The 72089-nt window shown below is 42.9% G+C and overlaps 1 protein-coding gene across 1 annotated transcript; it reads right to left on the reverse strand.

The window, feature by feature from the left end:
- Positions 1 to 1219: 1219 nt before the first annotated feature.
- On the reverse strand, positions 1220 to 49359 carry UBE2Q2 (ubiquitin conjugating enzyme E2 Q2). The gene is made up of 13 exons (XM_060755717.2): positions 49036 to 49359; positions 30630 to 30734; positions 21135 to 21239; positions 19889 to 19945; positions 19555 to 19692; positions 16966 to 17050; positions 14530 to 14590; positions 13120 to 13210; positions 12848 to 12906; positions 12071 to 12119; positions 10951 to 11046; positions 9733 to 9799; positions 1220 to 4628 (listed from the first exon to the last, which is right to left on the reverse strand). Exons 1-13 carry the CDS (start codon positions 49342 to 49344, stop codon positions 4597 to 4599), a joined length of 1254 nt encoding a protein of 417 aa, XP_060611700.2. The 5' UTR covers positions 49345 to 49359; the 3' UTR covers positions 1220 to 4596.
- Between the last annotated feature and the right edge of the window lie 22730 nt (positions 49360 to 72089).

A 72089-nucleotide genomic window follows, 5' to 3' on the forward strand; every position in this document is an offset into this window, starting at 1 on the left:
AGGGTGTTTTGATCTTTTACCATCCTTGTGGGAGGCTTCTCTCATGTCCCCGCATGAGGAGCTGGAGCTGATAGAGGGAGCTCATCCATGCTCTCCCCGGATTCGAACCGGCAACCTGTGGGTCTTCAGTCCTACCAGCACAGGGCTTTAACCCTCTGCGCCACAAGAGGCTCCTATAATAATAATAATAATAATAATAATAATAATAATAATAATAATAATAATAATGTGCTATTCTAATAATATATTCTATATTGTATATACATATAATATTTATAATATTATAATGTAATGCAATATAATCTATATAAATAAAAATGTAATGTTCGTTTGTGGGATTAACAGAACTAAAAAACCACTGGACGAATTGACACCAAATTTGGATACAAGACACCTAACAACCCAATGTATGTCCTTCACTCAAAAAAATTGATTTTGTCATTTGGGAGTGGTAGTTGCTGGGATTTATAGTTCATCTACAATCAAAGAGCATTCTGAACCCCACCAACGACGGAATTGAACCAAACTTAGCACACAGTCCTCCCCCAAAAGAAAATACTGGAAGGGTTTGGTGGGCAGTGTCCTTTGGTTTTGGAGTTGTAGTTCACCTACATCCAGAGATCACTCTGGACTCAAATAATGATGGATCTGGACCAAACTCTACACGAATACTCAATATGCCCAAATGTGAACACTGGTAGAGTTTGGGGAAAATAGAATCTTGACATTTGGGAGTTGTAGTTGCTGGGATTTATAGTTCACCTACAATCACAGAGCATTCTGAACCCCACCAATGATAGAATTGGGCCAAACCTCCCACACAGAATCCCCATGTGGGCCACAGCAACACATGGCAGAGGACGGCTAGTACTACTAATAATATATTATAATTATATATTTTATATTGCATGTAATATTACTAGGCAAAACATCAGGAGAGAATGTTTCTTGAACATGCCCAGATGGCCCAGAAAACTCACAGCAACCCAGTGATTTCATCCATGAAAGCCTTTGATAATACAATAATTCACAATAATGTACATTGGATGTTTTTGGTTCCACTCTCTGTGGTCATTAATCAGGATTGGACTTCAGCTTTTCACAGTTGACAGGCCTAACTCTGAGCATGCTTTCCCTCATCTCCAAAATATCAGCCACGTTAATATTTTTTAAAAATACCATACCAAGCAATCAAAAGCAGACACTCTCCAGAGAAAAACAGAATTCTTAATTCTTTATTCATAAACTTGATGCAAGTTTACAGATTGACCGTACACTGCTAAATAATTCTGCAATGAAAATGAAACTCGATAGAAGGAAGGAAGGAAGGGAAAAAAGAAAAACGCAAGCCGAGTGTGCACCCGTGGTTCTGCGTAGTCATTAGGAGATGGAAGGATCCCGTAAAGCACTCCAGGAGTTTTCTCGCCTCAGCTGTAGAAACGCAAGACTTGGCTTCTGACTTAAGGCTGCTCGAGAAGGGGTTTAGGGAGGAATCGTATGTACAACCAAATACGTGAGAAATTGGGGGGGGGGGGGGGGAGAAATGTCATCTCTATCTCACCTCTAAAAGACTGCACATTTTTAGGCCAAATATTCTCATTTTCTGGATTTTTTTTTTTAAATAATAATAATAGAACAGGACATGAGACCGAATGGTCCGAAGCCAAAAAGAAAAAGAAAACACCTTTATTTACTTATGTAAAGGGGCCAGAGCGAGCCAAGAAAAATCTGGACTTCTACAAAACACAAATGTGTACACCAGGCAAGGGCACATTTGGCCCCTCTGGGTGTTTTAGACTCCAACTCCCACCATTCCTGGCAGCCTCAGGCCCCTTCTTTTCCCGTCAGCTGCTTAAGCACTGAGCTATTGACTGCAGTCACAAGATTTAGAAAACGTCCTGCATACAAAACTGCCATTCAAGCAAATATCCAGGCTGACCTAACATTGGTTATGGGCCCAACACTCAGCTTAAGCAACTGAGAGGGGAAAAGGAAAGGGCCTGAGGCTGTTAGGAATGGTGGAAGTTGAAGGCCAAAACATCTGGAGGGTCCAAATTTGCCCATGCCTGATCTACACACTGACTTAACCATGGTTATGGGCCCAGCACTCAGGTTAAGTGGTTGTGGGGGGAAAGGAAAGGGCCTGAGGCTGTTAGGAATGGTGGAAGTTGGAGTCCAAAACATCTGGAGGGCCCAACTTTGCCCATGCCTGGTCTACATACTGACCTAACATTGGTTATGGGCCCAGAACTCAGCTTAAGAGACTGGAAGTCCCAAGTTTGCCCATTCCTGGTCTACACACTGATTTAACCATGGTTATGGGCCCAGCACTCAGCTGAAGAGACTGGAAGTCCCAAGTTTGCCCATTCCTGGTCTACACACTGACCTAACATTGGTTATGGGCCTAGCACTTTGCCCAACTTTGCCCATGCCTGGTCTACACACTGACTTAACATTGGTTATGGGCCCAGAACTCAGCTTAAGAGACTGGAAGTCCCAAGTTTTCCCATTCCTGGTCTACACACTGATTTAACCATGGTTATGGGCCCAGCACTCAGCTTAAGAGACTGGAAGCCCCAAGTTTGCCCATTCCTGGTCTACACACTGACTTAACCATGGTTATGGGCCCAGCACTCAGCTTAAGCGGCTGTGGGGGGGAAAGGAAAGGGCCTGAGGCTGTTAGGAATGGTGGGAGTTGAAGGTCAAAACATCTGGAGGGAGGGCAAGTTTGCCCATGCCTGGTCTACACACTGACTTAACCATGGTTATGGGCCCAGCACTCAGGTTAAGTGGTTGTGGGGGAAAAGGAAGGGGCCTGAGGCTGTTAGGAATGGTGGGAGTTGAAGGCCAAAACATCTGGAGGGCCCAACGTTGCCCATGCCTGGTCTACACACTGATTTAACCATGGTTATGGGCCCAGCACTCAGCTTAAGAGACTGGAAGCCCCAAGTTTGCCCATTCCTGGTCTACACACTGACTTAACCATGGTTATGGGCCCAGCACTCAGCTTAAGTGGTTGTGGGGGAAAAGGGGCTGAGGCTGTTAAAAATGGTGGAAGTTGGAGTCCAAAACATCTGGAGGGAGGGCCCAACTTTGCTCATGCCTGGTCTACACACTGACCTAACATTGGTTATGGGCCCAGCACTCAGCTTAAGCGGCTGACGTGGAAAAGGAAAGGGCCTGAGGCTGTTAGGAATGATGGAATTTGAAGTCCAAAGCAACTGAAGGGCCCAACTTTGCCCATGCCTGGTCTACACACTGACCTAACATTGGTTATGGGCCCAGCACTCAGCTTAAGCAGCTGAGGGGGGAAAGGAAGGGGCCTGAGGCTGTGAGGAATGGTGAAACTTGAAGTCCAAAACATCTGGAAGGTCCACGTTTAAACATGCCTGCTGTGGACTCTTCTTTTGATCCTCGTGGACACAAAAGCTCTACACAAATCCAACCACCAAAATGTAAAACCACACCTGATTCTGTTTTTTTGGAAAGGTAAGGCAATGACATGACAGTGACCGACCCACAGCAGTGACAGAACCAGACTCCTAAAGAAAAAGAACGATACCCCCTCAAATTTATTTCCCCTCAACTAAAACCATGGTCATGACGATGGCAACGTTTCCGTTCCAAACAATGCTGAATTGAGAGAGTTACCTGGTAAGACTTCTGATGGTTGCATTTCTCTCAAACTGTGCAACCTCCCCTTTAAGAAAGGGCTTCTGTGTTGATTCTGGGTGAGGCCTGGGTGACTTCTTCCGCCAATGGCTCTTTCCAGTCCTTTTAGTCCACAAGTGATTGCAACAACCCGTCAACAGATTCGAATGCCAAGTATTTTAAATATCTTCAAGCCTTGAGAAGGAGGGCTTCTTCGAGCAAAGGAGCGAGTGGAGGAGAACGGCAAGCGCCGATATCCGAGCGAATCATATCCCACACAGTTCAACGGGCGCTGTCTGGCGTCCAGCGGCAAGGTGACCAAAACGGGCTTCTGTCCAGCAAGAGTTCATATCCTGAACACAGCCATGGAGGGGGGGAAAAGAGTTTAATGATTCGACATTACACTTCTCCTATAGATCGTCGTTACATTTGGCAACGTTTACAAACGCTTTCGATTTTCAGCCAGGAAAATAAGAATAACACACCCACTGAACAAGACCTGGAGGAAAAAAAACCCACCTCTGTATTATCAACCTAAATTTATTTAACTCAGTCAGCTTTAAATAAAAGGTATTGCCCTTCTCCGCAGCGTGGAGGAAAAACAAAAGAGTTAAGTGCATACAAAAGTTGGCAGAGGAAAGTTCCTATTCACGGATGCTTTGACAAACCGGAAGCCGGGTTTCGAAGGCGTTGCCGTCGCGTTGGATCCCGAAAGGAGAATACAGCAAAGTCTTCTCGAACGGGTCAGTCCGCAACGCCGGGCGTTGGAGCAGAACGGCACGGCTGCTGCGTGTCCTGGACGCACCAGGCCACAGTTTATCCATTCATTGTCTATTAACTAGAGTCTTCATTATGGCTGTTATGGGGCATTCATAGCTTGAGTCTGTGTTGGAAGGACTTTTTAAAAAAATGACATTGGTCCAGGGAGAGAAGAAGTCCACAGAATTAACCGTCTTCTTTTGGAGGCGTGAACCAGCCTAAAGGGAAGCACGGAAGAGGATTATTTATTTATTTATTTTTATTTTTTAATATTTTTTTTATTGATTTATCACATTTATTACATACTATTGTATTTTGTACATCAACCTCTTTAACATGTTGTTTTATTGTTTTGCTTTGACAATTCCCCTCCTTTTTTCTTTTTTCCTTTTTTTTCCACCATAGTGCTCCCCTCCACCCGTCTCAAGCCACCATTCTTACATTTCATCTGTCCAAAATTTCATTTCTTCTTGTGACGGTAATTTTCCTTCCTTATTTTTTAATCCATTTACCACAAATCTTCCCCATACAGCATCAAAATCGCTTTGTTTCCATGTACCTTTTTTAACCTTTAATATACATGTCAATTTATCATTTGTTGCTATTTTCCATGCTTCTTTATACCACTCCTCTATTTGTATATTCATTTCTTTTTTCCAATTCCTTGCTATGAGCAGTCTTGCTATAGTTAATAAGTTTGTTATCGCTTCTTTATCCTCCTTTTTCAATTGCTTATTGTTATATAATGATAGTAAGGCTATACTAGGACTTTTATCTATTTTCATATTCATTATAATTTCTATTTCTCTAAATACTTTCTCCCCAAAATTATTTACATATTTACATTGCCACCACATGTGTATATATGTTCCTGGTTCTTGACACCCTCTCCAACAATTTACTGAGTTATTTTTATTCACATATGCTATTCTTACCGGTGTTAAGTACCACTTCCATAATAACTTGTAATAATTTTCTTTAACTCGTATCGATAAATTTTTTAAATGTCTTTGTCCCCATAGTTGTCGCCACTCTATTTCACTTATTTTTATCCCTAAATCCTCTTCCCAAATCTCCTTAAGGGTATACTTTTTATTTTTTCATCCTTCATTTCAATTAGTATCTTATAGATTTTGCTAATTATACCTCTGAAGTTTTCATGTTCTTCTACAGCCCTTCCCTTCTGTATTATTTGTTCGAATTGATTGAGTTGGCTTCCATTTCTATTATTTTTTTCCAGTTCATTAACCATTGTTCTAATTGTATACAATGAAACCATGACAATTTTATTTCTTTAAACTCTTCCAACATCATTTCCCTCTTCATTTCCACCTTCATCCAATTCCCTATCCTATCTAAATTTATTTCCCTTACCTTTTTATCCATTGCTTTTTAAAAAAAATTTGGGAATTTCTTTTCCATCACTATTGGGGTTATAATTGATCCTTCCTTTATTAACCTCCCCTTATATTTATTCCATACTTTCAGTATGTTACTCAGCATTGGGTTTCTAATTTCCCTCATTTCTTTTCTAGTAAACTGTTTAAAAATATTATTTTTATTTATTTTGAATATTTCTACCCTGCCCTTCTCAACCCCTGAGGGGACTCAGGGCGGCTTACAATTGGCAATAATTCAATGCCGCATCATAAAATACAGAATACAGAATAACAAATATAGCAATTAACATGAACATTAATAAATACTTACACTTTGATTAGCTATTGCCCATCTGGTGGCTGTTTAGCTAGCCATCTACTAATGAATACTTCGCTTAACTTATCCAAATCCTATTCCATGCCATAGTCAACATTATCGATTGTCCTTTAACCTGATTGCCCAAAGGCCTGGTCCCACAGCCACGTTTTAACCTTTTTTCTAAAGGTGAAGAGGGATGACGATGACCTAATTTCCCCCGGGAGCAAATTCCACCACCGAGAAGGCCCTGTCCCTCATCCCCGCCAAGCGTATTTGGGACACAGGCGGGGCCAAGAGCAGGGCCTCTCCAGGTGTTCTTAAGCAATGAGTCGCCCCTGGGCTGAGAATTGCGGTATATAAGCGCAGTAAGTAAGTAAGTAAATAAATAAATAAATAAGTTCCGAAGTGGGACGTAGAAGGAGATGAGTGATCACATCTCTGTATACGAACCCACACGATCCCTTCGATCATCCGGGGAGGCCCTGCTCTCGATCCCACCAGCATCGCAGGCGCAATTGGTGGGGACGAGAGAAAGGACCTTTTCGGTGGTGACCCCTCGACTCTGGAACTCACTTCCTAAAGACATCAGACAGGCTCCAACTTTGGCAGGTTTCAGGAGGAACTTGAAGACGTGGCTGTTCCAGTGTGCCTTCCCATAGCGCTTTGTCCTCCAAAGCACTTTACATTTCTTTAGGTCTGCTCGTATGCCCTTCCATAAACACCAGTATCACCTTCCGTTCATGTCCCAGCATTATTTCCAATTTTAACCTAACATTTGGCCTTCCCACTGTTTTTAATTATGTGTTGTCTTATTGATAATGTTGTTTCTTATTGTCTTTGTGTTTTTGATTGCTTGTATTGTTATTATTGCTTGTATTGTTGTGTTTGGGCTCGGCCTCATGTAAGCCGCACCGAGTCCCTTGGGGAGATGGTAGCGGGGTACAAATAGTGTTGTTGTTGTTGTTATTATTATTATTATGTTCGGACAGGTATGCTGGACCGGAGCCGTATAGGATTAGGCAAAGACACATGCGCAAGAAAATACAGACTCTGTAGACCAGTGGTTCTCAACCTTCCTCATGCCGCGAACCCTTAATTCAAATCAAATCAAATTTGTTTGCTACTTCATAACTGTATTTTTGCTACTGTTATGAATTGTAATGTAAAAATCTGATATGCAGATACATTTTCATTGTTACAAATTGAACACAAATAAGCATAGTGATTACTCACAATAACAATATGTAATAAGATGGATATTTCTAATTACAAATGAATGAAGTTTTGTCTTGAAGCATGGTGTAGCATGAATCCTATAGAAAGCAATGGTTTTAACCTGGCTCCCTATGTCTTGTATCCTATGGGGTTTGGTGCAGAACATTAGGATCCCATGGAAAAAAGTGGTTTTAAATTGGCTCATTGTCACTTGTATTCTCTCTCCTGCTCTCCTCGTGGGCCATGGCTGCTGCTGTTTTTGTGAGGCTCCAAGCCTCCTTTGACTAGAAGCTCTAAAGCCTCAGAAAACCCAGGAAGCCATTCTGTGGGGGGATGGGGCTGAAGGAGGAGTCGGTGACCCCTCAGAAATGTCTGAACAACCCCCGTGGGGGTTGCGGCCCCCAGGTTGAGAAATGCTGCTGTAGACGGACTTCTACTCCAAGGCACAGGACCAAGGCCATGAGAGTTCTTCTCATCACCCATTGGAGCCCCCAGTGGCGTAATTATTATTTATTTATTTCTATTATTAGTTATTTATTTCTAGGTGCTCTTACTGCCTATTACAGGGGAAACCAGCTGATTCCTAATCCATCTAAGTTTAATCTATGCTGACGATCGTGCCATCACCGCTCAAGCAGGGAGCTTTGAGATGGTTGAACAGAAGCTCTCAGAAGCTTTAGGTGCTCTTACTGCCTATTACAGGGAAAACCAGCTGACCCCTAATCCATCTAAAACACAGACATGTGCTTTTCACCTTAAGAACAGACAAGTATCCCGAGCTCTGAGGATTACCTGGGAAGGAATCCCACTGGAGTACTGCAGCGCACCCAAATACCTGGGAGTCACTCTGGACTGTGCTCTGACCTACAAGAAGCACTGCCTGAACATCAAGCAAAAAGTGGGCGCTAGAAACAATATCATACGAAAGCTGACTGGCACAACCTGGGGATCACAACCAGGCACAGCGAAAACATCTGCCCTTGCGCTATGGTACTCTGCTGCTGAGTATGCATGCCCAGTGTGGAACACATCTCACCACACTAAAACAGTGGATGTGGCTCTTAATTAGACATGCCACATTATCACAGGATGTCTAGTGGAGCAATAATACTGTTTAGCTGGTATTGCACCACCTGACGTTCACCGGGAAGTAGCAACCAATAGTGAAAGGACCAAGGCAGTGACATCTCCGGCTCATCCCCTGTTTGGGTATCAGCCAGCACGTCAACAACTTAAATCAAGAAATAGTTTTCTAAGATCTACAGAGGCACTCACTGGAACACCTCAGCAAGCAAGAGTCCAAAAATGGTAGGCTCAAACCCAGAGCCTCAATCCATGGCTGACACCAAGTGAGAGACTCCCTCCTGGGCACACAGAAGACTGGGTGACTTGGAAGGCGCTGAACAGACTGCGTTCTGGCACCACGAGATGCAGAGCCAACCTTCAGAATTGGCGCTACAAAGTGGAATGCACGACATGCGAGTGCGGAGAAGAGCAAACCACTGACCACCTGCTGCAATGCAACCTGAGCCCTGCCACATGCACAATGGAGGACATTTTTGTGGCAACACCAGAGCCACTCCAAGTGGCCAGCGACTGGTCAAAGGACATTTAATCAACTACTAAGCTTGCAAACTTTGTGTTTTGTTTGTTTGTTTGTTAAAAATGCAATACAACTGTTTGGTGTGTTCCTGACACGATAAATAAATAAATTTATTTCAAATATTTGTACCCCGCCCTCATCTACCCCTGAAGGAGGACTCAGGGCGGCTTATGGCTGGCAGCAATTCAATGCCCCAAATATACAACAGATAAAACAACAGTTAAATAATAAGTAAACAATAAATTAGATTAAAAACAATTTAGAATAGTACAAATAGTTCAAGTTCAACAATCAACAACTTAATCCAAAGCCAGTCCACAGTCTGTTTTCCACTGCATTGTCATCACTGCAATGGAATGAGAGTGCGGATGAGCTCCCTCTGTCAGCTCCAGCTCCCCATGCAAAGCAGACATGAGAGAAGCCTCCTCCAAGGATGGTAAAACATCAAAACATCATGGCGTTCCCTGGGCAACGTCCTTGCAATAAGCCACCTCCTCAGCTCATCAATCTTGATATTAAACCTTGGTAAGTAACTGGATTTGCAACAAATGTTAGGTACAACTACTGAATTTCCAATACTCAATGGCTCCACTTGGATAGAACCAAAGGGGACATGAGAGAAGCCTCCCACAAGGATGGTAAATCAGATTGTGGGCAACTGTACATACCAGAATATTTAATATATACCAGTATATATGCAACCAGGATATTTAAATCACAGGGTGGCTTTGGGTGTGCTTTTCGGCCTCTCTTCTCTTTGCAGTACTTACAAAAACTACGTGCTTTACCATACATACCATACATACCATTTTTTTCATGTAACTGTACTAGGGATTTATAGGACTGCTGTGCTCTTGCTAGGTTATATTGGTTCTGGAAGAAAAAAGAATCAGTTTACATATTTGTCCAAACCGTGGCAGAAATAATGCGGATAATGGGAACTGCTGGGGCAGGCCTGGGCAAAGTTGGGCCCTCCAGGTGTTTTGGACTCTAACTCCCACAACTCCTAACAGCCTACTGGCTGTTAGGAGTTGTGGGAGTTGGAGTCCAAAACACCTGGAGGGCCCAAGTTCGCCTAGGCCTGCTCTAAAGATATTTTTATATGACACGCGTTGCTGTGGCCAACCTTCCCTCCCTCTTTCTCTTCTTCTATCTCTCCTTCCTTCGCTCCCTCTTTCCTTGCTTCCTTCCTTCCCTTTTTCTTTCCTTCTCTTCTTCCTTCTCTACCTCTTTCCTTCCTCCCTTTTTCTTTTCCTTCCCTTTCTCTCCTTTCTTCCTTCTCTACCTCTTTCCTTCCTTTACTTTTTGCTTGTATCCTTCCGTCTTTCCTTCCCTCCCTCTTTCTCTCCTTCCTTCCTTCTCTACCTCTTTCCCTCCTTCAATTGCTCCCTTTTCTTCTCTCCTTCCCTCCATCCATCTCTACCTCTTTCTTTCTTTCCTTCCCTTTTCTTTTCCTCTTTCTCTCCTTTCTTCCTTCTCTACCCCTTTCCTTCCTTCCTTGGCTTTTTGCTTCCATCCTTCCTTCTGTCTTTTCTTCTTTCTTTCCTTCCCTCCTTCTTTCTCTCCTTCCCTACCTCTTTTCCTCCTTCCATTGCTCCCATTCCTTCCTTTCCTTCTCTCCTTCCTTCCTTCTCTACCTCTTTCTTTCCTTTCCCCTTTTCTTTTCCTTTCTCTCTTTTCTTCCTTCTCTACCCCTTTCCTTCCTTCCTTCGCTTTTTGCTTCCATCCTTCCTTCTGTCTTCCCATCTTTCCTTCCCTCCCTCTTTCTCTCCTTCCTTCCTTCTCTACCTCTTTTCTTCCTTCCTTCCTTCCTTCCCTTCTTTTCTGTATCATCATCTAGCTTTTGGGGTTCTTTAAGTCCTTTCCACTGTTTTTCGGGGGCGGTTATGAGTGGTGGTCACTCATTGGTCTGTTAGGGGTGTAGTGCCCAAATTTCGTGTCATTTCGTCCAGTGGCTTTTGAGTTCTGTTCATCCCACAAGTGAACGTGATCTTTTCATGTCTAGAGAAACACAAATGGGTTACCTTATTTGCTCCAAACTGGACTCTGGCTTTGCCTTTGACGAGCGTGGCATTGATCTGCATTATGACCGATTCCGTGGAGTAGGCGCTACTCCAACCCTGGAGAGGGAGAAAAAACGAGAATTGTGACACATATTCTCAGCCCAATAGGTGATTCAAAGATGTATTCTCCATGTCAAGCCAAACAATTTGAATTCACGTCCTAACTTATTTGCGGGGGGCACAATCCCCAAGGGAGGCGGAGTAGGAGAAGCAAAGCCAATCTGTACATACTTCCAAACGTTGGATGAAAAGCAACAGAACATATTTCTACCGTAGTCTCTGCAAACTTAAATCAAGAACTGTTGGTCGGCATCAAGAGGAGCCTAGTGCCTCGATTCAGGAAGTCATGCTCCCCATGCGCTATTCTGCCTTGGTTGGACCACACCTGGAATATTGTGTCCAATTCTAGGCATCACAATTGAAGAGAGATATTGACAAGAAGAGAAGAGCAAACCACCTGCTGCAATGCAACCTGGGCCCTGCCACATGCACAATGGAGGACCTTCTCACAGCCACACCAGAGGCACTCCAAGTGGTCAGCTTCTGGTCAAAGGACATTTAGCATAAGTAATATGAAATCATGGAACCACTTGATGACGCAATTGAATAATGACTTGACATGGAGACACTCATGATAATGTTTTGACAATGACTGGAATGGCGATTCGACGGACGAGACTATTTTAATGATTGTTTTATTGCTCATGGATGCATTTTAAAATTTAATTTATGTCTAATTGTAGTGTATAATTGTAATTGTTTGTACTGGCATTGAATTTTTGCCATTACTTATGTGTAAACCGCTTTGAGTCCCCCTCGGGGTGTGAAAAGCGGTATACAAATACTGTAAATAAATAAATATTTTTTGTAGAGTTTTTTATATTCTTATATTGTATGCTAATGTTTGTGACAGTATTTTATTATTGTTTTACTTGTTATAATTGTTGAGGCATCAAATTGTTGCCAATTGTGAACTACTACAAGTCACCTCTTATGCCAAATAAATAAATAACTTTGTGTTTTTAAATACATTACAATCGTACCCTGAATTCGCTTTTGACATGATAAATAAATAAGTTACCTGTTTAGTAAGAAGTTCCATGCATAATGCACCTCCACCCAGAACATACCTATGGGACAGAAAGAGATGCTGAGACCATCTTCTGAAAGAAGGCAAGTTTTCTTTGTACAGTTTAGCTACAACCCACAAACTCTGTATATCGAGGGATGGCACAGTGCTGACAAAGACAGAAGATCTCATGCTGGATTGCTGTGAGTTTTCTGGGCTGTCTGGCCACGTTCCAGAAGTATTCTCTGCTGACATTTCACCCACATCTATGGCAGGCATCCTCAGAGGTTGAGAGGGTGAAATGTCAGGAGAGAATGCTTCTGGAGCATGGCCAGACAGCCAGGAATACTCACCGCAACCCAATCAGAAGGCATCTCCCTAAACATGAAAGCCACTAAATTAATTAAACAACAACACAATCTTTGTGGATGCCTGCCGTAGATGTGGGCAAAATGTCAGGAGAGAATGCTTCTGGAACATGGCCAGACAGCCTGGAAAACTCACTGCAACCCAATCAGAAGGCAGCTTGCTAAACACTAAAGCCACTAAGTTAATTAAACAACAACAGAACCCCTGAGGATTCCTGCTGTAGATGTGGGCAAAATGTCAGGAGAGAATGCTTCTGGAACATGGCCAGACAGCCTGGAAAACTCACCGCAACCCAATCAGAAGGCAGCTTGCTAAACACTAAAGCCACTAAGTTAATTAAACAACAACACAACTCCTGAGGATTCCTGCCAGACAGCCCGGAATACTCACAGCATCCCAAAAACAGAGATGGATACTCACCCTCCAGTAAGCACAGGAGAAACAACTCTTACAAATGGAGGATCGAAGGGGAAATTATCCTAAAACAAGCAGAGAAAGAAGTCACACCTTTTGACAAACGTGATTCCCAGCCAGAGGTCAAACACTGTATTAATTCTGGAACCGCACATTCCTCCCTCCCCATCCCCACCGAACCATGAAATATATCTTAAGCCCTGGGCACAAAGCATTTCACCCATACTCTTCGGCATTTATGTGCTGATTGCAAAATAAATACTGTTTCGCCTTCTTACCTTAAAAGAGAAGTTGAGCAGAATATATTCAATGCCTTCTTTTTCTTTTAAGACTTGGAGATCACTATGTAATGGGCTGTCGGGATCAACCCTACACATTGCGGGGGGGGGGGGGGGGGGGGAGGAGAAAGGGAGGAAGCAGATGAGCCCAAGTCATTCATACCTGACTTTTTGCAAAACAATACCCTACTAGGTGAGAGAGAGAGAGAGAGAAGTCAGGGGTTTGCAGGGCAATGTTCCGCCTGAGCTCTGCGAGTGCAGCTTTTTTCCGAATGAAGCAGAGAGTGTTAGAGGACCGGGACATCCAAGGGGCTTGTTTACAAAGCTCTTGTCCTCCCAACCCTGCTATATGCCTGTGAAACATGGACTGTCTACAGGCGTCAACACTGAGACTGAAATACAGCACCGCCTGAGCTCTGCGTGTGCAGCATTTTTCCGAATAAAGCAGAGAGTGTTTGAGGACCAGGGCATCCGCAGGGAGACCAAGGTGCTTGTTTACAAAGCTATTGTCCTCCCAACCCTGCTATATTCCTGCGAAATACAACACCGCCTGAGCTCTGCGAGTGCAGCATTTTTCCGAATGAAGCAGAGAGTCTTTGACGACCAGGACATCCGTAGGGAGACCAAGGGGCTTGTTTACAAAGCTATTGTCCTCCCAACCCTGCCATACGCCTGTGAAACGTGGACTGTCTACAGGAGTCAACATTGAGACTGAAATACAACACCGCCTGAGCACTGCGAGTGCAGCATTTTTCTGAATGAAGCAGATGGTGTTTGAGGACCGGGACATCCGTAGGGATACCGAGGTGCTTGTTTATAAAGCTATGGTCCTCCAAACCCTGCCATACGCCTGTGAAACGTGGACTGTCTACAGGCATCAACACTGAGACTGAAATTCAACACCGCCCAAGCTCTGCGAGTACAGCTTTTTTTTGTTGACTTTTTTAACTTCTAAGCCACTCTGAGTCCGCTTCGGTGTGGGAAGGGCGGCATAGAAATGTCATAAATAAATAAATAAATAAATACTATAAATGTGATAAAACATAATAGAGTAAAATAATGTAAATGGAATAATAATAATAAACATAGTCAAATAATAAACATAACAAAATTAATAATAATATCAGGGTAAAATAATACATAACTTTGACTCTAGTATAAGCCGAGGGGAAGAAATGCTTTGCCCGCAGTGATAGCTATCACTGGCACTTACCTCCTCCCCAAAAAAGTCTATTTCAAAAATAAATAATGCGGAAGCCAATATCAGCTGATTGTTCTTGCACCAAAAAGTTAAGGAAATGCACAACTTTCTTTGGTGCAAAAATTATTCTTTAGGGCCCATGCCATTCTTATAAGAGGAGCTAAAGCCAAGGATTCAGGACACAAGCGTTGAGAAGAATGTGAACTTACTTTAGAAGTTTTACGTGCCATTCATACAAACTGTCGTTTACGAGTTCCACTGAGTAAATCCCTACAGAAGACAGAAACAGCACTTGATGAGACTCCTGACAGAAAACAAACACTCTTCTTTTCCTCTCAAGATGATAATTCGGGGCCTTAAGGGATTCACACATGAAGGAATTCCCAACAAGCAGAAATGTTTGAGCAAACACTTTTGCCCCCAAGTTCTCCCTCACCTGTCTTTTTTTGTAAGAAGGATGGGAAGGAGAAAAGAAAGAGAGAAGGAAGGAAGTGAGGAAGAAAGGAATGGAAGGAAGGGAAGGAGGAAGGAAAGAGAGAAGGAAGGAAGGAAAGGAGGAAGGAGGGAGGGAAGGGTGGAAGAAAAGAGAGAAAGAAGGGAGGAAGGGAAAGATGAAAGGAGAAAGGGAGAGAGAGAAGGAGGGAAGAGGGAAGGAAAGACGAAAGGGAGGAAGGGAAGGATTGAAGGAGTAAGAAGGTGAGAGAGAAAGAAGGAAGAAGGAAAGAGAGAATAAAGGAAAGACAACAAGGAAGGAAGGGAAGGAGGAAGGAAAGAGAGAAGGAAGAAAGGGAGGAAGAGAAGGATGGATGGATGGATGGATGGATGGGAGGGAGGGAGGGAGGGAGGGAGGGAAGGAGAGAAGGAAGGCAGGGAGAGAGGAAGAGAAGGATGAAAGAAAGGGAAGGAGGAAGGAAAGAAGGGAGGAAGGAACGAAGGACAAAAGGAAGGATTGAAGGAGTAAGAGGGTGAGAGAGAGAAAAGGAGGGAGGAAAGAGGGAAGGACGAAAGGGAGGAAGGGAAGGGTTGAAGGAGGAAGAAGGTGAGAAAGAAAGAAAGAAAGAAAGAAAGAAAGAAAGAAAGAAAGAGAAGGAAGAAAAGACAAAAAGGAAGGAAGGAAGGAAGAGAAGGAGGAAAGAAAGAGAGAAGGAAGGAAGGGAGGGAGGGAGGGAGGGAGGGAGGGAGGAAGAGAAGGATGGAAGGATGGATGGATGGATGGATGGATGGGAGGCAGGGAAGGAAGGAGAGAAGGAAGGTAGGGAGAGAGGAAGAGAAGGATGGAAGAAAGGGAAGGAGGAAGGAAAGAAGGGAGGAAGGAAGAAAGGACAAAAGGGGGGGAAGGATGGAAGGAGAAAGGGCTGAAGGAGTAAGAGGGCGAGAGAGAAAGAAGGAAGAAGGAAAGAGAGAAGGAAAGAAAGACAAAAAGGAAGGGAGGAAGGGTGGAAAGGAAGGTGGAAGGAAAAAAGAAAGGGAAGAGAGAAGGAAGAAAGGACAAAAAGATAAAAGGGAAGGAAAAAAGGAGGGAAGGAAGGAAGGAAAGAAATAGAAGAGGAGGGCCTGAGAAAAGAGCCCAAGGGGCCGCATCCGCCCCTGGGCCTGGTTTTGGCCATACGTGTTCCAGAAGCATTCTCTCCTGACATTTCACCCATATCTATGGTAGGCATCCTCGGAGGTTGTGAGGTTTGTCTCTCACCCTGTACATTATTCCACAGATATATATAAACCCCACTTGGCTTGTTTCCAACAGACCTCCCAACCTCTGAGGATGCCTGCCATAGATGTGGGCGAAACATCAGGAGAGAATGCTTCCGGAACATGACCATACAGCCTGGAAAACTCACAACAACCCAGTGATTCCGGCCAAATTGTTGTTGTTCTTTGGGCATGGAACAATGCTGCTAATGTAAGCCACCCTGAGTGCCCTTCAGGGTGAGAAGGGCGGGATAGAAATGTCATAAATAAATAAATCAATAACAGATAAACAAACACTGTTTCTTTGCATAGTGTGCACGGAGGCCCCTAGATTTGGTAGTGGAAAATCACGACTGAAAAGGCCTTTCAATTCAATACAGAGGCTGCCCAAACCAAGCGATGCCCTTTCTTCCTCTGCTGGGCTATTTCCGGCAGAACGGGCAGTCAGATAATTGACCAGCCATGACAATCTATAGGAGGAAAACCGTATATGCTGGCTTATAAAACAAACATACAATTTCCTCATTCATTTTCTTTCCTATGGCATGATCCTATTGAAACAGAAATCCTTGTCTGAACCAAACACAATTTGGTGTTTATTCACATTTTATTCTGTTCAGAAATACCCAGGTGTTTGTTTACTACTGTTCCATCTATTAAACTTGCAGAAAATGTAAATATTATTTAAATTTTAAAAGCAGTTCTGTGTATATGAATTTTTAAACGGCGTATAAGAGGAAGCTGTACGCTCTCAGAAAATATATTAGGGCTGCTTAAATAAATTCTGTTTTAATATGTTTACAGTGCAAACCTATTTCAGATCTGTTCACAAATCCCAAAGGCAATACATATAGGCTCCTGTCCTTAATAATGCATACCGCAACGACTAGCCTATACCATTAAGAAGGTGCATCAGGCATATTTCCGCCCCATTACAAAAAGTACGGAACACTTACCTGTTTTGTAACTCTGCGACCTATATATATCCCTGAGTTCTTTCATAAGTCGGTCTGAAGCTTGGACAGATCCAGAAACTGCGCCCTGAAAAGACACGACAAACTTGATTTCTAGAAATTTTGAAGAAAGCTATTGAGACCATAAAAGGTCTCTTTTGAATTGGATTGCTGTGAGTTTTCTGGGCTGTATGGCCATGTTCCAGAAGCATTCTCTCCTGACATTTCCCCCACATCTATGGCAGGCATCCTCAGAGGTTGAGAGGTCTGCTGGAAACTAGGCAACTGAGGTCTATATATCTGTGGAATAAAATCTACGGTGGGAGAAAGAACTCTTGTCTGTTGGAGGCAAGCGTGAATGTTGCAATTGTTAACTGTAATTAGCACCGAATAGTCTTGCAGCTTCAAAGCCTGCCTGCTTCCTGTCTGGGGGAATCCTTTGTTGGGAGGTGATTAGCTGGCCCTGATTGTTTCCTGTCTGGATTTCCCCTGTTTTCTGAGTGTTTATTTACTACACTACACTTTTATCCCACCCTTTTCAGCCCGAAGGAGACTCAGGGTGGCGTACAAGAAGGCAACAATTAGATGATGAATATTTATTTATTTACTATGCTTTTAATTGCTCTTTATCAACTATCCTGATTCTAGAATATGTATGTATGTATGTATTTATTTACTGTACTAGCCGTCCCTTCCACGCGTTGCTGTGGCCCACATAGGGGTTCTGTGTGGGAGGTTTGGCCCAATTTTATCATTGGTGGGGTTCAGAATGCTCTGTGATTATAGGTGAACTATAAATCCCAGCAACTACAACTCCTGAATGTCAAGATTCTATTTTCCCCAAACTCTACCAGTGTTCACATTTGGGCATATTGAGTATTCATGTAGAGTTTGGTCCAGTTCTGTCATTGTTTGAGTCCACAGTGCTCTCTGGATGTAGGTGAACTACAACTCCAAAACCAAAGGACACTGCCCACCAAACCCTTCCAGTATTTTCTGTTTGACATGGGAGAACTGTGTGCCAAGTTTGGTTCAATTCCATAAGTGGTGGGGTTCAGAATGCTCTTTGATTTTAGGTGAACTATAAATCCCAGCAACTACAACTCCCAAATGACAAAATCAATTTTTTGAGTGAAGGACATAGATTGGGTTGTTAGGTGTCTTGTGTCCAAATTTGGTGCCAATTTGTCCAGTAGTTTTTGAGTTCTGTTAATCCCACAAACGAACATTATATTTATATAGATTTATTTTCCGCCCTTCTCACCCCGCAAGGGACTCAGGACGTATTGCAATGTACATATACATGGCAAACATTCAATTCCATAGACACACAACATATACAGACAGACACACAGAGGCTATTTGACATTCCAGCTTCTGGCCACCAGGGAATCTGTTGCTTCACTATCTGTTTGTGACACTGATGAAGTACTTTCCTCATTCTTTGCATACTTCCTGGAGATTTTTATGGCCTCATAAATCAGTTAAATTAGCTTCCCCACACACAACATATATAGACAGACACTCAGAGGCTATTTAACATTCCAGCTTCTGGTCACCAGGGGAGCTGTTGCTTCACTGTCCGTTTGTGACACTGTTGAGGTACTTCCTCATTCTTTGCATACTTCCTGGAGATTTTTATGGCCTTGTAAATTAGTTAAATTTGCCTCCCCACATAAGTGGTACCTAAATTTCCTACTTGACAGATGCAACTGTCTTTCGGGCTGCAAAGGTCGACAGCAAGCTACACAAATTGGTCGGACACTCACTCCGACCCGTGCTGGCTTCGAACTCATGGCCTTTTGGTCAGTAGTGATCTTAATGCAGGTGACTCCCAGCCAGCTTGCCCACAGTCCCGGTGCTGGTTGCCAGATTTCGTTCAGGAGGAAACCATGAAAATGAACAAAATCTGGCTACAAGTATAAAAAACCCTCTAAAATCAGGACAGTAAATAAACAGCAGCACTCAAAAACAGAGGAATTCCAGAGATATATAAACCCCACTTGCCTAGTTTCCAACAGACCCCACAACCTCTGAGGATGCCTGACATAAATGTGGGTGAAACATCAGGAGAGAATGCTTCTGGAATGTGCCCAGACAGCCCGGAACACTCACAGCAACCTACTGATGCCAGCCGTGAAAGCCTTTGACAACACATTGAACACCTCCTTTGAATGTTAACGATAATTAGATTTGCTTTTCTGCAGGGAGAAAATGGTAGGCTGAGGTGTTCCAGAGAGGTTTTTTAAATAATAATAATAATAATAATAATAATAATAATAATCTTTAGTTATACCCCGCCACCATCTCCCCAATGGGGACTCGGGCCAGCTAACATGAGGCCAAGCCCAAAATTATAATACAACACAATACAATACAGAATACAGAAAAATAAATCTACATCAGAAAATAATCACAATAGCAAAATAAAATAATAAAGCAAATTCACACAAAATAAAATCAATCAGGATGGGCAGGCCAAATGGACAAGATAAAATGCTAAAATAATAAAACCCTGGGTGAGGTAGGAATGAAAATATGTAGGTGAGGTTTTCTAGCATTCTAGCTTTTATTTACTTTATGAAGACTTACATTTAAGTGGTCCTGCCTTTGATTTTTCCGGATCTTTTCCAGAATGGCCAGATTCTCTTTCTCAATGCCATCGTCCTCGGATTTCTTTCCATAGACCGGTTCTTCCTCCTTCATTTCGTAATGATCCAGATCAATGTCCTGCAAGGCAAGATTAAAGGCTCACTGAAGACGGATGGAAAAGCAGAAGGAAATCTAGGATTTCTTAAGATAGGATCACAACAAATGTGTAGTTTTAGGAGGGAGGAAAGATCAACGTATCCCTCCAGCCACCCAGTCCTTTCACCCCTGAAAAGGGCCAGAAAGAAGAAGGAAAGCCGACGGCAAACACACGTACTTCACCCATATCTTCCTCTTCCTCTTCTTCCGATGTAACCTCTTCAGTCGTCCCATTCTGGAAGACAATAAAGCAGTTTCTTTTTATGTCAAAAGAAAATCAGTTTTGTTGTTGTTGTTGGAGCACCGATAACCAGGTAATGCACATGAAAGGAAGGTCCGTTCCCCCCAAACCCCTCCAGGAATCAAATTTCGGCATATCAGGTACGTGTGCCAAGTTTGGTCCAGCTCCATTGGTGTTTGGGTTCACAGTGTTCTCTGAATGTATGTGAACTACAACTCCCCCAAATCAAGGCGATTTCCCCCCAAAGACCCCCAGTATTATTTTTTTGCTGGTCATGAGGTCTCTGTGTGCCCAGTTGGGTCCAATTCCTTCTTGATTGCAGGTGAACTATAAATCCCAGTACTTAGAACTCCAAAATGTCCAGGCCAATTCCCCTCAAAACCCACCAGTATTCAAATTTGGGCATATCGGGTATGAGTACCAAGTTTGGTCCAGATCCATCATCAAATTACCTAGTTTCCAACAAGTCTCACAACCTCTGAGGATGCCTGCCATAGATGTGGGTGAAATGGCAGGAGAGAATGTTTCTGGAACATGGCCAGACAGCCTGGAAAACTCACAGCAACCCAGAAAAGAGTCCTTTCTCCCACCCTGGACATTACATAGGTATATAAACCTCACTTGCGTAGTTTCCAACAGGCCTCACAACCTCTGAGGACGCCTGCCATAGATGTGGGTGAAATGGCAGGAGAGAATGCTTCTGGAACATGGCCAGACAGCCTGGAAAACTCACAGCAACCCAGACAAGAGTCCTTTCTCCCACCCTGGACATTCCACAGGTATATAAACCTCACTTGCGTAGTTTCCAACAGGCCTCACAACCTCTGAGGACGCCTGCCATAGATGTGGGTGAAATGGCAGGAGAGACTGCTTCTGGAACATGGCCAGACAGCCCGGAAAACTCACAGCAATCCAGACAAGAGTCCTTTCTCCCACCCTGGACATTCCACAGGTATATAAACCTCACTTGCGTAGTTTCCAACAGGCCTCACAACCTCTGAGGACGCCTGCCATAGATGTGGGTGAAATGGCAGGACAGAATGCTTCTGGAACATGCCTAGAAAACTCACAGCAATCCAGACCTTCATGATAGTTAACTGAACATGCAGCAGAGGCGAATTTGAACCTGGAACCCAAACATGTGTGTGTATCCCCCCCCCCCCCCCAAGATTCAAATATTTACCTGGCCAGTCGGCAATGGCTGATCTAGCATTTCAACATCTGGATGCTGAGGAAGATTGTATAATCTGCAGAGGTCGCATATCAATCGCTTCAACTGTTGGAGAAGCTACAAAACAAGTTAAGGGCGTGTTAACTGTTTGTCCTTACATTCATTTTAAATAATGTTTATCAGCAGGAGAAGAACATCTTGTTTTTTCTGGAGCCACAGCTAACAAAAGAACCACCTCTTAAATAAACGTCCATAATGAAGTCCATAAGGAAGTCGTAATGGTTGGTGTTATGTTTTCTATACTCAGATTAACAAAGTATTTATATATTTCCCCTACTGATTTGGGAAAAAGTAAAAAAAGAGGGTGCACAGCCCACTGAAGAACTAAAGGTAGATAAATTGCTAAATGCAAAAGAAAAAACAACTAAAGGAACAGTGGCAAAATTATATCATTTAACTAGCCGTCCCCTGCCACACATTCCTGTGGTCCAGTCTGTGTACATGTTTTTACTTTTTGGCTTTTAAGTCTCTTCCAGTGTGTTTTTCAGTGTTTTATGAGTGATGATCACTTGTAGGCCTCATAGGTGTATTGTGTACAAATTTGGTGTTAATTCATCCAGTGGTTTTTGAGTTATGTTAATCCCACAAACGAACTTTACATTTTTTTTTATTTGTATAGACTAGCTGTCCCTTGCCACGCGTTGCTGTGGCCCACTCTGGTGCTCATAGGGGTTCTGTGTGGAAGGTTTGGCCCAATTCTATCGTTGGTGAGGTTCAGAATGCTCCGTGATTGTAGGTGAACTACAAATGCCAGCAACTACAACTCCCAAATGTCAAGATTCTATTTTCCCCAAACTCCACCAGTGTTCACATTTGGGCATATTGAGTATCCGTGTAGAGTTTGGTCCAGATCCATCATTGTTTGAGTCCACAGTGATCTCTGGATGTAGGTGAACTACAACTCCAAAACCAAAGGACACTGCCCACCAAACCCTTCCAGTATTTTCTATTGGTCATGGGAATTATGTGTACCAAGTTTAGTTCAATTCCATTGTTGGTGGAGTTCAGAATGCTCTTTGATTGTAGGTGAACTATAAATCCCAGCAACTACAACTCCCAAATGACAAAATCTGATCCCAAAGCCACGTTTTTTTACTTTCCTTCTGAAGGATAGGATGGAGGGGGTTGAGCTAATGTCGCTGGGAAGGGAGTTCCACAGCCAAGGGGCCACCTCTCCCCTCCCCTCAACCCCACCAGTATTCAAATTTTGGTGTATTGGGTATTTGTGCCAAATTTGGTGAATGAAAACACATCCTGCATATCAGATATTTACATTACGATTCGTAACAGGAGCAAAATGACAGTTATGAAATAGCAACGAAAATAATATTATGGTTGGGGGTCACCACCACACGAGGAACTCTATTAAGGGGTCGCGGCATTGGGAAGGTTGAGAACCATTGTGTTATATTTTCTGTACTTGGATTAATAAAGTGTTCCTTTGCACCTGGCACTTTGTGCTCTTCTGACTATTCTAGGACAGCATAAAGGACCACCTTCCCTGCAGGAAATCGCTCATTTGGAAGCGCATATAGAAATCATGCCAGCAACAAGCCTTCTTTCTCACTTTGAAGTCTTCTCTCAACTAGATCTCCTGCCTACAACTTCTCAGCTGATATACAAAACCACTCTGAGTTTTTGGACTTACATAATGTGATGCCTTAAAGTGCTGCTTCCTCGGCTGGCCTGTAAATTCCCGCACTGTTTGGACATTCCCAAAACCATAGCTAGACATTTTGAGAGCGCGCCTGTCCACAAAAACCACGATTCGCGGAGAGAACTCCCGCTCGCCTAACAGCCTGCCAATGTTTCACTGCAGGATTCCGGAGTAACCCAAACACCATTGCAATAGAGAGAATCATTAGCCATATGCTGCAAGAAAAAAGCCAGTTTGCTCACAGCGAAGACATTATTAACAGTCCCAGATCTGACGGCATCTTTGGCACCAGGAGCATGTTTTCTCTGCAGTCAGATTAGAGAGCAACGCGAGCTTGTTTTCCTCTTCTCCTGCTTCCTGAGGCTTGGCTCACTGGCTTGTGCCATCTGGAGCCACCTTCTTGGCAAGCAGATGGGCGCGCAATACCTTGCTTGCTCCAGCCCTCTGAGGTCAGGATTAAGTTTCCTTCGGCAGGCAAGAACTCTCTCCTCCAGACCCAGGGACACGACAACTTTTGCACAGGCAGAGAAGGAAGCCAGCAAACCAGAACTTGGGCTTTTATTTCCAGGACACATTGAATAATATTTACTAGAAACTGGAGGAAGAACTGGGAAGAACACAACCCACCATGTCAGACTACACAGAGAAGCCATTGAAATCCACAAACGTGGACAACTTCAACAGAAAGGAAGAAACCATGAAAATGAACAAAATCTGGCTACCAGTATTAAAAAACTCAAAAATTACAACAGCAAAACAACAGAGAGTAAACAATCAGGCACATCAAATCACTCTCAACAAAAGATTCCCCCAAGGCACTTCCAAGCCATTAAATGCTAATCAAGATGGTCAGCTGAAACATTCACACCTAGCTGCAGCAGACAAAAGTCCTTTGTCCCACCCTGGTCATTCCACAGATATATAAACCCATTTTCCTACTTCCAACAGACCTCACTACCTCTGAGGATGCTTGCCATAGATGCAGGTGAAACGTCAGGAGAAAATGCCTCTAGAACATGGCCATATAGCCAGTGATTCCGGCCATGAAAGCCTTCGACAATACATGTAGGAAGAACCTTTGCATGGGGGCGGGACAGAGGGAAACCCCACAAAAGACAACAAAAACAACAACAACATTTATTAAGGTCCACATGAAGTCGAACATGACCCCCCTATAGTAACTTATAAGTATAGTAACTTATAGTTTTGCTAAGGGCACGGACACCAGACTGGATAACAACATTTATTAAGGTCCACATGAAGTCGAACATGACCCCTCTATAGTAACTTATAACTATAGTTTTGCTAAGGGCAAGGACACCAGACTTGATAATAAGGGTTAAGCCTTAGTCAAATTGGTGTGTATCATTTAATCAAGGCTTTATGCCCTATTTTCATATGTTTATAGCAGAAGGTAACCATTTTATTACTGAAATTCATGCCACAAAAGTATCTGACTTTTTCCATCTGAGACACACCTGATGGTCCCCTATCTCACAAACAAGGGACTCTCTTTCCCCCTCATGGATATATTTCCCTTTATGGACCTTCTAATGATGGTCGCTGGGGGAGGGTAGTTGGGTTTACTCTCTGTATTATGATCTCTATATTTCCCTTCATGCATCTGACCTTGTCCTGACCCTTTTGCCCCTTTCCCATCTCCTTGAGGAAAATGTATAAGGAAGTTGCCTTGCCTCTGAAAAAAAACAATTAGCGATTGTGGAAACCCTCATCTAAGAACATTCCTTGCATGGAAAAATAACAAACATCTCCCTGACTTCGGAGGATTTGGCCATCAGGGAGATAATCGCTTGGCAGACTTTTAATCACATTACAATAGGAGAAAAGAGGACCTTCAGAAAGTTCTCCCTTCTGACCCATTTCCTTTCAAGCCTTTCCATTGAGGACATTCACCAAAATCTCCCCCATTGTGCCCCTGTCTGACCACAAGAGGAAAACCCGGATTAAGTGGTATCGCCCACATCAATGCTTATCTCAGATAAATCACGACACAATAGATTGGCTTTTCTTGAAGGCCGTTTCAGACTGGTTAAGCCCCCTGGACATTTCCTGTAACTCCATAATCCATTCAGGAATGCATTGTATTCCCTTGTCCCACCTCTCTCCCTCCTGATTTGTTGACGCGCCAAGGCGGCAGAAACCTTCCGATTGGCCCAGGCGCTCGAGGGGCAGACGAGCCTCCTCCCAGCTGTTGAGGCGCCAGCCAATCACCTTCAAGCCAGGCGTGGGAGATTCAAACCACACATTCTGTTTTTTCTATAAAAATGGCATTTATTTGTACTCATGCATGCTTGCCTGACGAAATATCACAGCTATGACCTACAAAACCATATACGGCTCCGGCCCACCGTATCTGTCCGAACGCATCTCCCTCTACATCCCACCTTGGAGTCTGAGATCTTCTGGGGAGGCCCTGCTCTTGACCCCACCTCTATCACAAGTGAGATTGGTGGCGACAAGAAGCAGGGCCTTCTCGGCAGTGGCCCCTCACCTGTGGAATTCACTCCCCGGGGAAATTAGGTCATCGACATCCCTCCTCTCCTTCAGAAGGAAATTAAAAACATGGTTGTGGGACCAGGCTTTCGGGCAATCTGGCAGTTAGACAAGGACAATGATGACTAGACAATATGGAATGAATTTATGACTCTGAGATGGTGAACCCTGAGTACTGACTGGTTTTATTGATTTTTATTCATTTTGTTATATAAAGTGACTGTTTAATTGTTATAATTGCTGTATACATGTTTTATCCATTGTTTATGTTTATGTTGGTATCGAATTGTGCCTTTTGTAAGCCGCCCGGGTCCCCCCTCGGGAGTTGAGAAGGGCAGGATAGAAATGCGCGAAATAAATAAATAAATAAATAAATGCATCCTTTCCAGCTGGATAGCAATAAACAACTCAATGGCTTTTCTTCAACTTGGTGAGACCTTTTATCGGGAAAAATCAGGGAAAATATTGGGTGCTTCCTCTGTCTCGCCAGGGCAACGAACTCTTTCATGAGTCTGATTGGTCTTTGCCTCCTGGCAAAGACCCCTAAATTCCTGCATTATAACATTTGGAACCCCAGTTTGATAGCTACAACAGTTTTTAGGTTCATTTTCAGAGTCCAGGCCCTAGCAGAAGACAGCCTTTTGCCGTTCAGCAACTCAGTGCAGCCTGAGCTGTGCATTTGTAGGGGCACAGATCAACCACATTTAAGAACCAAATGGCAACCTGTGATTACCTGGGCAACTCTGACAATGTGCCAGCAGATTGCTTCTTGACGTTCTGACCTGTGACAGACAGCGCTTGCAGGGTGCTCATTTTGGCCTGCAAAACCCTCCCACTCCCTGCATTTCCCTTAAATGCCTTTTCCAACAGGATTCTGACAAATCTCTAGTTACTCAATAAATAGCAGTTACAAGGCAGGGTAAAGCTGCAATCCTAACCATGCTTCCTAGCAACTTGTATCCCATTATCCTCAATACTACTAAGTATTCTGAAAACTGGGTCATTAAACTAATGCAGACTTAGAGGCAAGAAGATTACATAGCTTCCTTGTGCAGTTCCGCTATCCCACAGCTATGGCCAGATTCTACAAATTCTTAGGAACTGATAAAAATGGGAATAAATATGTTTTATACCTGATCCTTACTGGGGATGAGACGATGGGACCGGACAATGTTTTTAACAAGGAGACACTATGGATTTATGTTTTATTGATTTTGTTATGATTTGTACTATATGTTAATATTTTTAATTGTATTTATGGTATTGTGGTAATTAAATTTTGTCCTGTAAACCGCATTGAGTTGCTGAGAAAGGCGGTATAGAAATACTGTAAATAAATCTATATAAATAAAAATGTAATGTTCAAAAAACTCAAAAACCACTGGACAAATTGACACCAAATTTGGGCACAAGACACCTAACAACCCAATGTATGTTCTTCACTCAAAACAATGATTTTATCATTTGGGAGTTGTAGTTGCTGGGATTTATAGTTCACCTACAATCAAAGAGCATTCTGAACCCCACCAACAATGGAATTGAACCAAACTTGGCACACAGTTCTCCCATGACCAACAGAAAATACTGGAAGGGTTTGGTGGGCATTGACCTTTAGTTTTGGAATTGTAGTTCACTTACATCCAGAGATCACTGTGGACTCAAACAATGATGGATCTGGACCAAACTCTAGAAGAATACTCAATATGCCCAAATGAGAACACTGATGGAGATTGGGGAAAATAGAATCTTGACATTTGGGAGTTGTAGTTGCCGGGATTTATAGTTCACCTACAATCACAGAGCATTCTGAACCCCACCAACGATAGAATTGGGCCAAACCTCCCACACAGAACCCCCATGTGGGCCACAGCAACACGTGGCAGGGGACAGCTAGCAAATAAATAAATAAATAATGTTATGGTTGGGGATCTCCACAACAGGAGGAGCTGTATTAAGGGGTTGTGGCATTAGGAAGGTTGAGAACCACTGCTCCAAGTTAGCAGAGGCTGTCTCTCACATCTGCTGAGATAGATAATGGTTTTGAGTTGGGCGCTTTGAGGTCCCTCCCAGACAGTGTGGGAAGAGGCACACTGGGGAAATACCAGACAACTGTACTTTTCTCTGATCCATTTCCTTAAAATGCAAAGTTCCAACTCTCGTGCTGTAGAATCAGAGCTGTTCTACCCAACTGTGGCCCTGCAGTGATGAACAAATTCCACCCAGCCCATCATCACAATCCGGTCTTATTCAAAATACATGAGGTGCAAGGAAAAACCACACCGATCACAACTTAATAGTGTCAATGCACAGAAATCTGGGCATCTCATTTCAAAGACAATTTCAAACTCACATACTTTAACCGTCTTTTAAAAATGCTTTTGGTTACTCTACCTAATCCAGAGAAACTTGAGGTTCCTCACAGTTCAGCTCTTCCTTACAGGTAGGAGGACCCTTTGGGGGACTGTAACATCAAGCCAAGGCCCTTGCCTGCCTAGACTTCCCATCTAGAAATGATTTGCTCTACATTCCGAGCACTTAGTCTGTGGAGTGATACCGCAATAGTGCAACTTGTTCAAGATTCCCAAAACCGATCTCAAGGAACGCATTCTGAATCTGTGCCAGGGGCCAAAACTCACCAAACAGCTCAGTATGGGCAAAATGTGAGCTCTTTTGAACTATATGTAAAGAGGCATCCAGACAGGCTATTCCTGAAAGCAGGTTCCAAGGAACTATTGGGTCTCTTGAGAACAGCAGCCCAAAGGCCATAATCTGAATTTCGTCACCGACAACCCTGAGGCACAGAATCCAGGCAGCTGCAGCACATTGATAAGGAAGAAGGGGGTGTCTCATTTTAGTTTTGGCAGCATACAGTAAACAAACGGGTGCAGTATTTGGAAATGACTGAAGAGAAAGCATAGGGAATCCCTTCTGCTTACTACTGTGTATAGCAGCATTTCTCAACGCGGGGGGGGGGGGGGGGGGTCGTGAGAGGGTTTCGGGGGGGGGGGGGGTCGGGGTCGCCCACAGGTGGCCCTAGGTAATTTTCAACGGTAAGCAAACAGTATTTCGGCACCCCCCCCCCCCCAAACCAATCACGGATATATATTTTCTGTTTGTCGTGGGAGTTCTGTGTGCCATATCTGGTTCAATTCCATCATTGGTGGAGTTCAGAATGCTCTTTGATTGTAGGTGAACTATACATCCCAGTAACTACAACTCACATATGTCAAGGTCTATTTTCCCCCAAGAGCGCCTCAAGAGCGCCCCTGGGGTCGCCATAGACTATAGCAAACTCATTTTCTTACTCCTTTATTATCCTGGCAATTATCCCACCCTAGCTGCAACTAGGCCGCTCTGGGACAGAATGAGAAGAGCGGGGGGGGGGGGGGTGGTTAGGGGCAGGGGATAGTTCCACCTTGTTTCCTGTACTATGCTAATAATATAATATAATATAATATAATGTAATATAGTATAATATATTGTATATACATATAATATTTATAATATTATAATGCAATGCAATATACTACTACTAATTATAATATATTACAATTATATATTTATAATACATGTAATATTATTAATACTCGATATAAATAAAAATGTAATGTTCGTTTGTGGGATTAACATAACTCAAAAAAAAACCCTGGGGAGGCCCTGCTCTCTGTCCCGCCTGCATCACAGGCACGCCTGGCGGGGACAAGAGACAGGCCTTCTCAGTGGTGGCCCCTCGGCTGTGGAACGCCTTGCCTGCAGATATCAGATTGGCCCCCTCCCTGCTGGCATTTCGGAGGAAAGTGAAGACCTGGCTGTTCGAACAAGCATTTGATTAAACAGTGTAAATAAACATAGGAATACGGAATAATGGATGATGAGACTGGATTCTGATTTTACTGTTGAGGCACTAATGATTGTTATACTGATGTTTAATTATTTATGTTACAATTGTTTTTAATTGCCCTATACTTGTCTCGTGATGTTTTGTATCGATGTTGTTCACTGCTTTGAGTCGCCTGAGGGCTGAGAAAAGCGGTATATAAATAAAGTAAATAAATAAAACCCACTGGACAAATTGAAACCAAATTTGGACACAATACACCTATCAGGCCAACAAGTGACCATTACTCATTGAAACACTGGACAACACAGAAGAGACTTAAAAAGCAAAAAAACCCCCCCACAAAAATACATTAAAATGCATGTGCAAAACTACATATATACGCAAACACACATACACACATATACATACACAAATATATATACACACAAAACACATATACACAGACTGGGCCACAGCAACACATGGCAGGGGACAGCTAGATTTGCAATATAATGGTATAGTAAAATATAGTAATATTTCTTACTTTTTTGTCATGTCAGGAGCAACTTGAGAAACTGTATTTTCTCTTGGTCATGGTTATTCTGGGTTGCAAGTTTGGCCCAATTCTATCTTTGGTGGGGTTCGGAATACTCTGATTGTAGGTGAACTATAAATCTCAGCAACTACAACTCCCAAATGTCAAGGTCTATTTTCCCCAAACTCCACGGGTGTTCAAATTTGGGCGTATTGGGTATTTGTGCCAAATTTAGTCCAGATATATCACTGTTTGAGTCCACAATGCTCTATTAGATTAGGGGAATGGGAGTTCTGTGTGCCAAGCTTGGCTCAATTTCATCGTTGGTGGATTTCAGAACGCTCTTTGGTTGTAGGTGAACTATAAATCCCAGCAACTGCAACTCCCAAATGACAAAATCAATCCCCTCCCAACCTCACCAGTATTCAAATGTGGGCGTATCGGGTATTTGTGCCAAATTTGAATACTGGTGAATCAAAATATATCCCGCATATGAGATTCACATTATGATTCATAACTGTAACAAAATTACAGTTGTGAAGTAGCAACAAAAATAATTTTATGGTTGGGTGTCACCACAACATGAGAAACTGGATTAAGGGAGTACAAAACTGGGGATTCTGGCAGACTGAAGAGGGACTTCTGGGTGCATTTAAACCATGTATACGCCCGCTGCAGATGGTGGGTATATACCGTATGGATATATGTGCCTTCAGGTGACATGCTGACTGATGATGACCTCAAACTTCATAGCATTTTCTTTGGCAAGGGATATGGAAATGCCTTTGGGGTACTCAGGCGAGGCGGAGACAGGAAGCACCACCTGTTATAACTGACAGCAGTATTCATTTGAACTTAATTAAACCAAAAACAACACCGATGTGAATTGTGACATGGAAAGAAACACAAGCCATCACCTACCAGAGTATTGCTCTTCTTAATATCCTCTAAGCGCTCCAATACGGAAGTCAAGTTGGGGTCATCTGATTCCACAAACCATATTGGCGATGAGGAAGGGTAAGATTCCTAGTCAAATAAAATAATGAGATTTACATTCACTGAATAATAATAATAATAATAATAATAATCTTTATTTATATCCTGCCCTATCTCCCAGGAGAGAATGCCTCTAGAACATGGCCATATAGCCCGAAAAAACCTACAACAACCCAGTGATTCCGGCCATGAAAGCCTTTGACAATAATAATAATAATAATAATAATAATAATAATCTTTATTTAATGCCCCACCAACATCTCCCCAATGGGGACTCGGGCGGCTTACTTGAGGCCAAGCATATTACAATAAGGTAAAACCAAAGCACAATAACAACACAGTAAAATACATACAACATATGAGTACAAAGACGATAAAGCAAAATCATACACAGTAAAATAAAATAACATAACATAGCAATGAGCGGGCCGCATGTGCAAGATAAAAACTAAGATACTAAAAATACTAAAATCAGGATGGGATGGGGATGAAGCAGGTTGTTTGTGGGGGAGAAACTCGTAACGGAATGGGGTCATAAATATAGACCCTCATACAGGTGGGGAATTATACTCTGGGGACAAAAACCGTTGAGGGGGAGCAACTGTGTATGATAATATGGCTACTCTCCAAAAGCACAACGGAAAAACCAGGTTTTGAGATCCCTCTTGAAAATTTCTAAGGTGAGGGCCTTCCTAATCTCACCAGGCAATGAGTTCCAGAGTTGGGGCCACAGAGGAGAAGGAAATATGTTTTCCCCTAGCCCCTTGGACACCTAAAAATGCTCGGGATATGCATGGAAAACCTGTTTTACAAATCTTTTACACCTCTATGACTTTCACCCTACTCACCAGTTATCAAACTTTCTGATACATAGGAGCTCTTCCCAGAAGACTTATTTAGATCCCACCTTACGGCTGCAAGCGGCTCCAAGTTGGAATAACCACAAATCCACTGTGCCAATGGAAATCATGTACTGCAGCCCAATATTATTCCTTATTGACCACTTTAAAGGAAAATACTGCATCAGAATTCTATCCCATGGCATAAAATGATTCTAACTGCCTCTGACAAGCTGGCACAACCGTTTTCAATTATCCAGTGTGTCAACGGCTTCATCTGCTTATTGCATAAGAACCATGCACAAATGCAATTCTGTTAGCAGGGACAGTCGTTCCAGGCAGAACAGACCATTCACTCTTGCAACAGTACGAGCAAAGGACATCCCATTTGCCGTAAACAGCACAACAGCTTCATACCCAAAGACATCCTGGAAATGGCCCCAAATGAAGAGGGGAGGAAAGGACTCTCATTCAGCTCGCATTTGTCTCAAGAGCCTCACGAGTCACATTGATTTATTGTGTCAGGAGCGAACCAAAACAGTTGTATTGCATTTTAAAAACAGACAAACAAACAAACAAACCACAAAATTTGCAGGCTTGGTATTCTATTAAATGTCCTTAGACCAGAAGCTGACCACTTGGAGTGCCTCTGGTGTTGCTGCAAGGAGGTCCTCCATTGTGCATGTAGCAGGGCTCTTCTCCAAACTCGCTCTTCTCCAAACTCGCATGTCGTGGAGTCCACTTTGAGGCCCCATTTCTTGAGGTTGGCTCTGCATCTCGTGGTGCCAGAGCACAGCCTGTTCAGCGCCTTCCAAGTCGCCCAGTCTTCTGTGTGCTCAGGGGGAGTCTCTCATTTGGTATCAGCCATTGATTGAGGTTCTGGGTTTGAGCCTGCCACCTTTGGACTCTCGCTTACTGAGGTGTTCCAGCAAGTGTCTCTGTAGATCTTAGAAAACTATTTCTTGATTTAAGTAGTTGACGTGCTGGCTGATACCCCAACAGGGGGTGGGCCAGAGATGTCACTGCCTTGGTTCTTTCATTATTGGTTGCTACTCCTTGGCAAATGTCAGGTGGTACAATACCGGCTAGACAGTGTAATTTCTCCAGTGGTGTTGGGCGCAGACACCCCATGATGATGCGGCATGTCTCATTCAGCGCCACATCCACTGTTTTAGCGTGGTGAGATGTGTTCTACACTGGGCATGCGTACTCAGCAGCAGAGTAGCAAAGCTCAAGGGCAGATGTCTTCACTGTGTCTGGTTGTGATCCCCAGGTTGTGCCAGTCAGCTTTCGTATGATATTGTTTCTAGTGTCCACTTTTTGCTTGATATTCAGGCAGTGCTTCTTGTAGGGCAGAGCACGGTCCAGAGTCACTCCCAGGTATTTGGGTGTGCTGCAATGCTCCAGTGGGATTCCTTACCAGGTCATCCTCAGAGCTCTGGATGCTTGTGTGTTCTTAAGGTGAAAAACACATGTCTGTGTTTTAGATGGATTAGGAAACACCTGGTTTTCCCTGTAATAGGCAGTAAGAGCACCTAGAGCTCCGGAGAGCTTCTGTTCAACCATCTTAAAGCTCCCTGCTTGAGCGGTGATGGCACGATCATTAGCATAGATTAGATAGATTAGGAATCAGCTGATTTTCCCTGTAATAGGCAGTAAGAGCACCTAGAGCTTCGGAGAGCTTCTGTTCAACCATCTCAAAGCTCCCTGCCTGAGCGGTGATGGCACAATCGTCAGCATAGATTAAATTTAGATGGATCAGGAATCAGCTGTTTTTCCCTGTAATAGGCAGTAAGAGCACCTAGAGCTTCTGAGAGCTTCTGTTCAACCCTTTCAAAGCTCCCTGCTTGAGCAGTGATGGCACGATCGTCAGCATAGATTAGACGGATTAGGAATCAGCTGTTTTTCCCTGTAATGGGCAGTAAGAGCACCTAGAGCTTCGGAGAGCTTCTGTTCAACCCTTTCAAAGCTCCCTGCTTGAGCGGTGATGGCACGATCGTCAGCATAGATTAAACTTAGATGGATTAGGGATCAGCTGGTTTTCCCTGTAATAGGCAGTAAGAGCACCTAGAGCTTCAGAGAGCTTCTGTTCAACCATCTCAAAACTCCATGTTTGTGCGGTGATGGCACGATCGTCAGCATAGATTAAACTTAGATGGATTAGGAATCAGCTCGTTTCCCCTGTAATGGGCAGTAAGAGCACCTAGAGCTTCAGAGAGCTTCTGTTCAACCATCTCAAAGCTTGAGCAGTAAGGGGAACATGAGAGAAGCCTCCTTGCAGGATTGCATCCCCTGGGCAATGTCTTCATAGACGGTTGATTTTCTCACTCCAGAAGTGACCAGGAGAGTCACAGGGCATTGTGTTATCAACCACCGTGGCTGGCCTGTGAAAGCTTTTAACATAATGCATTTAATTCTGTATTTGTGTCGAGTAATCCTACACTTTTCCTATCTGAAACAGCATATTTTGGTGCCAAACAGAACTATGAACTTGCTATCACAACATTGTCATTACGAAGCTTTTAGGAAGTTGCCTGAACTCAGTGCTGCTGCCACAGGCTCTCCCACCCCAGTTAACTTACGTGACTAAGAGGCAGAAAAATTAATGGTTCCTGGCACTCACCGCATTAGTTTCAATTAAACCTGACGTGCCAAGGAAACCAATTCCCCAAATATACAGGATCTTGCACAGCCATTTTGACAGCTGTGCTGCCAGCGAACGCCAAGCTCTCTTGCGTTTGGTGACATTCTGAAGACAACATCAGAGTGTAGCATTAACAGCGTTCCCCTTCCACGGCAGCATTAAATGCTGTCTAATATGTTTACACAGCACCAAACACCCGCTCTGTGGGAAGCTGACACAGAGGTACAAGTCTGCAAGGAAAGTTCCACCCACCCACGCCCAAATGTCACAGGGCTGCTTGACCAGAAGGTGTGGCAAGATGGGAGGCCACGTTGTTATTGGCTTCCTTCCCCTGTCATTCACTTTATAGGGCGAGGGACCAGGTTCTGGCTAGTGGAAAGAAAAAATTCCCTTCTATGAACTTGCTCAAATTCCAAGATCTCCAGGGAGGGGGATTCCCTTGAGCCCGCCACCCCCATAGATCAGCGTTTCTAAACATGGGAGTCGGGACTACTGGGGGGTCATGAGGGGTCACCAAAGACCATCAGAAAACATATATTTCTGATGGTCCGAGGGGACCACCACCGAGAAGGCACTCTTGTCCCCACCAATCGCACCAGCGAAGGGGGTGGGGGCCTCTCCAGATGATCGAAGAGATCGTGTGGGTTTGTAGATGGAAATGCAGTCACGCAGGTAGGCGGGTCCCAAACCGTTCAGGGCTTTGTAGGTAAGAACCTGCATCTTGAATTGGGACCGGAAAATTATTATTATTATTATTATTAATAATAATAATACTAATACTTTATTTGTACCCTGCTACCATCTCCCTAAGGGACTCGGTGCGGCTTATATGAGGCCAAGCCCACAACACATACAATAAACAAAAGCAATAACAATAATCAATACAAAACAGTTAAAATAAACTCAAAACAGAAAAGACACAATAAGCAATAACAATAACATATCGCAACATACAGCATTTAAAAACCTATGGCCGGGCCAAATGTAATAATTCAAATTTAAAATCAAAAAGTGCTGGGCATGAACAAGATAAGACAAATTAAAATAGGGTTTTCAGAGAAAGATGGGGGGTGCGCAGACAACCCTGAATCTATATTAAAGTGCATTTGAGAACATATTGCTAAGAGTTTTCCTTATTCTGGGAAGGCACACTGGAACAACCACGTTTTCAGGCTCCTCCTAAAGACTGCCAGCATTGGGGCATGTCTGATGTTCCTGGGGAGTGAGTTCCAGAGTCGAGGGACCACCACCGAGAAGGCCCTGTCCCTCGTCCCCACCAATCGCGCTTGCGATGGAGGCGGGAGCACGAACAGGGCCTCTCCAAATGATCGAAGAGATTGTGTGGATTTGTACACAATGATGCGGTCACGGCAGCCAATTGAGCTCTTGAAACAGGAGAGTTGATCACTATGTAAACTATTTAAATATAAGGGTGGCATATGTGAATATTTATTGGAGAATCAGTCTCCAATAAATTGAGACCCAGGGTGCACATCCGACCACAATCTACTGCAGAGAACCAACTCTTATGTATTTCTGTACCATAATTCCCACTTGCTTTTCCCTCGTGGGAAATCAGAAGCAGAACAGGGCTGTCTTTAACAGATGCGCAGAATAAGATGGACGGGTGGAACGTAGCTTGTCATGTTGGGGCCACTTTGCTAATAGCACTTTTAGCAAAATGCCATAAGATTCCCTTTTTGGCCAATTACACTTTGTCTCCTTGGATCAAGAATGGGAGACCAAGTGTCATTTCGCAAATGGGTCGGCTAATAAAATTAAAAAGGACAGAGGAGCCCCTAGAGAGCGGCCTTAATGGAGTGACCGAAGTCGTGAATCAGGCTCTCCTTGGAGCTGTCATGAGCGGACTTAGTGGCACTAGACAAGTTACTCTATCTCACTCCGCTCATCTGTCATGTAAAGATGACAGTATCGTTCTACCTTACAGGATTGTTCTAATGACTTCATGAATAACTTTGAACACTCCAAAAGCATTTCAGGGAAACTAAAACAAAGAGATCTAGTGTGACTCAAGGACAGTTGTGCAATCGAGTACTCTTGTGTGTTTACACCAAGCTCCCCTAAGTCCAAGGACTATTATTCTTGAGATTATGCTGGGATGCTATGGAATCATGGACATTGCAGTTCCATAAGCTCTTGAGCATTCTCTGCAAATAGTGCTGGTGTCTCAGCAAATAACCCATGATTCCATAGCTTTGAGCCACGGCAGCTGACGATCGCGTCATCACAGAGAGCTTTGAAATGGTGGAACAGAAGCTCTCCGAAGTTTTGGCTGCTCTTATTGCCCAATACAGGGAAAACCAGCTGATTCCTAATCCACGTAAAACACTGACATGCGCTTTCCATATTAAGAATAGACAAGCATCTCAGGCTCTGAGGATGACCTGGGAAGGAATCCCATTGGAGCATTGCAGCACACGCAAATACCTGGGAGTCACTCTGGAATGTGCTCCTACTGATAAGGAGCACTGCTTAAATATCAAGCAAAACGTGCTAGAATAAACGTCATACAAAAGCTGCCTGGCACAACCTGGGGATCACAACCAAACACAGTGAAGACATCTGCCCTTGCGCTTTGCTACTCTGCTGCTGAATATGCATGCCCAGTGTGGAACACATCTCACCATGTTAAAACAGTGGATACGTTTCTTAATGAGACATGCCGCATCATCATAGGATGTCTACTGGAGTAATAATACTGTTTAGCCGGTATTGCACCATCTGACATCCGCCGGGAAGTATCAGCCAATAATGAAAGGACCAAGGCAGTGACATCAGGATTGTGACGCAGCTGGCTGAGTGTCAGCTGCATTAACATCACTCTGACCAAAAGGTCATGAGTTCGAAGCCAGCCCAGGTTGGAGTGGGTTTCCAACCAATTGTGTGTAGCCTGTTGTCGACCTTTGCAAACCGAAAGACTGTTGCATCTGTCAAGTAGGAAAATTAAGTGTGGAGAGGCTAAATTAACTGATTTATGAGGCCATAAAGAAGACTCCAGCAAAGCATTCTAGCGGGGAAGCATGCGGGGAATGCGGAAGTGCTTCATCAGCGTCGCAGATGGACGATGAAAGCGACAGCTCCCCTGGCGGCCAGAAAAAGTTAAATAGCCTCTGTCTATGTCTGTATATATTTGTATGTCAAAATTGGCATTGAATGTTTGCCATATATGTGTACACTGTAATCCGCCCTGAGTCCCCTGCGGGGTGAGAAGGGCGGAATATAAAAGCTGTAAATAAATAAATAAATAAAATCTCCGGCCCATCCTCTGTTCAGATATCAGCCAGCATGCCAATGCCTTAAAATCAAGAAGCAGCTTCCTAAGATCGACAGAGACACTCGCAGGAACACCTCAGCAAGCAAGAGTCCAAAAGTGGCAGGCCACAACCCAGAACCTCAATCAGTGGCTGAGACCGGATGAGAAACTCCATCCCGGGCACACAGAAGACTGGGCAATTTGGAAGGCGCTAAACAGACTGCGCTTTGGCACAACAAGATGCAGAGCCAATCTTAAGAAAGTGGAATTCATGACAAGGGATTAAGGAGGACCCAACCACAGACCACCTACCACAATACAACCTGAGCCCTGCCACATGCACAATGGAGGACCTTCTCACAGCAACTCCAGATTCACTCCAAGTGGCCAGCTTCTGCTCAAAGGAAATTTAGCAAATAGAGTAGAGTCTCACTTATCCAACATAAACGGGCCAGCAGAATGTTGGATTGGATAAGCAAAAATGTTGGATAATAGGGAGAGATTAAGGAAAAGCCTATTAAACATCAAATTACGTTATGATTTTACAAATTATGCACCAAAACATCGTGATTTACAACAAATCCAACAGAAAAAGCAGTTCAATACATGTAATGTTATATAGTAATTGCTGTATTTATGAATTTAGCCTCAAAACCAACAAGGGTTCTTTCTTTCTCCCATTAATGAATAATAATCTATATAAATAAAAATGCAATGTTCATTTGTGGGACTAACAGAACTTAAAAACCACTGGATGAATTGACACCAAATTTGGACACAAGACACCTCTCAGGCCAACGAGTGACCATCACTCCTAAAAACACTGAAAAATACAGTGGAGGGGACTTAAAAAGCCAAAAAACAAGAATTACATTACAATGCATGCGCAAAACATGTACACAAACACACATATATAGAAATATATGCACAGATAAATGCATACACAAAACACATACACAGAAAGGGGGAAGGAAGGAAGGAAGGAAGGAGAGGAGGAGGAAGAGAAAGAGGGAAAGAAGGAGGGAAGGAAAGAAGGAAAGAAAGAAAGGTAGAGAAGGAAGGAAGGAGAGAAGGAAATAAAAAAGTGAAAGAGGGAAGGAAGGAGAGAAGGAATGAATGAAAGAAAGAAAGAAAGAAAGAAGGAAGAAAAGAGACAAAGAAGGAACCAAAGAGCAAAGGAAGTGAGAAAAGAAACCGGTAGAGAAGGAAGAAAGAAGGGAAAGAAAAAGAGGGAAGGACAGAAAGAGAGAGGGAAGGAAGGAGAGAAAGAAAAAGAGGAAAGGGGAGAAAGAGGGAGGGAAGGTTGGTCACAGCAATGTGTGGCAGGCACAGCTAGTAATAAATAATAATAAACTTTATTTATACCCTGTCACCATCTCCCCAAAGGGGACTCGGGGCGGCTTACGTGAGGCCAAGCCCAGTAATACATTACAGCAAAAATAAATACAGAACGACAAAAAAAATAACATCACAATAAAATAAGTAAAACGTAAGAGCAAAATAAAACAGTGCAAAATAACAAAGTGAAAAAATCAAACACAAACCAAACCCTTTGTCTCACCCTGGTCATTCCACACATATATATAAACCCATTTTCCTAGTTCCAACAGATCTCACCACCTCTGAGGATGCTTGCCATAGATGCAGGAGAAACGTCAGGAGAAAATGCCTCTAGTACATGGCCATATAGCCCAGAAAAATCTACAACAACCCAATCAAACCCAATGGGTGGGCCAAATGTACAACATAAAATGATAAAACTCTGGATGAGATAAGAATGAAAAAGGTATATTTGTAATTGTATGGTTGGGAGTCACAACAACATGAGGAACTGTATAATAATAATAATAATAATAATAATAATAATACTTTATTTTTATACCCCACCAACCATCTCCCCTAGGGGACTCGGGGCGGCTTACAAGGGACACGCCCAATATTACAATTAAAACACACAAGTAAAACACTTTAACCAATTAAAACATCAGATAAAACAAATAACTACACAATTGAAAGCAATATAAAAACAATATTAAGAGGTTGCGGCATTAAGAAGGATGAGAAACACTGCTATAATGCAAAGGTGGAAACTCTTTGCCTGTCCATATTGCTAGAGTACAACACCCAGCAGCCTTGGCCAGAACAGCCGGTGGTAAGGAAAGGTTGCAACCCACAACATTTGGAGGATGCACAACGTCCATGCTTGTTGTACTGGAAACCTCACTAGGTTAGCCATATAAACATCTAGAACAGGGGTCCTCAAACTAAGGCCCGGGGGCTGGATGCAGCCCTCCAAGGTCATTTACCCGGCCCTCGCTCAGGGTCAACCTAAGTCTGAAACGACTTGAAAGCACACAACAACAACAAAAATCCTATCTCATCAGCCAAAAGAAAGCCAACACTTCCCATTGAAATACTAATAAGTTTATATTTGTTAAAGTTGTTCGTCGTTTTAATTATTGTATTGTTTTTAAGTGTTTTTGCACTACAAATAAGATATCTGCAGTGTGCATAGGAATTCATTCATGTTTTTTTCAAATTATAATCCGGCCCTCCAACAGTTTGAGGGACTATGATCTGGCCCTCTGTTTAAAAAGTTTGTGGACCCCTGATCTAGAACATTGGTTCCCAGCCTGTGGTCCTTCACGTGTTTTGGACTGACTTCAGATCCCACAATTCCTAACGCCTGGAAAACTGCCTGGGATTTCTGGGACCTGAAGTCCAAAACAAAGATTTGGAACCACTGATTTAGAATACTGTATATACTCAAATAAAAGCCGACCCAAATATAAGCCAAGGCACCTAATTTAACACAAAAAACTGGGAAAACGCATTGACTCGAGTATAAGCCGAGGTTGGGAAATGCAGCAGCTATTGGTCAATTTCAAAATAAACATAGATACAAATACAATAACATTAATTGAGGTACCAGTAAATTAAATGTTTTTGAATATTTACATAGAATTATAATACAAGATAAGATTGTCCAACTCTGTTTAAACCATTATTCTCACCTTCTTCGATGTAAATGTGCTTACATATCCTTCCAATATTAGAGTAAAATAATAAATGCAATAATAACAATAATAGAGTAAACCAATAAATGTAATAATAACAATAATAAAGTAAAATGATAAATGTAATAATAATAATAGAGTAAATGATAAATATAGCAATAATGAATAGAGTAAAATAATACATGTAATAATAATAATAATAGTAACAGAATAAAATAATAAATAAACTTGACTCGAGTATAAGCCAAGGGGGACTTTTTCAGCCTAAAAAAGCGGCTGAAAACTAGGCTTATATTCGAGTATATACAGTATACTTTTGCAATGCAATCCCCATTCTTGTCCCAAATGTGTATTATTGGTTTGAAAAAAAAACCTTTTCCATAACTATTCATCTTATCCATATATGTAGAGTTTATTTATCTCTTAAATGACGGAGCTATCACCAGCTTGTGCTTTTCCAGCTGGTAGAAAGGCAAGGAAACACATCGAATCCTTATTTCAAAAGCAAACCACACTCTTGGTAACACACCTTCCTTGTTCTCTTTGGGTTTCTTTGGGTTCTGGGTGGAGACAAATTACTCAATTTCACATCTAACTAATTAGGGAGGGGCATTCTTTTGTATGGTGACACTTTTGTTTCTGCCTTAATTGATGTGAAAAGAATAGAATCCTTTTTCTCCTGAGGCTTCCCATTTCTTTTGTCTACAGCTGTCTGTTTTAACTCTGCATCTTGCTGTATGTCTTTCAATACTGTATTATCTCTTGTTTTAATGGTGTTGTGTCCTGCTTTGAGCCGTAGGAAGAGGCGGGTAATAATAAATTCATTATTATTGTTGTTATGATTAGTTCTGAGGGGTCCTAAACTTGAATTGGGGGGGGGGGGGCAACTAAAAGGGAGAACCACTTCTCAAGATTATAAACTCACCAAGCACCAATCTGCAAAGTGAACCAAGTTAATTCCACCCCTGGCTCTCTTTGAACTCTTAGCCCAGAAATAAGCAACAGCATGGACTTCCTGGGATTGCTAGGTGGGTCACCGTTCTTTTTTTTCTAAGTTTTCTAAGATCTACAGAGATACTCAGCAAGCAAGAGTCCAAAAGTGGCAGGCTCAAACTCAGAACCTCAATCCATGGCTGATATCAAATGAGAGACTCCCTCCTGTGGCCACAGAAAACTGGGTGATTTGAAAGGCGCTGAATAGACTGTGCTCCAGCACCACAAGATGCAGAGCCAACCTTAAGAAATGGGGCCACAAAGTGGAGTCCACGACCTGCGAGGGTGGAGAAGAGCAAACCACAGACCACCAACTACAATGCAACCTGAGCCCTGCTACATGCACAATGGAGGGCCTTCTTATAGTAACACCAGGCCAGCTACTAGTCAAAGGACATTTACCGTATATACTCGAGTATAAGCCGACCCGAATATAAACCAAGGCACCTAATTTTACCACAAAAACTGGGAAAATGTATTGACTCGAGTATAAGCCTAGGGTGGGAAATACAGCAGCTACTGGTCAGTTTCAAAATAAAAACAGATACCAATAAAATTACATTAATTGAGGCATCAGAAGGTTAAATGTTTTTGAATATTTACATAACACTGTAATTTAAGATAAGACTGCCCAACTCTGATTCTAACCTTCTTCAACGTAAATGTGCTTATGTATCCTTCCAATAAGAATAAAGAGAGTAACATAATAATAATAATAATAATAATAATAGAGTAAAATAATGGAAATGTAATAATAACAGTAATAATAGAGTAAAATAATAAATGCAATAACAACAATAATAGAGTCAAATAATACATGTAATAATAACAATAATAAAGTAAAATAATAATGTAACAATAATTGAGTAAAAAATAAATGAAATAATAATAATAAATAGAGTAAAATAATACATGTAATAAAAATAATAATAACAGAGTAAAATATTAAATAATGTTGACCCAAGTATAAGCCGAGAGGAAGTTTTTCAGCCTATAAAAACGGCTGAAAAACTAGGCTTCTACTTGAGTATATACAGTAATCAACTACCAAGTTTGCACACTTTTTGTTTTGTTTCTTTGTTTGTTTAATGCAATACACCTGTTTGGTTCGTTCCTGACACGATAAATAAATACCATTCTTCTCAAATTAGTTTTGTCACATTTCCAAGACAGTAATAAGGGACAGCTTAAAGCCATGAAGCGTAGGGTTGACAGTCAGAAAGCAGTTATTGACAAGTTTGACATCTACCTAAATGCCAAATTGAAGTTGTGAGTTAGCTTAGCCGTGCATTTCTCTCTAAACGAACATACGGCCCACCTTCCTAAATTACACAATGCACACTGGTCTAGCCCAAACCCACAAATAACAGGATTTTGCTTTGCATCCCATTCCATTTTCTATCTCCCAATAAGGGGCACCTGCCAACCCTCCAGGGCACAGGCTTTCCAGACCCCAAATGAGGCACATCCCTTATGAGAAGCCAGCAGCGAGCAACACCATAAGGGGCAGCCTTTCCAGATCTCAAAGAAGACATATTCCCTCCAGCAAAGGATGCCTCACAAACCTATCAAAGACACACATAAATAAATAAATAAGCTGCATCCCTTATAATAACGGGCAGGAAATAACTCTTATAAAGTACCTCAAGTTACAAACAAGATAGGTTCCGCAGGTTTGTTCTGAAGCTGAATTTGTATATACATCAAAACAGGTGCATTGTAAGTGTAACTCCAACCAAATAAATGTGTGTGTATATATAGGCTTTGGATTGCATAGCAAAGGTTTTGTGTGTGTGTGTATGTATATACACATATATATGTGTGTGTGTATATTTAAAAAACACACACAAGCTTTTGGATCACATAGGGAAGGTTGTGTGTGTGTGTGGGTGGGCGTGTATGTATGTGTGTGTGCGTGTGTACATATATAAAAATAAGCTTTCAATCACATAGCGAAGGTTTTGTGTGTGTGCGTGTGTGTGTATATATATATATATACACACACACACACACACACATATACACACACTAGCCATCCCTTGCCACATGTTGCTGTGGCCCACATGGGTGTTCTGTGTGGGAGGTTTGGCCCAATTCTATCGTTGGTGGGGTTCAGAATGCTCTGTGATTGTAGGTGAACTATAAATCCCAGCAACTACAACTCCCAAATGCCAAGATTCTATTTTCCCCAAACTCCACCAGTGTTCACATTTGGGCATATTGAGTATTCGTGTAGTTTGGTCCAGAGTCCACAGTGATCTCTGGATGTAGGTGAACTACAACTCCAAAACCAAAGAACACTGCCCACCAAACCCTTCCAGTATTTTCTGTTGGTCATGGGAGAACTGTGTGCCAAGTTTGGTTCAATGCCATCGTTGGTGGGGTTCAGAATGCTCTTTGATTGTAGATGAACTATAAATCCCAGCAACTACAACTCCCAAGTGACAATTTTTTTTTTTTTGCGTGAAGGACATACATTGGGTTGTTAGGTGTCTTGTGTCCAAATTTGGTGTCAATTCCCCCAGTGGTTTCTGAGTTCTGTTAATCCCACAAACGAACATTACATTTTTATTTATATAGATATATAGATATATAGAAACATCCCCCGCCCCAAATGGGAAGTTTCGTTTCACAACCCTGTGTTTCTTTATGAGCTCCCTGCAAATAGCTTGCTCCTATTCTTGTCTCATTCGAGTTTCTTAACATTTTATCCTGCACATGTGGCCCGCCACTGTCACTGCGATTGTGTTTATTGTAATGTTATTTTGTTACTGCATTCATATGTTTTTTTTTCTTTTTAATGTAACTTTGATGCTGTTGCTTATGTTTTGGTTTTATCTTGCTGTAATATGTTGTCCAGGCTTGGCCTTGCATAAGCCGTCCCGAGTCCCCGTTGGGGAGATGGTGGCAGGGAATTAATAATAATAATAATAATAATAATAATAATAATAATAATAATAATAATAATTGTTTTATTGGTTTTTCCCACTCCCACCCTTTTCTCCTTGTACATGCAATTTATATATCAAACTACAGAAGTTACATTTGAAATATCAGTGTTAGTCTTAATTTTACTACTCCACATCTTAACACATTCTCTAAATCAGGGGTCCCCAAACTTTTTAAACAGAGGGCCAGGTCACAGTCCCTCAAAGTGTTGGAGGGTCGGATTATAATTTGGAAAAAAAAAGCATGAATGAATTCCTATGCACACTGCACATATCTTATTTGTAGTACAGAAACACTTAAAAACACAATAATAATTAAAATGATGAACAATTTTAAAAATATAAATTTATTAGTATTTCAATGGGAAGTGTGGGCTTGCTTTTGGCTGATGATAGGATTGTTGTTGTTGTTCTTGTGTGCTTTCAAGTCATTACACACTTAGGTTGACCCTAAGCGAGGGCTGGGTAAATGACCTTGGAGGGCCGCATTCGTCCCCCGGGCCTTAGTTTGAGGACCTCTGCTCTAAATAATTCCTAACTGGTTCCCACGTCCTCTTAGTTATTGTAACCTTTTCAATTTTATCTATATTATTCCACTTGCAATTTGTTATTTCCACATTTAACATATTAACTACATAGTTATACCTATTATTATTATTATTATTATTATTATTAGCTTTGGATCACATAGCGAAGGTTGTGTGTGTGTGATTTCATCTCACTTTCTGTCCCTGTGAAAATCTGGCTTGTTGTGGTAACAATTGGGGAGAAAGCTTCAATGGAGACTCCATTTCCCCAGGGGTGAATTTCCCTTCCTCCCGAGGGGTCACTTTCTCTCACTTCCTGTTGCCTCAGCCCCGTTGTTAACTATGATTTGGAGGTAAGCCTGTCCCTTATGGGGTTGCGGGCTGCCCGCTTATCATCTGGGATATGCCTAATTTGAGGTCTAGAAAGCTTGTCCTCTATATGGCTGGCAGGGGTCCCTTATGGCAGTTAGAAAATAATTATTATTATTAATAATAATAATATTAACACTTTATTTATACCCAGCTACCATCTCCCCAAGGGACTCGGTACGGCTTACATGAGGCCGAGCCCAAATACAACAATACACGCAATAATAACAACAATACAAGCAATTAAAATAAAAAACATGGACAATACAATAACGCAACATTAACAATAAGACAACACACAATTAAAACTGTGGGAAGGCCAAATGTAAAATTAAAATTGAAAATAATGCTGGAGCATGGGTGAAAAGGTGGTACTGGATGAGATGCAAAACAAAATCCTGTGGCATTCCCCAAGTTACAAACATCCGACTCACAGTGAGGGTGAGACAACAGGAAGTATAACTCCATCCAAATATATGTATGAATGCATATATATGTGTGTGTGTGTATATGTATATAAGTAAAGGTAAAGGTTTCTCCTTGACAATAAGTCTAGTTGTATCCAACTCTGTGGTGTGGTGCTCATCTCCATTTCTAAGCCGAAGAGCCAGCGTTGTCCATACACCTCCAAGGTCATGTGGCCAGCATGACTGCTTGGAGCGCCGTTACCTTCCTACAGAAGTGGTACTTTTGATCTACGTAAATTTGCATCTGTTTGAACTGCTTGGTTGCCAGAATAATATAACACACACACACAGACATATATATATATATATATATATATATATATGTCTGTCTGTGTGTGTGTGTTATATTATTAGCGTAGTATAATATCTGTATTATATACTATATAATATCCGTATAATATTATTTATTTACGGCATTTATTTGCCACCCTTCTCATCCCGAAGGGGACTCAGAGCGGCTTACTATATATATATATATATATATATATATATATATATGACTTACCTGTCCGAACACATCTCCTCCTATGAACCAGCTAGGACATTAAGATCATCTGGGAAGGCCCTGCTCTCAGTCCCGCCTGCATCGCAGGCGCGCCTGGCGGGAACGAGAGGCAGGGCCTTCTCAGTGGTGGCCCCTCGGCTGTGGAACGCCCTTCCTACAGAAATTAGATCGGCCCCCTCCCTATTGGCATTTCGGAGGAAAGTGAAGACCTGGCTGTTCGAGCAGGCATTTGAATAGGCAGTGTAATGAATATAGGAATACAGAACAACGGATGATGAGATTGGATCTTGATGCTACTGATGAGACACTAATGAGATGTTATATTGATGTTTAATTGTTTACTATGTTATTGTTTTAATTGTCTCTTAACTGTCTTTATGATGTTTAGCATTGAATTTTTGCTATTATTAACCGCTTTGAGTCGCCTAAGGGCTGAGAAAAGCGGTATACAAATGAAGTAAGTAAATAAGTAAATATATACATACAATATCTTATATTATTAGCATAGTACAATATCAGTATTATACATTACTATGTTGCACTATATCATTATATTGTGATATTATTAGTAATATTACATGTAATCTAAAATATATAATTATAACATTGTATTATTATTACTAGTATTATATTGTATTACATTATACTATTATAAATATTATATGTGTATACAATATATTACATTATTAGTAAAGACGAGATGGAAATTATAATATTTATAATATTTATAATGTAATACAATATAATACTAGTAACAATAATACAATATTATTATATGTATATACAAGATATTATATTATTAGTAAAGACAAGATGGAAATTATTATATTTATAATATTATAATGTAGTACAATATAATACTAGTAATAATAATACAATATTATTATATGTATATACAATATACTATATTATTAGTAAAGACGAGATGGAAATTATAATATTTATAATATTATAATGCAGTACAATATAATACTAGTAATAATAATACAATATTATTATATGTATCTACAATATACTATATTATTAGTAAAGACAAGATGGAAATTATAATATTTATAATATTATAATGTAGTACAATATAATACTAGTAATAATAATACAATATTATTATATGTATATACAATATACTATATTATTAGTAAAGACGAGATGGAAATTATAATATTTATAATATAATGTAATACAATATAATACTAGTAATAATACAATATGTATATAATATATATTATATTATTAGTAAAGACAAGATGGAAATTATAATATTTATAATATTATAATGTAGTAAAATATAATACTAGTAATAATAATACAATATTGTTATATGTATATACCATATATATATAAAGCCCTAAACGGTTCCGGCCCAAGATACCTAACTGACCGCCTCTCGGCCTATGAGCCCACGAGGACTTTGAGATCTTCCGGGGAGGCCCTGCTCTCGATCCCGCCTGCGTCACAGGCACGGCTGGCGGGGGCGAGAGATAGGGCCTTCTCGGTGGTGGCTCCTCGGCTGTGGAAAACCCTTCCCGTGGACATCAGGCTAGCTCCCTCCCTGTTGATGTTCCACAGGAAGTTAAAGACCTGGCTGTTTAAGAAGGCATTTGAACAAGAAGTGCAATGATTGGTATTTTGACCATAGGAATGGAACAACGGAAAATGATACTGGATTGTGGGTTTGACGATGAGACGACACGGAATGGCTTTTGTAGTAATGTTGATGTTTTTGATGAGGATGTTTTTTTGATAATGATGATTGTGGATTATTTTACACTATGTCTTGTATTTTGCACATGTTTTTCTATATTGTACACCGCAGTGAGTCGCCCCTGGGGCTGAGAATTGCGGTATATAAGCGAAGTAAATAAATAAATAATACATTATTATTATATGTATATACAATATATTATATTATTAGTAAAGACAAGATGGAAATTATAATATTTATAATATAGTACTAGTAATAATAATACAATATTATCATATGTATATACAATACACTATATTATTAGTAAAGACAAGATATTATTATATGTATATACAATATACTTTATTATTAGTAAAGACAAGATGGAAATTATTATATTTATAATATAATGTAATACAATATAATACTAGTAATAATACAATATGTATATACAATATATTATATTATTAGTAAAGGCAAGATGGAAATTATAATATTTATAATATAGTACTAGTAATAATAATACAACATTATTATATGTATATACAAGATATTATATCATTAGTAAAGACAAGATGGAAATTATAATATTTATAATATAATACTAGTAATAATAATACAATATTATTATATGTATATACAAGATATTATATCATTAGTAAAGACAAGATGGAAATTATAATATTTATAATGTAGTACAATATAATACTAGTAATAAGAATACAATATACTATATTATTAGTCAAGACAAGACGGAAATTATTATATTTATAATAATATAATGAAGGAACATGAGGGGCAAACTTTCCTGGCCCAATTGGGGGGGGGGGGGTGGCTCCAGGGGTTTGGGCCTGTATCTCCCACCCTTCCTTCTCGGTTGGGGGCTTCTGGGAGTTGTAGTGGGCCGTGAGGCCTGGTGGGAGTTGCAGGCCCCAGCCTGCGGAGGAGGCTCCTACTGCGAGGCAGGCTGGTGGGTGGGCGCTAGGCCGCGGGGAGGCCCTTTCCTTTTTTCCCTCCCTTCCCTCATTCCCTCATTCCTTCCTTCGTTCCCTGCTGGCTCTCACCGTGATGTTGCAGTGGATGGCGAGGGGCTGCTGGGGCGAGGAGGGCAGGAGGAGGAACTGGCAGTGGAGCTCGTCGAGGCGCCAGGAGAGGACGCGGAAGCGCTCGTGCTCCTTCCCGAAGATGGACTCCAGCAGCTTCAGCTCGGCCTTCAGCCCTGACACCGACGAGGACATCCTGGCCTCATCTCCGGAGAAAGCCCGCACGGAGGAGAAGCCTGCGGAAAGGCCTAGGCCGCGCTCGCCTTCCCTCCCTCTCTCCCTCAGCGTCGCCTCCGACGCCCCGGCTAGGCCTCGCCGCGATGGAATCATGGGAGTTGTAGTCGGGCGCGTCGGGAGCGCTCATTGGCGGAGGGGAGTCCCACCACTCCGTAAGACTACGGCTCCCGGCATGCCCCGCGCGTGGAGGACATTTAAAGGGGGCGCGGCCTCCTTCCCCTCACTTCCTCAGTCTAGACTAGGTCTTTCTCCAAGCTTCCTGAACTCTCTCACACGCTTCCCACCTGAAGAGCCTCACAGGAGAAGGAACCCCACGGGAGCCAGCAAGGCAACTCCTCCAATCAAGAAACAGCTTACTGAGATCTACAGAGATACTTAGAGGAACACCTCAGCAAGCAAGAGTCCAAAAGAGGCAGTGTTGCTGCAGACAGAGATACTTGGAGGAACACCTCAGCAAGCAAGAGTCCAAAAGAGGCAGTGTTGCTACAAATCCAGCAGCACCCTGGAAGTTAAACAGGATCAGAGTCTGGAAAGTTTCCTGAACTATCTCACATGCTTCCCACCTGGAGAGCCTCACAGGAGAGGGAACCAGCTAGACAACTCCTCAAATCAAGAAACAGCTTCCTAAGACCTACAGAGATACTTAGAGGAACACCTCAGCAAGCAAGAGTCCAAAAGGGGCAGCAGCACCCTGGAAGTTAAACAGTATCAGGGGAGCCAGCAAGACAGCTCCTCCAATCAAAAAACAGCTTCCTAAGACCTACAAAGATACTTAGAGGAACTCCTCAGCAAGCAAGAGTCCAAAAGGGGCAGCAGCACCCTGGAAGTTAAACAGTATCAGAGTCCGGAAATCTTCCTGAACTATCTCACACACTTCCCACCTGGAGAGCCTCACAGGAGAAGGAACCCCATGGGAGCCAGCAAGACAACTCCTCCAATCAAGAAACAGCTTCCTAAGACCTACAGAGATTCTTAGAGGAACGCCTCAGCAAGCAAGAATCCAAAAGAGGCAGTGTTGCTACAGACCCAGCAGCACCCTAGAAATTAAACAGTATCAGAGTCTGGAAAGCTTCCTGAACTATCGCACTATCTCACACGCTTCCTACCTGTAGAGCCTCACAGGAGAGGGAACCAGCAAGACAACTCCTCCAATCAAGAAACAGCTTCCTAAGTCCTACAGAGACACTTAGAGGAACACCTCAGCAAGCAAGAGTCCAAAAGAGGCAGTGTTCCGTCTTCCAGGAGCATGGTTTACATTGTCTTTTAGCTGCATGGGATAGCATTCCTTTGCATTTCCCCAGAGTTGCTACAGACCCAGCAGCACCCTGGAAGTTAAACAGTATCAGAGTCTGGAAAGCTTCCTGAACTATCTCACATGCTTCCCACCTGGAGACCCTCACATGAGAAGGAACCCCACGGGAGCCAGCAAGACAACTCCTTCAATCAAGAAACAGCTTCCTAAGACCTACAGAGATTCTTAGAGGAACACCTCAGCAAGCAAGAGTCCAAAAGAGGCAGGCTCAAACCCAGAACCTCAATCCATTTTTTTTGGTCGTGTCAGGAGCGACTTGAGAGACTGCAAGTCTCTTCTGGTGTGAGAGAATTGGTCATCTGCAAGGAAGTTGCCCAGGGGGACACCCAGATGATTTGATGTTTTTATTATCCTTCTGGGAAGCTTCTCGATAAATTTTATCTCAATAAAATAGTGAAGAGTAGCAACATCACACTGGCAACGAAGATCTGGATAGTAAAAGCAATGGTATTCCCTATAGTCACCTACGGATGCAAGAGCTGGACCATAGGGAAGGCTGAACGAAGGGAGAGAGATGCTTTTGAACTGTTGTGTTGGAGGAAAGTTCTGAGAGTGCCTTGGACCGGGGAGGAGAGCAATGTCCAATCTCGACAAAATAGTGAAGAATAGAGACATCACACTGGCAACAAAGATCCGCATAGTCAAAGCCATGGTATTCCCCATAGTCACCTACGGATGTGAGAGCTGGACCTTAGGGAAGGCTGAGCGAAGAAAGAGAGGTGCTTTGGAACTGTGGTGTTGGAGGAAAGTTCTTGGACAGCAAGAAGATCCAACCAGTCTCCAGGAAATAAAGCCCGACTGCTCATTGGAGGGAAGGATAGGAGAGGCCAAGATGAAGTACTTTGGCCACATCATGAGAAGAAAGGAAAGCTTGGAGAAGACAATGATGCTGGGGAAAATGGAAGGAAAAAGGAAGAGGGACTGACCAAGGGCAAGATGGATGGATGGTATCCTTGAAGTGACTGGATTGACTTTGAAGGAGCTGGGGATGGTGACGGCCGATAGGGAGCTCTGGCGTGAGATGGTCCATGAAGTCACGAAGAGTGGGAAACAACTGAACGAATGAACAATAACACACAAACTTGGCTGTGGGACCACGCTTTCAGGACAGGGAAATAAAGCAGCAATAGGAAAGAGGACCAGGCCAATTAGATTTGACATGGATGACTAGGACGGTTTTAAATGGTGTATTTTAATATTTTGATAAATGTTTTTAATGTTGGGTTGTTGTAGGTTTTTTCGGGTTATATGGCCATGTTCTAGAGGCATTCTCTCCTGACGTTTCGCCTGCATCTATGGCAAGCATCCTCAGAGGTAGTGAGGTCTGTTGGAACTAGGCAAAAGGGTTTATATATCTGTGGAATGACCAGGGTGGGACAAAGGACTCTTGTCTGCTGGAGCTAGGTATGAATGTTTCAACTGACCACCTTGATTTAGCATTTGATAGCCTGGAAGTGCCTGGACCAATCCTTTTGTTGAGAGGTGATTAGATGTCCCTGATTGTTTCCCCTCTGTTGTTTTGCTGTTTTAATTTTAGAGTTTTTTTAATACTGGTAGCCAGACTTTGTTCATTTTCATGGTTTCCTCCTTTCTGTTGAAATTGTTCACATGCTTGTGGATTTCAATGGCTTCTCTGTGTAGTCCGACATGGTGGTTCTGAGAGTGGTCCAGCATTTCTATGTTCTTAAATAATATTCTGTGTCCAGGTTGGTTCATCAGGTGCTCTGCTATGGCTGACTTCTCTGGTTGGAGTAGTCTGCAGTGCCTTTCATGTTCTAAAATTCTCTAAAAACTCTAAAATTGCTAATCAAGGTGGTCAGTTGAAACATTCACACCTAGCTCCAGCAGACAAGAGTCCTTTGTCCCACCCTGGTCATTCCACAGATACATAAACCCACTTTCCTAGTTCCAACAGACCTCACTAGCTCTGAGGATGTTTGCCATAGTTGCAGGCGAAACATCTGGAGAGAATGCCTCTAGAACATAGCCATATAGCCCAAAAAAAACCCTACAACAACAACCTTATTAGTATTTCATTGGGAAATGTGGGCCTGTTTTTGGCTGATGAGATAGGATTGTTGTTGTGTGCTTTCCAGTCATTTCAGACTTAGGTTGATCCTGAGCGAGGGCCGGGTAAATGACCTTGGAGGGCCGTATTCGGCCCCCGGGCCGTAGTTTGAGGACCCCTGCTCTAGAACATGGCCATATAGCCCGAAAAAACCTACAACAACTCAGTGATTCCGGCCATGAAAGCCTTCGACAATACGTTTTTAATGTTTATGTATGTATATAAGATTTTGTGTCCCGGCATTGAATGTTTGCCATAGATATACTGTGCTCCGCCCTGAGTCCCCTGAGTTGGGGTGAGAAAGGCGGAATATAAATAATATATAATAAATAATAATAATAATAATAAATGAACAATAATAATAAATAATAATAAACTGGGCTTTGCAGGCCAATGGAGGCTCCACCACAGGCATCAGAAGAGCCACGAGACCAAGAAGAAGCCACGAGAGTCAAGACAAAGACCCACCCAGAGGGAAAGGGTTCTTGCCAGACATCAAGGGAACCACCGACCACAGAGGGAAGCTGAGGAAGAAACACAACCTACAAACTATCTACAGACCCATTAAGAAAATCCAACACATTCAGCAAAGGACAAGAGGGATCCTCTTATTTCTGCAGGAGTCAACCATATACCATGCAGATGTGGACAAGTCTCCATAGGGACCACCAAACGCAGACTAACCCAAACACGAATCCAGGAACATGAAAGGCACTGCAGACTCCTTCAACCAGAGAAGTCAGCCATAGCTGAGCACCTGATGAACCAACCTGGACACAGCAGATTATTGGAGAACACAGAAATACTGGACCATTCTCACAACCACCATGTTAGACGACACAGAGAAGCCACTAAAATCCACAAGAAGCATATGGACAATTTCAACAGAAAGGAGGAAACCATGAAAATGAACAAAATCTGACTACCTACCAATATTAAAAAACTCCAAAATTACAACAGCACAACAACAGAGAAGAAACAAACAAGGACGTCTAATCACCTCTCAACAAAAGTTTGCTCTAGGCACTGTCAAGCCATTATATGCTAATCAGGGTGGTCAATTGAAACATTCACACCTAGCTCCAGCAGACAGGAGTCCAGGGTGAGTCCTTTGTCTCACCCTGGTCGTTCCACAGATATACAAACCCTTTTTCCTGGTTCCAACAGACCTCACTACCTCTGAGGATGCTTGCCATAGATGCAGGTGAAACGTCAGGAGAGAATGCCTCTAGACCATGGCCATATAGCCCGAAAAAAAACCTACAACAACTCAGTGATTCCAGCCATGAAAGTCTTCGACAATACATTGATGACACCTTGATATCCCCACTGCCAGTATTAAAAAAAACTCTAAAATTACAACAATAAATAAAAAACAAAACTCAAACACAAGGGGTCTCCAGACAATAAACAATCAGGAATACCTAATCACCTCTCAAGAAAGGAATTTCCCAGGCATTAACAAGCCACACCCACAATTTAAACATTCACACCTACTTCACACAGACTAGAGTCCTTTCTCCCACCCTGGACCTTCCACAGGTATATAAACCCAATTTTCCTAGTTTCCAACAAACCTCACAACTTCTGATGATGCTTGCCACAGATGCAGGCGAAACGTCAGGAGAGAATGCTTCTAGAACATGGCTGGACAGCCCGAAAAACATCAACTTATTATTTATTTTATTAATAAATTATTTATTTATTTATCTATTATTTACGATAATTCTATCCCGTCTTTCTCAAATCCAAAGGTGACTCAAGGCGGCTGACAACCAGGCAGCCATTTGGTGCCTAACAATATACAATTAACAGAATTATAAATACACTAGCCGTCCCCTGCCACGCATGGGGGTTCTGTGTGGGAGGTTTGGCCCAATTCTATCATTGGTGGGGTTCAGAATGCTCTGTGATTGTAGGTGAACTATAAATCCCAGCAACTACAACTCCCAAATGTCAAGATTCTATTTTTCCCAAACTCCACCAGTGTTCACATTTGGGCATGTTGAGTATTCTTGCAGAGTTTGGTCAAGATCCATCATTGTTTGAGTCCACAGTGATCTCTGGATGTAGGTGAACTACAATTCCAAAACTCAAGGTCAATGCCCACCAAACTCTTCCGGTATTTGCTGTTGGTCATCGGGGTTCTGTGTTCCAAGTTTGGTTCAATTCTATCGTTGGTGGGGTTCAGAATGCTCTTTGATTGTAGGTGAACTATAAATCCCAGCAAGTACAACTCCCAAATGACAAAATCAATTTTTTTTAGTGAAGGACATACATTTGGTTGTTAAATGTATTGTGTCCAAATTTGGTGTCAATTTATCCAGTGGTTTTTGAGTTCTCTTAATCCCACAAAAGAACATTACATTTTTATTTATATAGATTCAATAAACATATAAAACGAACGCCTTCGTTGTTAATCTCATTGCCCATAAATCGTCAATGTTCACTTTTGTCTAATTCCGTGTTTGACTGTTGCATTAGATGCCAAAGGCTTGTTCAAATACCTAAGTATTACAGACAGGAGGTGGCAGCAGAGTCATGTTAATAGAAATAATACAGACAACATATCTATTTGTAGTTGAGGGTTTTCATGGCTGGAATAACTGTATTGCTGTCAGTTTTTTGGGCTGTATGGCCACTTTCCAGAAGCATTCTCTCCTGACATTTCGCCCACATCTATGGCAGGCATCCTCAGGGGTTGTGAGGTCTGTTGGAAACTAGGAAAGTAGGGTTTATATATCTCTACAATGTCCTGGGTGGGAGAAAGAACTTGCTTGGTTTCCAACAGACCTCACAACTGGGTTGTTGTAGGTTTTTTCAGGCTATATGGCCATGTTCTAAAGGCATTCTCTTCTGACGTTTCGCCTGCATCTATGGCAAGCATCCTCAGAGGTAGTGAGGTCTGTTGGAACTAGGAAAAAGGGTTTATATATCTGTGGAATGACCAGGGTGGGACAAAGAACTCTTGTCTGCTGGAGCCAAGTGTGAATGTTTCAACTTATAACCTTGATTAGCATTCGATTGCCAACTTGGTCTCTTTTCTCAGGCCCTTCTCTCTTCCACCATCCTGTCCTTCCTTCCTTCTCTCTTCCCTTCCTCCTTCCCTCCCTCTCTTTCCTTCCTTCCTTATCATCCTCTTTTCCCTTCCCTCCTTTCTTCCTTTACAACCTTTCGTCCTTCCCTATTTCCTCCCTCTTTCCCTCTCTCCCTCTCCCTTTCTTCCTTCCCTTTTGTCTTTCCTTCTCTCTTTCATCCCTCCCTTTCTTCTCTCCTTCCCTCCATTCGCTCCCACACTTCCATCTTTCTCTTCCTTCCTTCCTTTCCTCTTTCCTCCTTCCTTCCCTCTTTTTCTTTCTCCTTCCTTCTTTCCCTTTTGTCTTTCTTTCCCTCTCTCTTCCCTCCCTCTCTCCCTCCATTCCCTTCCATTCTTCTTTCCTTCCATCCATCCTTCCCTTCATCATTTTCTTCCTCTCTTCCTACTCTTCCTTCCTCCTAAAGTATACCTACAGCAACTACAACTCCCTAATGTAAAGGTCTATTTTATCCAAACTCCACCACTGTTCACATTTGGGCATATTGAGTATCCATGCCAAGTTTGGTCCAGATCCATCATTTCTTAAGTCCACAGTGTTCTACCTGGATGTAGGTGAACTGACTTTCTTACTTAGGCAATCCCTCATAGTCTGAAGATGGTGGTCCTCCAAGATCAGTGTCCTGGCGATGGGTCCGTAGGTGACTGTGGAGCCCTATTCTTGATCTCCATCGTCTCCCTCAGTGAGGTCATCGGTTTCCAGGTGGAAAGCGGTCCTGGTCGGGGTTGGCTTGACGTGCCTTCCTCTTGGCACGTTTCTCCATTCGTGCCTCTTCAAATTCTGCAGCACTGCTGGTCACAGCTGACCTCCAACTGGAGCGCTCAAGGGCCAGGACTTCCCAGTTCTCAGTGTCTATGCCATTTTTGAAGGTTGGCTTTGAGCCCATCTTTCAATCTCTTTTCCTGTCCCCCAACATTCCATTTACCGTTCTTGAGTTCGGAGTAGAGCAACTGCTTTGGGATATGGTGGTTGGGCATTTGGACAATGTGGCCGGTCCAGCAGAGTTTATGGTGGAGGAGCATTGCTTCAATGCTGGTGGTCTTTGCTTTTTCCAGCACGCTGACATTTGTCCGATTGTCTTCCCAAGAGATTTGCAGAATTTTCTGGAGGCAGCGCTGATGGAATCGTTCCAGGAGTTGCATGTGACATCTGTAGACAGTCCACGTTTCGCAGGCGTAGAGCAGGGTTGAGAGAACAATAGCTTTGTAAACAAGCCCCTGGGTCTCCCTACGATGTCCCGGTCCTCAAACACTCTCTGCAAACAAACAAAGACATCCAATCACCTCTCAACAAAAGTTTGCTCCAGGCACTGTCAGGCTATTATATGCTAATCAAGGTGGTCAGTCGAAACATTCACACCTAGCTCCAGCAGACAAGAGTCCTTTGTCCCACCCTGCTCATTCCTCAGATATATAAACCCTTTTTCCTAGTCCCAACAGACCTCACTACCTCTGAGGATGCTTGCCATAGATGCAGGCGAAACGTCAGGAAAGAATGCCTCTAGACCAGTGGTTCTCAACCTGTGGGTCCCCAGGTGTTTTGGCCTACAACTCCCAGAAACCCTAACAGCTAGAAAACTGGCTGGGATTTTTGGGAGTTGTAGGCCAAAAACATCTGGGGACCCCAGGTTGAGAACCACTGCTCTAGACCATGGCCATATATCCCGAAAAAACCTACAACAACCCACTCTCTGCTTCATTCGGAAAAATGCTGCACTCGCAGAGCTCAGGAATCATTCCAGGAGTTCTGTGTGGGAAGTTTGGCCCAATTCTATCTTTGGTGGGGATCAGAATGATCTTTGATTGTAGGTGAGCGATAAATGCTAGCAACTACAACTCCCAAATTAAAAAGAATAAATTCCAGCCACACCAGAATTCAGATTTGGGCATATTGGGTGTTCGTGCCAAATTTGGTCGAGTGAATGAAAATCCATCCTGCATCTCAGATATTGATAACAGGAGCAAAATGACAATTATGAAGTAGCAACAAAAATAATTTTATGGCTGGGGGTCACCACAACGTAAGGACCTGCTTTAGAAAGGTTGAGAAGAGATTTCAAAGAACTCGTCCTGCATCGTGTGATCATATGTTTCAACTTGTTGTGTTCCAAGGAGTCCTGCAAAGAAGCGGCCTGCTGATGCTCCCGTTGTGTACTGGAGTGAAAAGACAGATGGCTGTTTATAGTCCACATATGTTTCCCCGAACGTACGTAACTTTCCTTCGGAGTCTGCTGTGTCCTGAGAAGACCGCAATCCTTTGCAAGGCGGCAGAAGGAAGTCTGCAGAAGAAGGAGCTGCAAGAGAAGGAGGCCAGAGGCAGGCGAGAGATGGTTCCTCCTGGCCTCCCCAGAAGCGATGTCTGTTGGAGGCAAGGCAGAAGGGACACGGCAGCTGCTTCCAAGGCAAACTCTTTGAGTATTCATGCCAAGTTGGGTCCAGAGGCATAATTTGTTTGAGTCCACAGTGCTCCTTGGATGTAGGTGAACTACAACTCCAAAACTCAAGGTCAATGCCCACCAAACCCTTCCAGTATTTTCTGTTGGTCATGGGAGTTCTGTGTGCCAAATTTGGTTCAATTCCATCATTGGTAGGGTTCAAAATGGTCTTTGATTGTAGGTGAACTATGCATCCCAGTGATTCCATCCATGAAAGCCTTCGACAATAAATTGCTGCAATGCTTTTGATACAAAATAACTAAATTGCCATACAACCCAGAAAACTCACAGCAACCCAGCCATGAAAGCTTTCGACAACAACAAAAAAGAATGGTTCACAAAATGCTTCAACATGTTGTTGTACGTAGTTGTGTGTCTTCAAGTTATTTCTGACTTATGGCAGAGCTTATATGGGGTTGAAGGTATGTGACTTGCCCCGAGTCGCTCAGTGCGTTTACACATCGGAGACCGGTCTCTGGAGTCATCGTCCGACGCTCAAACACGACGCCATGCGCCGCAGATTGAGCTCGAGCACATTCTTCTGCACATTTGGCTCCAAAAATGTCCATGTTCGCCTCTGAGTCAGCATTGCTCAATTGCCATGTAACTCCACAAATGGAAACGTACTCCCACTCTCCTCCGTTTAGCATCTTCTGTTTTCCTACCTGGAAAGAACTTGGGGAGGCAGTCACAGCTTCCAGCCCGCCTCTCCGTTTCTCACCAGCTCGTGGTAACAAGTCAAGTAGTTCCCTAATACCTGCAGAATTGCTTGCATTCATTATTTATCGGCCTTTGGGATTGCTATGCCACTCCGAACCAGGCTGCTTCCCCCATAAATCATTTAGCTCCTTACAGTTCAGTGCAACCACGTTCCGATCAGAGTACATGCATTTCACATAAGACGCGGATCGCTTAAGCTTTCTTTGTAGCTGTTCCGCTTCCCATGCACCATGTCCTCCTTGAGTATCCCACCGTACGCTCTCGCCGCTGCCTCAGCATTTTGAGTCTGAAAGATTAATTTCGCACTTGTCGAAGGGGGAAGATTTGCAGATAGGAAACAGAAGCTTTACCTTCAGCCGTGGGATGGATAGGGCACGTGGGATGGAGAGTGTTTGAGGACCGGGACATCTGTAGGGATACCAAGTATTTTCCGTTGATCATAGGAGTTCTGTGCACCAAGATTGGTTCAATTCTATCGTTGGTGGAGTTCACAGTGCTCTTTGATTGTAGGTGAACTATATATCCCAGCCAAGGTTGGCCCAGATCCATCATTGTTTGAGTCTAACAGTCCAAGCAAGGCTCTAAGTCAATGTTTCTCAATGTGGGTGTCAGGACCCCTGGGAGGAGGTCGTGACTTGGTGTCAGAGGGGTCACCAATGACCATCAAAAACACAATGTTTTCTTTTGGTCATGGGGTTTCTGTGTGGGAAGTTGGCCCAATTCTATCATTGGTGGGGTTCAGAATACTCTTTGATTGTGGGTGAACTATAAATCCCAACAACTACAACTCCCAAATGTCAAGGTGTATTTTCCCCAAACTCCACCAGTGTTCTCATTTGGGCATATTGAGGATCCGTGCCAAGTTTGGTCCAGATCCACCATTGTTTGAGTCCACAGTGCTCCTTGGATGTAGGTGAACTACAGCTCCAAAACTCAAGGTCAACGCCCACCAAAACCTTCCAGTATTTTCTGTTGATCATGGGAGTTCTGTGTGCCAAGTTTGGTTCAATTCCATCGTTGGTAGAGTTTAGAATGCTCATGGATTGTAGCTGAACTATAAATCCCAACAACTACAACTCCCAAATGACAAAATCAATTCCCCTTCAACCCCACTAGTATTCAAATTTGGGCGTATCGGGTATTTGTGCCAAATGTGGTCCAGCGAATGAAAATACATCCTGCATATGGGATATTTACATTATGATTCATAACAGTAGCAAAAGTACAGTTATGAAGTAGCAACAAAAATAATGTGATGGTTGGGGGTCACCACAACATGAGGAACTGTGTTAAGGGGTCACGGCACTAGGAAGGTGGAGAACCACTGCTTTAGAAGAATGGTGGTTATTCATCCAAGTATCTCATAAGCCTTCTGTTCCCATGCAAGGTCTTCTCCCTCTTGCTTGGGCCTTCCAACGTGGACAGAAGGATGGAGTGTCCGTGGGTCCCCTCGGCCTCTGCTTCCGGGGTCTTTTCAAGGTGCCTCCACGTTCTCATCCTTGGAGAACTTCATTGCCCGGCCATAAGCTCTCCAGCCAAGTCTCGAGCATGAAGCCATGGCTTAAGCCGCCCTTCTGCTGCGCGGCAATCATACGGAAGAACAAAAGCCTGCTCAGCGTTTCGTAACTCGGTGCGGTCTCTTTTGACAAGGGAAGCAATGTTCCCTCTGCGCTCCTTGAACATCCCTCCTCTAAATATTTCAGGAGGGATCCATCCTCCAAGTGGCAGCAAGAGGCCGGATGCCAACACGGCATCGCAAAGTTGGAGAGCAGCAGCAACGGCCCAAGAGAATTCACCGCAGTTTGCCTCTCGGTTTTATGACATGACAAAGTATTCGGGGCAGTGAATTATTGAAGGGCGGGGGGGGGGAGACATGCAAGGCGCCAGATCCCTCAGATTGTTAGTGGTGCGCCCTTATACCATGACGCAAGCTAAAGACTTTGAAAAGACTTTGCATGAAAGTGATGTCAAAGTGCATTAATTCTACAGTGTAGATGCACCCCGGGACTCTAGTAGAACAGGGCTCTAATTCCTGCTTAGCCTGGTGGCGCTATGGGTTAAACCAGTGGTACTGTTCTGTCTTCCAGGAGCATGGTTTGCTTTACCGTTTAGTTGCATGGGATAGCATTCTTTTGCATTTCCCCAGGGTTGCTACAATTTCAGCTGCACCCTGAACGTTAACAGCATCAGAGGCTGGAAAGCCAGCCTGCAGGCCTTTTTGCAGCAATTGGTTTAGAAAGTATCTCTTTGGGTTAGGAGTCCGCCTTTTTTCCTGGGCTTGAGATCTCCATTTTGGAATCTCCCCTGCCTCCTTCAGTTTTAGAGAAAAGCCTCAGATGTGCTGTTCCATCTCTCAGGAGCCTGGTTTGCCCTACCTTTCAGCTGTCTGAGGCTGCTTTCTTTTGCATTTTGTCCCAGGGCTGCTGCAGTTTGCAAGAGCCCTAAAGGTTAATAGTAGCAGGTTTGCAAGCCAGTCTGCAGGCCTTCTTTGCAGTTATTAGCCGAGAGAGTAACTTTTGAGCCCGCCCCTTTTACCAGGCCAGACCTCCATTTTGGAGTCCTCCTTGCCTGTTCAGTTCTGAAGAAGGAATCCGATGTGCTGGAGGTCAAAAAGGTAGCTCCGACAAAACCATTGCAAAAACAATTGAGAATTGAGAATAGACAATTGAGAACTATTGAAAACAATTGAGAATAAGCTTAATTGAGTTACAGATTGGAATTGAAAAGTTTATTGAGAAGAATTGAGTTATATTTAGATAGATTATAAGAGAGTTATAGAGTGTAAAGAAGAATAGAAATTGAGCTTTGAGAATTGAGTTTTATAGAGTCTTATAGAGAGAGAGACTGCATTGCCTTATCTCCAAGGCTAATCTGGAGCTTAGATAGATAGGGAAAGATTTGTTCATTCTAAAAGACAACAGCTCTGGATTAGGGTGAAGGAGCCCCGGATTCCTTTGCCACTCGGGGAAAGGCTGACTCAGTAACTGGTGGAGAAGAGAAAGAAGAAATATCTATTTGGTTTATCAATTGACTGTTCTGTTTGCAACTTTGAGAAATAAATATCCTTTTTGATGTTCAGAACTTGTAATAGACTCAGTTGCTGAGAATCTCAATCTTCTCAAGAAAAACACCAGCAGTTCGCCCAGATATAGGGAACAGCACATCATAGTTTTGTTTTTATAAAAGCGTCTGGGTGTAACGGCACATGTGCTGTAAGGCCAGTCAGAGAGCTCTGAAAAAATCATTGTAAGTACAATTGAGTAAAGGAAAGAATTGAGCCAGATTTAGTTGATTGAGTGATTGAGTTATATAGATAAATAAGCTAATTGAGATAGATAGATAGATAGATAGATAGATAGATAGATAGATAGAATAGCAATTGAATTATAGATAGCAATTGAGTTATAGAAAAGTTTTGTCGAAGGCTTTCATGGCTGGAATCACTAGGTTCTTGTGGGTTTTTTCGGGCTATAGAGCCATGTTCTAGAGGCATTTCTCCTGACGTTTCACCTGCATCTATGGCAAGCATCCTCAGAGGTAGTGAGGTCTGTTGGAATTAGGACAATGGGTTTATATATCCACAGATATATAAACCCATTGTCCTAATTCCAACAGACCTCACTACCTCTGAGGATGCTTGCCATAGATGCAGGCGAAACGTCAGGAGAAATGCCTCTAGAACATGGCTCTATAGCCCGAAAAAACCCACAAGAACCTATAGAAAAGTTATTGAATATTATTGAGCAATACTTCATCTCCAAGGCTAACCTTGAGCTATAGATAGGGAAAAACCTGTTTTCTTCTAACCATAGCAGCTCAGGGTAAGGGTGAAAGGATCCCAGGATATTTTCTACCTTTCGGGGAAGAGTTACCTCAGTAACTGAAGAAAATAGAAAGATCATCTCTATGGTTTCACCAATTCACTGTTTTGTTTGTAACTTTGACAAGCTGTGCCAAGTCTGCAAGGACTTTGAGAAATAAATATTCTGTTTTGGTATTCAAAACCTGTAGTAGCCTCAATTGCTGGGAATCTCAAGCTTCTAAAGAAAGACCCCAGACAAAGAGAGAAGCACATCTTAGTTTTATTTTTAACAGGATCTGGGTGTGACGGCACAGTACTTGCATAGGTTGCGGTTATCTCCGCCTGAGCTAAGCCTGCACGGCCATAAAGACTTTAGTTTCGTTGGTCTGCTGCAGTGAAAGACAAGTGAGGGAGTGCAGAACCCAGCAATCCCCCGAACTCCGTCGGCGGTAGGTCTCGAGCCGCAGAGCTCCAGCGGCAGTCCTTTGGCTCACACAGAGGTGTTGAGCCCAGCAGAACCAGGCCAGAACCCGGACGGGCCTGGCAACTCCGCGGTGGCAAGGATCTCGGCTGGAAAAGTCGACCGGCGGTGGCTCGCCTCTTCATCCTTCAGTGGTGACCTCCCTTCACAGCGGGGAGAAGGCGTGTTAAACCAGTGGTACTCAATCTTCCAAATGCCGTGACCCCTTTATACAGTTCCTCATGTTATGGTGACCTCCAATCATAATATTATTTTTATTACTACTTCATATCTATAAATTTGCTCCTGTTATGAATTGTCATGTAAATATCTGATATGCAGGATGTATTTTCATTCACTGGACCACGTTTGGCACAAATACCCAATACGCCTACATTTGAATACTGGTGGGAGTTGGTGGGGGGATTGATTTTGTCATTTGGGAATTGTAGTTGCTGGGATTTCTAGTTCACCTACAATCAAAGAGCATTCTGAGCTCCACCAACATTGCAATTGAACCCATCTTGGAACACAGAACTCCCAAGACCAACAGAACATACTGGAAGGGTTTGGTGGGCATTGACCTTGACTTTTGGAGTTGTAGTTCACCTACATCCAGAGAGCACCGTGGACTCAAACAATGATGGATCTGGACCAAACTTGGCACAAATACTCAATTTGCCCAAATACGAACACTGGTGGGGTTTGGGGGAAATAGACCTTGACATTTGGGAGTTGTAGTTGCTGGGATTTATAGTTCACCTACAATAAAAGAGCATTCTGAACTCCACCAATGATGGAATTGAGCCAAACTTCCCACACAGAACCCACATGTCTTGAAGGGATTTTCTGATGGGAGTCTCCACGTGCTCTCCCTCGCCCGCACATGAACACAATCCTGCCATGCGGTTAGCACGCTTGCTCTCCCCTCCCTGCTTAAAGTCTCAGAAAGAGCCCTCCCTTTCTCTGAGAGGCCGGCCAATCACAGCGGAGGAGGGCTTTTGGTGGGAGGATTTGCCTCTGTTTCCAAAAAGGAAGAGAAGGACAGTTGGAGAGATCATCAGCCTTCTCTGCCAAAGGGGATGATGATGATGATGATGATGATGATGATGATGATGATGATTATTTTATGCTATTTCTATCCCACCCATAGCAGCCCGAAGGCGACTCAGGGTGGCGTACAGAGTTGGCACAATTTGATGCCATATATAAAATACATACATTGATAAAAAGCAAAAAAGAAACTTTACAGTACATTTAAAATCATAAAAACAATAAACAATGAAATTTTAAAAAACTATATCCTATATATGTTTTCTGATAGTCTTTGGTGACCCCTCTGAAACCCCTTCATGACCTCCCCCGGGGTCCTGACTCCCAGATTGAGAAATCCTGGGTTAAGTCCTTGTGACCAAAAGGTCGGCAATTCGAATCTGGGGAGCGGGGTGAGCTCCCATCTGTCAGTTCCAGCTTCCTATGTGGGGACATGAGATAAGCCTCCTACAGCAGTGTTTCTCAACCAGGGGGTCACGACCCCTGGAGGGGTCACAAGGGGGTGTCAGAGGGGTCGCCAAACACCACCAGAAAACACAATACTTTCTGTTGATTATGCAGGAAGTTTGGTCCAATTCTATCGTTGGTGGAGATCAGAATATTCTTTGATTGTAGGTGAACTATAAATCCCAGCAACTACAACTCCCAAAGGTCAAGGTCTATTTTCCCCGAACTCTACCAGTGTTCAGATTTGGCTATATTGAGTATCTGTGCCAAGTTTGGTCCAGATCCATCATTGTTTGAGTCCACAGTGATCTCTGGATGTAGGTGAACTACAACTCCCAAACTCAAGATCAATGCCCACTAAACACCAGTATTTTCTGTTGGTCATGGGAGTTCTGTGTGCCAAGTATGGTTCACTTCCATCATTGGTGGAGTTCAGAATGCTTTTTGAGTGTAGGTGAACTATAAATCCCAGCAACTACAACTCCCAAATGTCAAGGTCTATTTTCCTCAAACTTCACCAATGTTCACATTTGGGCATATTGAATATTCATGCCAAGTTTGGTTCAGATCCATCATTGTTTGAGTCTACAATGCTCTCTGGATGTAGGTGAACTACAACTCCAAAATTCAAGGTCAATGCCCACCAAACCCTTCCAGTATTTTCTGTTGGTCGTGGGAGTTCTGTGTGCCAAGTTTGGTTCAATTCCATTGCTGGTGGAGTTCAGAATGCTCTTTGATTGGAGGTGAACTATAAATCCCATCAACTGCAACTCCCAAATGACAAAATCAACACCCCCCCCCCCCCACCCAACCCCACCAGTATTCAAATTTGGGCCAGTGCTGCTTTCTGGAAGTCTGCACCCGCGTGTTTCAAGCGTTTTGCTTGATTCCCTGCAGAAAATTGCAAAACACCAGATGTGGTTCGGATGCGGAATGCTTTCCCGTCTTCAGCCTAGGAACGCTTTCCTTGGACCAAACGAAATGTTATACCAAAGGATCCAGAATTGTCCTCCCAGCTTCATTTAACAAAATGCAAGACGGCTGTTTATCTGCAGCGCTGGATTATCGATGGTCCGATTGGTGCAGTTGTTCCAAGAGCCGAAGGAAAAAGATATTTCCCGCGTCAGGAGAAAACTTGAGAAACTGCAAGTCACTTCTGGTGTGAGAGAATTGGCCGTCTGCAAGGCCGTTGCCCAAGGGATACCTGGATGTTTTTACCATCCTGTAGGACAGTGGTTCTCAACCTTCCTAATGCCGTGACCCTTTAATATAGGTCCACATGTTGTGGTGACCCCCAACCATAAAATTATTTTTGTTGTTACTTCATAACTGTCGTTTTGCTAATATTATGAATTGTTATGTAAATATCTGATTTCATTCACTGGACCAAATTTGGCACAAATACCCAATATGCCCAAATTTGAATACTGGTGGGGTTGGGTGGGTGGGTGGGGGGGGTGTTGATTTTGTCATTTGGGAGTTGCAGTTTTCTCCTGACGCGGGAAATATCTTTTTCCTTCGGCTCTTGGAACAACTGCACCAATCGGACCATCGATAATCCAGCGCTGCAGATAAACAGCCGTCTTGCATTTTGTTAAATGAAGCTGGGAGGACAATTCTGGATCCTTTGGTATAACATTTCGTTTGGTCCAAGGAAAGCGTTCCTAGGCTGAAGACGGGAAAGCACTCCGCATCCGAACCACATCTGGTGTTTTGCAATTTTCTGCAGGGAATCAAGCAAAACGCTTGAAACACGCGGGTGCAGACTTCCAGAAAGCAGCACTGGCGCATCCCCCTCTTCTGTTCCCCTTTTATACCATCCAGAAGAGTTATGTCTCCTCTTCACAGAAACAAGAAAATGCTACCTTTCCAAACTTAACATGCATTTGAAGAGTTGGAATATAATTCTGCTATCTTTGCATAAAGCATATTTGCACAAATTAGCTGAAAATTGCATCAAGCGGGAGCCAGGTGAATTTTAGCATATTAATTTTATATTTGCAAAGTCACACACTTTCCAACCACATTCACACAGGGTTGCTGTGAGCTTTCCATGCTGTATGGCCAAGCTCCAGAAGCATTCTCTCCTGACATTTCACCCACTTCTATGGCAGACATCCTCGGAGGTTGTGAGGTCTGTTGGAAACTATAATAATATATTCTCGTTTTCCGAGGAGGATTGTCTTCCAGTATTCTTGTGGGTCCGTATGTGGCTATGGAGCCCTATTCTTGCTCTGCATCTTCTCCCGCAGTGAGGGCATCGGTTTCCAGGTGGGAGGCGGTCTCGATTGGTGTTGGCTTGATGCGCCTTCCTCTTGGCATGCTTCTCCCTTTCATCCTTCATTTGTGTCTCTTCAAATTCTGCAGCACTGCTGGTCACAGCTGACCTCCAGCTGGAGTGCTCAAGGGCCAGGGCTTCCCAGTACTCAGTGTCTACGCCAGAGTTTTTAAGGTTGGTTTTGAGCCCATCTTTAAATCTCTTTTCCTGTCCACCAACATTCCGTTTTCCATTCTTGAGTTCGGAGTAGAGCAACTGCTTTGGGAGACGGTGGTCGGGCATCTGACAACGTGGCCGGTCCAGCGGAGTTGATGGCGGAGGACTATCGCTTCAGTGTTGTGGTCTTTGCTTCTTCCAGCACGCTGGCGTTTGTCTGCTTGTCTTCCAAAGAGATTTGCAGGATTTTCCGGAGGCAGCGCTGATGGAATCATTCCAGGAGTTGCATGTGATGTCTGTAGACAGTCCACGTCTCACAGGCATATAGCAGAATTGGGAGGACAATTGCTCTATAATAATAATAATAATAATAATAATAATAATAATAATAATACTTTATTTATACCCCGCTGCCATCTCCCCAAGCAACTCGGTGCGGCTTACATGAGGCCAAGCCCACAACACATCGATAACAAAAGCAATAACAACGAGCAATGCAAAACAATTAAAATAAATCTCATAAATAAAAATAAGCAATAAGCATGAACAATAGCACAACAAACATTTATAAACCTACTAGCGGTCCCCTGCCACGCGTTGCTGTGACCCAGTCTGGTGATCTGGAAAATAAAGGAAAGAGAAAGTGTTTTGTTTTCTAATATATGCAATGCCTTTCTGCTTGTGGGTAAACAGTATTTCTTGTTGTTTCTTTGCCAGTGTTGATATGGAGATTGTCTGGTTTGTCTACTCTGGAACATGCAACATATCATTGTCCTTCTTTAGGGTCCCTTTCAACTCTTTGATACTGCATCTGTCATATACATATATGTGTGTGTGTGAATGGCTGGGTGGCCCTTTGTCAGGAGGGCTTTGATTATGTTTTCTTGCCCTGGTGAAGGGAGTTGGACTGGATGCCCTTAAGGCAGCATTCCTCAACCTGGGAAGTCAAGATCGGGGGGGGGGGGGGAGGTTACCAGGGGGGTGTCAGAAGGGTCATCAACGACCACCAGAAAACACAATATTTTCTGTTGCTCATGAGGGTTCTATGTGGGAAGTTTGCCCCAATTCTGTCGTTGATGGGGTTCAGAATGCTCCTTGATTGTAGGGGAACTATAAATCCCAGTAACTACAACTACCAAATGTCAAGATCTATTTCCCCCAAACTCCATCTGTGTTTACATTTGGGCATATTGAGTATCAATGCCAAGTTTGGTCCAGATCCATCATTGTTTGAGTCCACAGTGCTCTCTAGATGTAGGTGAACTACAACTCCAAAACTCAAGGTCAATGCCCACCAAACCCTTCCAGTACTTTCTGTTGGTCAAGGGAGTCCTGTGTGCCAAGTTTGGTTCAATTCCATCGTTGGTGGAGTTCAGAATGCTCTTTGATTGTAGGTGAACTATAAATCTGAGCAGACGACACCAAATTGGGAGGGATAGCCAATACTCCAAAGGACAGGAGCAGAATTCAAAACGATCTTGACACATTAGAGAGATGAATTGCCAAAACTAACAAAATGAAGTTCAACAGTGACAAATGCAAGATACTCCACTTAGGCAGAAAAAACAAAATGCAAAGATACAGAATGGGGGACAATGCCTGGCTCAAGAGCAGTACGTGTGAAAAAGATCTTGGAGTCCTCGTGGACAACAAGTTAAACATGAGCCAACAATGTGATGTGGCGGCAAAAAAAGCCAATGGGAATTTGGCCTGCATCAATAGGAGCATAGTGTCTAGATCTAGGGAAGTCATGCTATCCATGCTCTATTCTGCTTTGGTTAGACCACACCTGAAATATTGTGTCCAATTCTGGGCACCACAATTCAAGAGAGATATTGACAAGCTGGAATGTGTCCAGAGGAGGGCAACTAAAACGATCAAGGGTCTGGAGAACAAGCCCTATGAGGAGTGGCTTAAGGAGCTGGGCATGTTTAGCCTGAAGAAGAGAAGGCTGAGAGGAGATATGATAGCCATGTATAAATATGTGAGAGGAAGCCACAGGGAGGAGGGAGAACGCTTGTTTTCTGCTTCCCTGGAGACTAGGACGCGGAACAATGGCTTCAAACTACAAGAAAGGAGATTCCATCTGAACCTGAGGAAGAACTTCCTGACTGTGAGAGCCGTTCAGCAGTGGAACTCTTTGCCACGGAGTGTGGTGGAGGCTCCTTCTTTGGAGGCTTTTAAACAGAGGCTGGATGGCCATCTGTCAGGGGTGATTTGAATGCAATATTCCTGCTAATTACCTCTCAACAAAAGTTTGCCCTAAGCACAGTCAGGCCATTGAATGCTAATCAAGGTGGTCAGTTGAAACATTCACACCTAGCTCCAGCAGTCAAGAGTCCTTTGTCTCACCCTGGTCATTCCGCAGATATATAAACCCTTTTTCCTAGGTCCAACAGACCTCACTACCTCTGAGGATGCTTGCCATAGATGCAGGCGAAACGTCAGCAGAGAATGCCTCTAGACCATGGCCATATAGCCCGAAAAAAACCTACAACAACCCAATATCCCTGCTTCTTGGCAGAGGGTTGGACTGGATTGCCCATGAGGTCTCTTCCAACTCTTTGATTCTATTATTCTATGTGGAGAATACTCTCTCTCTCTCTCAACATTGTCTTGAGAGAGACACAACATTCCTTAATCCATCTTTACTCATCCAAACAAACGTAGACCCATTTCTTAGAATGGACACAAGTGCCGATTGCATGCGCCATCCTTCTACAGAGATCATTAAACCAGGCATTGGCAAACTTTGGCCATCCAGGAGTTTTGAACTCCAATTCCCACACTTCCGAACAGCCTACTTGCTGAAGTCCACGTCACCTGGAGAGCCAAAGTGTGCCAGCGCCTGCATTAAACCCATCATAAATCCAGGAAGGCCTGGGAGCTGTTCCCTTCCCTGCTCGGAGGAATCAGGGAAAGGGCTCGACGAAGCATGAAGAGCGGTCCATGATCTCCTGCCAAGGAAATTTCCAACTCAAAGGGCTCCGAAGGTTGACACTTAGAGCGAGGAGAAGGCGGTGCATGCAAACTTTGGGACAGATGCTACACCGACTCCATCGTGACACCATCCCAAGGTTGCTGTCGCAGCAGTTCCTATATTTATATAACTAGGGGTGAACAACGGTGACACGGTTCCCAGACCTGGAGAAATGGGAGCGATGAGACAAACAGTAGTGTGGCCACCACAGAAGTGAACACTTCTCCATCTATGTAAATAAAAATGTAATCTTCGTTTGTGGGATTAACAGAACTCAAAAACCACTGGACGAATTGGCACCAAGTTTGGACACAACACACCTAACAACTCAATGTATGTCCTTCACTCAAAAAATGATTTTGTCATTTGGGAGTTGTAGTTGCTGGGATTTATAGTTCACCTACAATCAAAGAGCATTCTGAACCCCACCAACGATAGAATTGAACCAAACTTGGCACACAGTTCTCCCATGACCAACAGAAAATACTGGAAGGGTTTGGTGGGCAGTGTCCTTTGCTTTTGGAGTTGTAGTTCACCTACATCCAGAGATCACTGTGGACTCAAACAATGATGGATCTGGGCCAAACTTTACATGAATACTCAGTATGTCCAAATGTGAACACTGGTGGAGTTTGGGGAAAATAGAACCTTGACAATGTATTGTCAAAGGCTTTCATGGCCGGGATCACTGGGTTGTTGTAGGTTTTTCTGGGCTATATGGCCATGTTCTGGAGGCAATTTTTCTCCTGACGTTTCGCCTGCATCTATGGCAAGCATCCTCAGAGGTAGTGAGGTCTGTTGAAGTTGGAAAAATGGGTTTATATATCTGTGGAATGACCAGAGTAATGTTTCAGCTGATCACCTTGATTTCCATTCAATGGCCTGGAACCTTGACATTCGGGAGTTGTAGTTGCTGGGATTTATAGTTCACCTACAATCACAGAGCATTCTGAACCCCACCAGCAATGGAATTGAACCAAACTTGGCACACAGTTCTCCCATGACCAACAGAAAATACTGGAAGGGCTTGGTGGGCATTGACCTTGAGTTGGAAGTTGTAGTTCACCTACATCCAGAGAGCACTGTGGACTCAAACAATGATGAGTCTGGACCAAACTCTACACGAATACTCAATATGTCCAAATTGGCCAAACCTCCCACACAGAACCCCCATGTGGGCCATAGCAAAGCGTGGCAGGGGACGGCTAGTAAATATAAATTAAAATGTAATGTTCATTTGTGGGATTAACATAACTAAAAAACCACTAAACAAATTGACACCCAATTTGGACACAATACATCTATCAGTCCAACGAGTGACCATCGCTAAAAAATTGATTTTGTCATTTGGGAGTTTTAGTTGCAGGGATTTATAACTATAAATTATAAATTTATAGTTAACTATAGTTAACTAACCTGCAATCGAAGAGCATTCTGAACCCCACCAATGATGGAATTGAACCATCGTTCAATTCCAGTTCTCCCATGACCAACAGACAATACTGGAAGGGTTTGGTGGGCACTGACCCTGAGTTTGAGAGTTGTAGTTCACCTGCATCCATAGAGCACTGTGGCCTTAAAACAATGATGGATCTGGACCAAACTTGGCACAAATATTCCATATGCCCAAATATGGACACAAATACAGTTTTTGGGAAATAGACCTTGACATTTGAGAGTTGGGATTTATAGTTCACCTACAATCAAAGAGCATTCTGAATTCCACCAACGACAGAATTGGGGTAAATTTCCCACACAGAACCTCCATGAACAACAGAAAATACATCCAGTCCAACTCCCTTCACCAGGGCAAGAAAACATAATCAAAGCCCTCCTGACAAAGAGCCATCCAGCCATAGATACAGATAGATATATATTATTCACACGCAGAGAGATATAGCACCATAGATTTGAAAGGGTAAACAGGATTTCTTGCTGTTTCTTTGTCAGTGTTGATGTGGAGATGGTCTGGTTTGCCTACTCTGGAACAGGCAACATATCATTGTCCTTCTTTCCCAATCTTGAACCAGCCT

The sequence above is a fragment of the Anolis sagrei genome, chromosome 9 (genome assembly GCF_037176765.1).
Source record: "Anolis sagrei isolate rAnoSag1 chromosome 9, rAnoSag1.mat, whole genome shotgun sequence".
Lineage (NCBI taxonomy): Eukaryota > Metazoa > Chordata > Lepidosauria > Squamata > Dactyloidae > Anolis > Anolis sagrei.

Coding starts and splice junctions, on each gene's coding strand:
- UBE2Q2 (XM_060755717.2), bottom strand. CDS start 49,344: ATGATTCCATCGCGGCGAGGCCTAGCCGGGGCGTCGGAGGCGACGCTG. Junction 12,907..13,119: donor TGCTCAACTTCTCTTTTAAG/GTAAGAAGGCGA, acceptor TGCTTGTTTTAG/GATAATTTCCCCTTCGATCC. Junction 9,800..10,950: donor TCCAGTTTGGAGCAAATAAG/GTAACCCATTTG, acceptor TTTTTCTTCCAG/AACCAATATAACCTAGCAAG.